At 61.6% G+C, this 67184-nt stretch overlaps 5 protein-coding genes and 3 long non-coding RNA genes across 12 annotated transcripts in view; 5 read left to right on the top strand and 3 right to left on the bottom strand.

Moving 5' to 3' along the window:
* The window catches only part of KIF5A (kinesin family member 5A), a 24980-nt gene extending 19514 nt beyond the window's left edge, over positions 1-5466 (top strand). Inside the window, 9 exon segments of the mRNA XM_058861085.1 lie at positions 54-120; positions 123-157; positions 2567-2780; positions 4066-4095; positions 4098-4172; positions 4496-4567; positions 4670-4697; positions 4765-4853; positions 5160-5466. Of these exon segments, the coding sequence (XP_058717068.1) occupies positions 54-120; positions 123-157; positions 2567-2780; positions 4066-4095; positions 4098-4172; positions 4496-4567; positions 4670-4697; positions 4765-4843 (600 nt within the window). The 3' untranslated portion in view covers positions 4844-4853; positions 5160-5466.
* Positions 5467-10170: 4704 nt separating this feature from the next.
* PIP4K2C (phosphatidylinositol-5-phosphate 4-kinase type 2 gamma) lies at positions 10171-14771 on the top strand. Of its 2 annotated transcripts, XM_058861245.1 has the most exons (10): positions 10171-10358; positions 11009-11106; positions 11198-11294; positions 11378-11518; positions 11586-11732; positions 11825-11863; positions 12109-12222; positions 13067-13313; positions 13406-13509; positions 14114-14771. In XM_058861245.1, the coding sequence occupies exons 1-10, from the start codon at positions 10194-10196 to the stop codon at positions 14192-14194; spliced, it is 1233 nt and encodes a 410-aa protein (XP_058717228.1). In that variant the 5' UTR covers positions 10171-10193; the 3' UTR covers positions 14195-14771. The 2 variants fall into 2 exon arrangements, with proteins under 2 accessions (XP_058717228.1, XP_058717227.1); XM_058861244.1 differs by lacking the exon at positions 14114-14771 and having other exon boundaries at positions 13406-13684.
* Positions 14772-15014: 243 nt separating this feature from the next.
* DTX3 (deltex E3 ubiquitin ligase 3) lies at positions 15015-21083 on the top strand. Of its 2 annotated transcripts, XM_058861250.1 has the most exons (5): positions 15015-15108; positions 16051-16113; positions 17347-17999; positions 19928-20145; positions 20488-21083. In XM_058861250.1, the coding sequence occupies exons 2-5, from the start codon at positions 16101-16103 to the stop codon at positions 20561-20563; spliced, it is 960 nt and encodes a 319-aa protein (XP_058717233.1). In that variant the 5' UTR covers positions 15015-15108; positions 16051-16100; the 3' UTR covers positions 20564-21083. The 2 variants fall into 2 exon arrangements, with proteins under 2 accessions (XP_058717233.1, XP_058717232.1); XM_058861249.1 differs by lacking the exon at positions 16051-16113 and having other exon boundaries at positions 15072-15108.
* Positions 19168-19986, bottom strand: LOC131590880 (uncharacterized). Its single transcript, XR_009280214.1, has 3 exons — positions 19889-19986; positions 19363-19742; positions 19168-19278 (listed from the first exon to the last, which is right to left on the bottom strand). It is a non-coding gene; the product is annotated as an uncharacterized LOC131590880 (long non-coding RNA).
* A 4299-nt stretch (positions 21084-25382) lies between the features above and the next one.
* On the bottom strand, positions 25383-42348 carry TFCP2 (transcription factor CP2). 3 transcript variants are annotated; one of them, XM_058861241.1, is made up of 15 exons: positions 41543-42344; positions 39831-39982; positions 38713-38789; positions 38317-38422; positions 38146-38252; positions 37703-37855; positions 36008-36118; positions 32775-32863; positions 32100-32145; positions 31426-31519; positions 30059-30149; positions 29251-29357; positions 26373-26515; positions 26174-26225; positions 25383-26070 (listed from the first exon to the last, which is right to left on the bottom strand). In XM_058861241.1, the coding sequence occupies exons 1-15, from the start codon at positions 41662-41664 to the stop codon at positions 26033-26035; spliced, it is 1488 nt and encodes a 495-aa protein (XP_058717224.1). In that variant the 5' UTR covers positions 41665-42344; the 3' UTR covers positions 25383-26032. The 3 variants fall into 3 exon arrangements, 2 of the variants coding, with proteins under 2 accessions (XP_058717224.1, XP_058717223.1); XM_058861240.1 differs by having other exon boundaries at positions 25384-26070; positions 32100-32148; positions 41543-42348; XR_009280213.1 differs by lacking the exon at positions 25383-26070 and having other exon boundaries at positions 29251-29320; positions 32100-32148; positions 41543-42345.
* Positions 27880-29351, top strand: LOC131590882 (uncharacterized). The gene is made up of 4 exons (XR_009280216.1): positions 27880-28347; positions 28836-28856; positions 28897-28994; positions 29233-29351. It is a non-coding gene; the product is annotated as an uncharacterized LOC131590882 (long non-coding RNA).
* Positions 42349-44014: 1666 nt separating the features above from the next.
* LOC131590881 (uncharacterized) lies at positions 44015-44773 on the top strand. Its single transcript, XR_009280215.1, has 5 exons — positions 44015-44126; positions 44190-44263; positions 44327-44483; positions 44526-44662; positions 44705-44773. It is a non-coding gene; the product is annotated as an uncharacterized LOC131590881 (long non-coding RNA).
* Positions 44774-44817: 44 nt separating this feature from the next.
* On the bottom strand, positions 44818-63665 carry POU6F1 (POU class 6 homeobox 1). The gene is made up of 12 exons (XM_058861084.1): positions 62295-63665; positions 61615-61709; positions 52256-52424; positions 51397-51479; positions 50548-50783; positions 49380-49473; positions 49274-49348; positions 48583-48708; positions 48166-48447; positions 47377-47500; positions 46476-46647; positions 44818-45309 (listed from the first exon to the last, which is right to left on the bottom strand). Exons 1-12 carry the CDS (start codon positions 62929-62931, stop codon positions 44964-44966), a joined length of 2439 nt encoding a protein of 812 aa, XP_058717067.1. The 5' UTR covers positions 62932-63665; the 3' UTR covers positions 44818-44963.
* Positions 63666-67184: the final 3519 nt, after the last annotated feature.

Here is a 67184-nt window from a genome sequence, read left to right as displayed (position 1 = left end):
AGGGGTTTCCCAGTGGAGGGATCCGGTTCCGACGGGGGTCCCCGTGCCCCCAGAGCGCAGAGCTGGAACCCGAGGACAGTGGGGGGCTCCACTCCCAGAAGCAGAAGATTTCCTTTCTTGAGACAACCTGGAGCAGCTTACAAAGGTTCACAAACAGGTGCGTGAGGGGGGCACGGGGGGACAGGGGGTCACCCCAGTTCTGCAGCCTCCCTTTGCTTTCCTGGTGCCCCCTGCGGCCTCACCCCCAGCGCCCCTTTCCCTCCTGCCCCACCCTGCTCCACCCTGCCCCCCCCGGGGTGACCCCCGGCCCCCTCGCTGATGTCGGCTCTGTTGCCCCCGTTGCCTCCTCCCCATTGGATCTCTGGGTGTCCAAGGTACCGAGCCCCCCCAGCACCCACGCGGGGGGAATCCCCCCCACCCCCCCAGCGGAGGGCAATGGACCCCCCCCATCTCCTCTGCCCCCCGAAGCCCCCGGGTTTGCAGGGTGGGGGGCACCGCTCTGACCGGCACCTTCCTGCCCCCCTCCCTCACTCCCCGGCTCTGGAGCCCCTCCCTCACTCCCTGCGCCCCCGCTGCCCCCCCCCCCCCACTGCCCCCTCCACGGCCCCACTGCTGCATGTGGACATGGGGCACTGCTGGGGGCACCGGGACCCCCACCCAGGCACCGCTGGGGGCACCGGGACCCCCACCCAGGCACCGCTGGGGCACCGGGACCCCCACCCAGGCACCGCTGGGGGCACCGGGACCCCCACCCAGGCACCGCTGGGGGCACCGGGACCCCCCACCCAGGCACCGCTGGGGGCACCGGGACCCCCACCCAGGCACTGCTGGGGGGCACCGGGACCCCCACCCAGGCACCGCTGGGGGCACCGGGACCCCCACCCAGGCACTGCTGGGGGCGGGGGGCTGTGGGGCACCCGGCGCTGCCCCCGCCGCTGTGGGGCCGGGCTGGTGGGTGCCTGGTGCCGGTGCCACTGTGGGAACCGAGCGGGTCACTGCCGGTGCCGGTATCGGTACCGGTGTGTGTGGATGTCGGTGCCGGTGCCGGTACCGGCGGCTGTGAATGGATGTGGATGTGCCGGTGTGTGCGGTGTCAGTGCCGGTGTGTGCCGGTGTCGGTGCCGGTGTGTGCCGGTGTCGGTGCCGGTGTGTGTCGGTGCCGGTGCCGGTACCGGCGGCTGTGGATGGATGTGGATGTGCCGGTGTGTGCGGGTGCCGGTGTGTGCGGTGCCGGTGCCGGTACCGGTGTGTGTGCATGTCGGTGCCGGTGCCGGTACCGGCGGCTGTGGATGGATGTGGATGTGCCGGTGTGAACGGGTGGGTGCCGGTGCCGGGGCCGATGCGGGTGATGGTGGGAGCGGGTCCCGGTCCCGGTGGGGTCCCGGTGCCAGCTCTGCCGGGTCGCACAGCGGCTCCGTGACAGTGCGGGCCGGGCGGGCGCAGGGGCGGGCTGGGCTGCCAGGGCAGGCACCGGAGGGCGCCCCGGTGCCGGTGCCGGTGCCGGTGCCGCTGTGTGTGGATGCCGGTGCCGGTGCCGGTGTGTCCGGGTGTCTGTGCCGGTGTCGGTGTGTGTGGATGTCGGTGCCGGTGCCAGTGTGTGCGGGTGTCGGTGCCGGGTGCCGTGTGTGCGGATGCCGGTGCCGATGCCGGTGTGTGCGGGTGTCGGTGTCCGTGGCCGGTGTATGTGGATGCCAGTGCGGTGTGTGTGGATGCCGGTGCCGGTGCCGGTGCCGGTGTGTGCGGGTGTCGGTGTCCGTGCCGGTGTGTGTGGATGCCGGTGCCCGTGCCGGTGCCGGTGCCAGTGCCGGTGTGTGTGGATGCGGTGCTGGTGCCGGTGCCGTTGCCGGTGTGTATGGATGCCGGTGCCCGTGCCGGTGTGTGTGGATGCCGGTGCCCGTGCCGGTGTGTGTGGATGCCGGTGCCCGTGCCGTGCCGGTGCCGGTGCCGGTGCCGATGTGTGTGGATGCCGCTGTGTGTGGATGCCGGTGCCGGTGCCAGTGCCGGTGTGTGCGGGTGTCGGTGCCCGTGCCGGTGTGTGTAGATGCCGCAGCCGGTGCCGGGTGCCGGTGCCGGTGTGTGTGGATGCCGGTGCCGGTGCCGGTGTGTATGGATGCCGGTGCCGGTGCCAGTGCCGGTGTGTGTGTAGATTCCGGTGCCGGTGCCGGTGCCGGTGTGTGTGGATGCCGGTGCCAGAGCCGGTGTGTGCGGGTGTCGGTGTCCGTGCCGGTGTGTGTGGATGCCGGAGCCGGTGCCGGTGTGTGTGGATGCCGGTGCCCGTGCCGGTGTGTGTGGATGCCGGTGCCGGTGTGTGTGGATGCCGGTGCCGGTGCCCGTGCCGGTGTGTGTGGATGCCGGTGCCCGTGCCGGTGTGTGTGGATGCCGGAGACGGTGCGGTGTGTATGGATGCCGGTGCCCGTGCCGGTGTGTGTAGATGCCGGTGCCGGTGCCGGTGCCGGTGTGTATGGATGCCGGTGCCGGAGCCGGAGCCGGTGCCGGTGCCGGTGTGTGTGGATGCCGGTGCCCGTGCCGGTGCCGGTGCCGGTGCCGGTACTGACGTGTCGCACAGCTGGTCCGTGACAATGCAGACCTGCGCTGTGAGCTTCCGAAGCTGGAGAAGCGGCTGCGAGCTACGGCTGGGCGTGTGCAGGCCCTGGAGGGGGCGCTGAGGGCGGCCAAGGAGGGGGCGCGGCTGGACAAGCGCCGCTACCAGCAGGAGGTGGAGCGGATCCGGGAGGCCGTGAGGGCCCGGGGGGCGCGGAGGGGACCCGGAGCCCACATCGGTACGGGGGGCACGGCGGGCACCGGGCAGCGGGGGGCAGGGGGGGCACGGGGGGTACGGGGGTGCAGGGGGTGCAGGGTGGGCACGGGGGGTTACGAGGGGTGCAGAATGGGCACGGGGGGTACGGGGGTGCAGGGGGGGTGCAGGGGGGGCAGGGGGGGTGCAGGGTGGGTACGGGGGCTGCAGGGGGGCACAGGGGGTGCAGGATGGGGCACAGGGGGTGCAGGGTGGGCACAGGGGGTGCAGGGTGGGTAGGGGGGTGCAGGGTGGGCACAGGGGGTGCAGGGTGGGTACGGGGGTGCAGGATGGGCACAGGGGGTGCAGGGTGGGTACGGGGGTGCAGGGTGGGCACGGGGGATGCAGGGGGTGCAGGGGGTGCAGGGGGTGCAGGGTGGATGCAGGGGGTACAGGATGGGCACAGGGGGGTGCAGGGTGGATGCAGGGGGTACAGGATGGGCACAGGGGGTGCAGGATGGGCACAGGGGGTACAGGATGGGCACAGGGGGTGCAGGGGTGGGTACGGGGGTGCAGGACGGGCACAGGGGGTGCAGGATGGGCACGGGGGATACGGGGGTGCAGGGGGGGTGCAGGATGGCAGAGGGAGTGCAGGGTGGGCACAGGGGGTACAGGATGGGCACAGGGGGGTGCAGGGTGGGCACAGGGGGTGCAGGGGTGGCACAGGGGGGTGGCAGGGTGTGGGCACAGGGGATGCAGGATGGGCACAGGGGGTGCAGGGTGGATGCAGGGGTTGCAGGATGGGCACAGGGGGTGCAGGGTGGGCACGGGGGGGTGCAGGGTGGGCACAGGGGGTACAGGATGGGCACAGGGGGTGCAGGATGGGCACAGGGGGTGCAGGGTGGGCACAGGGGGTGCAGGGTGGGCACAGGGGGTGCAGGATGGGCACAGGGGGTGCAGGGTGGATGCAGGGGGTGCACGGTGGGTACGGGGGGTGCAGGGTGGGCACAGGGGGTGCAGGGTGGGTACGGGGTTGCAGGGTGGGCACAGGGGGTGCAGGATGGGCACAGGGGGTGCAGGATGGGCACAGGGGGTGCAGGGGATGCAGGGTGGGCACAGGGGATGCAGGATGGGCACAGGGGGGTGCAGGGAGGGTATGGCGGTGCATGGGGGTACCCATCCTGGCACGCTCTGGGGTGCGTGGGGCTTTCTGGGGCTGACACCCCCTGCAAGGGCAGAGGGTCCGGCCCAGGGGGTGTCACAGACCCTGGGGGGCTCCCTGGGGGTGCCGGGTGCCAGCCAGCGCCCCTCACCCCCCCGTGCCCCCCCAGCCAAGCCGGTGCGGCCGGGGCAGGTGCCATCGCCCACCGGCTGAGCTACACCAACAGCCTCTTCCAGGGGTACCCCGGGGCGGGACCCTGCCCGGCCCCCACGGCCTGTGAGTGGGGGCGATCGGGGGGTCTGGAGGGGACGGCGGAGGGGGCACAGGGGGTGCGGGGGGTGGGGGGGAGGTGTGGGGGATCCTGGGGGGAGGGGATGGAGGCACAGGGGGTGGAGGGGGCGTGGAAGGTCCCGGGGGGGCAGGAGGGGTGCAGGGGAGGGGGGTTCTGAGGGGAGGGCTGCTGGGGCGGGGGGGGATTCCGTGGGAAGGGGGGGGCAGGCACAGGTTCCCGAGGGGCTGGAGAGGGAGCAGGGCCCCCTGGTGCCAGCAGTGCCCAGGGGGGGTTTCAAGGGTCTCTGTCCCCCTTTCCTCTCCCCCAGCTTTGCCAGCGGCCCCCCCCACGCTCTCCAGCAGCCCCCCGGACTCCTACCAGCAGCTCAACGTGGATAATGGTGAGGGGGGGCCGGGCGTGGGGGTGTCCCCGGTTTTGGGGGGGTGTCATGGGGGTGGGGTGTCCCCAGCGCCGCCACTGGAGCTGCTGCTCTTCCTTGCAGGGAACGTGACAGACATCAATGACAACAGGTGAGGGCCGGGGGCTGGGGGGGGGTCTCGGCCTGGGGGGCCCGGCTGACACCCCGTGCCCCCCCAGGAGTGACCTGTCCTGCGCCTGCGAGGCCGAGGAGGCGGCCAAACTCTTCCCCCTGCGCCAGGAGACGGCAGCCAGTTAATGCCCCCCCGGTACGGGACCCCCGGGTGCGGGACCCCCCTCCCACCTCACCTCAGGGACCCCCGGGCATCCCCCCCATCGTCCTTCGAGTGACCCCGACCCCTCCATCCCCCCCATTCCCCGATCCCCCCATTCCCTGGGTGTCCCCCAGCCCTCCCTGTCCCTCGGATTCCCCCAAATCCCTACACCCCACTCCTCCCAGACCCCCCCACACCCCTCGGTGCCCCCTCCGAGCCCTGCAGGGTCTGGGGTCCCCCCCATTCCCGGGGGGCGCCCTGGGTGGCTCCGGCCCCCCCAACCCGCGTGTCCCCCCCCAGGTGCTGCCAGACCCGGCTCCGCTCGCATGTCCAGGTGTCACCCGTGTCCTGTGCTCGTGCCACGCTCGCCCCGTGCCGGGGGGGCTTCCCCTCCTCACCAGGACCCCCCCGGGACACCCCAATCCCGGCCGGTGTGGGGCGGTGCCGGGGGCCCCCGAGCTGCCTTAACGCGGACCTGGAGAATGTCCTCAGCCCCCCGGCCCGGCCCCACAGGTGGGGGGCAGCCCCCCCCTCCCGCACCCCCCGGGTCCCCTCGCTTGGCATCTCGGCTGTGCCCCCCCCTCCACGGGACCGTCCTGGCGGGGGGGTCCCCGTGTCCCCCCGCCCCCCCAGCGCTGCATGTCCCGCCCAGCGCGGCCGGAGGCTCAATAAAGGCTGGAGATGCTGAGAGGAGCCTGAGGGGGCTGAGGGGTCCGGGGGGGCTGAGGGGGTCCGGGGGGGCTGAGGGGGCTGAGGGGTGCGGGGGGGCTGGGGGGGCTGAGGGAGGTTTGGGGGGGCTGAGGGGGTCCGGGGGGGCTGAGGGGGCTGAGGGGTCCGGGGGGGCTGAGGGGGGTTTGGGGGGGCTGAGGGGGGCTGAGGGGGTCCGGGGGGGTTTGGGGGGGCTGAGGGGGGTTTGGGGGGGCTGAGGGGGTCCGGGAGGCTGAGGGGGGCTGGGTCACAGCGGGGACATTTTGGGGAGGGCCTCACTCGGGGCATTTGGGGGGCGCTCGTTCCAGGGATGGGGGAACACCGGGCATTCAGGGGAGGGGGAGGACAGGGGATCTGGGGAGGGGGCAGTGGGACCCCCCCCCTGCACGGGGCACTCTGCAGGTGCCACACCTGTCCCTGTGGGGTCACACCTGTCCCTGTGGGGTCACACCTGTCCCTGTGGGGTCACACCTGGGGTCACACCTGTCCCTGTGGGGTCACACCTGTCCCTGTGGGGTCACACCTGTCCCTGTGGGGTCACACCTGGGGTCACACCTGTCTCTGTGGGGTCACACCTGTCCCTGTGGGTCACACCTGGGGTCACACCTGGGGTCACACCTGTCCCTGTGGGGTCACACCTGGGGTCACCCTTGTCCCTGTGGGGTCACACCTGTCCCTCTGGGGTCACACCTGGGATCACATCTGTCCCTGTGGGGTCACACTTGGGGTCACACCTGTCCCTATGGGGTCCCACCTGTCCCTATGGGGTCACCCCTGGGGTCACACCTGTCCCTGTGGGGTCACCCCGTCCCTGTGGGGTCACACCTGGGGTCACACCTGTCCCTGTGGGATCACCCCTGGGGTCACACCTGTCCCTGTGGGGTCACCCCGTCCCTGTGGGGTCACACCTGGGGTCACACCTGGGGTCACACCTGTCCCTGTGGGGTCACACCTGGGGTCACACCTGGGGTCACATCTGTCCCTGTGGGGTCACACCTGGGGTCACACCTGGGGTCACACCTGTCCCTGTGGGGTCACACCTGGGGTCACACCTGGGGTCACACCTGTCCCTGTGGGGTCACACCTGGGGTCACACCTGGGGTCACATCTGTCCCTGTGGGGTCACACCTGGGGTCACACCTGTCCCTGTGGGGTCACATCTGTCCCTGTGGGGCCACACCTGTCCCTATGGGGTCACACCTGCCCCTGTGGGGTCACACCTGTCCCTGTGGGGTTACACCTGGGGTCACACCTGGGGTCACACCTGTCCCTATGGGGTCACACCTGTCCCTGTGGGGTTACACCTGTCCCTATGGGGTCACACCTGTCCCTGTGGGGTCACACCTGTCCCTGTGGGGTTACACCTGCCCCTATGGGGTCCCACCACTCCCCTGCAGGGATCAGATGCTCCCTCTTGGTTTCCCGGGGGTCCCAGTGGTGATCCTGTGTCCCCGCAGGTGTCGCAGCTCTTGAACCCCCCGGGGACACCCCACACCCGCCCCCACCTCCCTGGGCAGCCCCTTCCCACACCGAACCAAGGGTCAAACATCTCCTGATCCGAACTCTGCTCTCCCTGGCTCGGTTTAAGGCGTTTTCCTCAGGACAGGGCAGGAGGGAGCGGCCCCAGCTCGGTGCCACGTCCTGTCAGGGACAGCAGAGAGCCATGGGGTCCCCCCGAGCCCCCTCCTCTCCCGGCTGAACACCCCCAGCTCCCTCAGTGGACATTTTCCAGACTTTTCCTGAGCCTTTCTCCCCTTCTCTGGACACGCTCCAGCTCCTCAAAGTCCTCTGAAAGGAGGGGCCCAGACCTGGGCACAGCCCTGGAGCCTCAGCAGTGCCCGGATCAGGGGCCAGGCACGGCCCTGCTCCTGCTGGCCCCTCTTCCTGAGCAGGTGACATCGGCTCATGTCCAGCCCCTGTCCCCAGCAGCTCCCTGGCCTCTCCTCCCCCAGCCTGGCACATTCCATGGCCATGGCTCAGTGCAGGAGCCGGGCCCTGGCCTTGGTGACCCTCACCCTGCTGGGTCACCTCCCCCTGCAGCAGATCCACATCCCACCCTGCAGCAGATCCACATCCCACCCTGCAGCAGATCCACATCCCATCCTGCAGCAGATCCACATCCCACCCTGCAGCAGATCCACATCCCACCCTGCAGCAGATCCACATCTCACCCTGCAGCAGATCCACATCCCACCCTGCAGCAGATCCACATCCCACCCTGCAGCAGATCCACATCCCACCCAGCTCGGTGTCCTCAGGGAACCCGTGGGTGCCAGGTCATCAGTGGAGGTGTGAAACAGCAGCAGCCCCAACACCAACCCCGAGGAGCCCCACTGGTCCTGGCCCCACCTGGCCTTGGTTCCATCCCCCACCAGTCCTTGGGCCAGCAGCCGGGATTGTCCCCATGGAAGATCCACCCACCCCACCCACCGAGCCCACCATCAGCAGGGACACTGCAGGACACAGTGCTGGAGACCTTCCTAAAGTGCAGGGAGACCCATCCAGAACATTCCTGACTGCAGAGACCCATCCAGAACATTCCTGACTGCAGAGACCCATCCAGAACATTCCTGACTGCAGGGAGACCCATCCAGAACATTCCTGACTGCAGGGAGACCCATCCAGAACATTCCTGACTGCAGGGACACCCATCCAGAACATTCCTGACTGCAGGGAGACCCATCCAGAACATTCCTGATAACTCAGCCCCAGCCATCCTGTCCCTGCTGAGCGGTCACTTGGTCCCCAGGGACACCCGGCCAGGACCTGCCTGTCCCCGGTGCTGCTCTGCCCCCCGTGACAGCCTGACCCCCCAACCTCACCCCATGGGCACTCAGCTTCATCACCTTCATCATCATCCTCACTGTCACCTTCATCAGTGTCACCTTCATCATCGTCACCTTCATCATCATCCTCACTGTCACCTTCATCAGCGTCACCTTCATCATCATCCTCACTGTCACCTCCATCAGTGTCACCATCATCATCATCCTCACTGTCACCTTCATCATCGTCACCTTCATCATCATCCTCACTGTCACCTTCATCATCGTCACCTTCATCATCATCCTCACCTTCATCATCATCATCTTCATCATCATCATCATTGTCACCTTCATCATTGTCACCTTCATCATCGTCACCTTCATCATCGTCATCATCCTCACTGTCACCTTCATCATTGTCACCTTCATCATCATCATCCTCACCTTCATCATCGTCATCTTCATCATCATCATCCTCACCTTCATCGTCACCTTCATCATCGTCATCATCCTCACCTTCATCAATGTCACCTTCATCATCATCATCCTCACCTTCATCATTGTCACCTTCATCATCATCATCATTGTCACCTTCATCATTGTCACCTTCATCATCATCATCCTCACTGTCACCTTCATCAGCATCACCTTCATCATCTTCATCATCATCACCTTCACTGTCACCTTCATGATTGTCATCATTGTCACCTTTGTCATCTTCATCATCGTCACCTTCATCACTGTGATCTTCAGTGTCACTTTGATTGTCCCCTTCCCTGTCCCCTCTGTCCCTGCCCTGCTCCTCCCTGCCAATGTCAGCACAAACAAACAGTGCCCAATGTCCCCGAGAGCAGCCCCAGCTCCACCTGCTCCACCTGGGGACACCCAGAGCACACCTGGAGACACCCAGAGCACACCTGGAGACACCTGGAGACACCCAGAGCACACCTGGGGACACCCAGGGCACACCTGGGGACACCTGGAGACACCCAGAGCACACCTGGGGACACCTGGAGACACCCAGGGCACACCTGGGGACACCTGGAGACACCCAGAGCACACCTGGGGACACCTGGGGACACCCAGAGCACACCTGGAGACACCCATGGCACACCTGGAGACACCCAGGGCACACCTGGAGACACCCAGAGCACACCTGGGGACACCCAGGGCACACCTGGAGACACCCAGAGCACACCTGGAGACACCTGGGGACACCCAGAGCAACCTGGAGACACCCATGGCACACCTGGAGACACCCAGGACACACCTGGAGACACCCAGAGCACACCTGGGGACACCCGGAGCACACCTGGGGACACCCAGAGCACACCTGGGGACACCCATGGCAATGCTCCAGACCTGTGGGGTCACACCTGTCCCTGTGGGGATCACCTGTCCCCTGCAGGGATCACAAATGTCCTCTCTGCAGATCACACCTGTCCCCTGCCAGTGTCATACATGTCCCCAGTGGGATCACACGTGTGTCCTGCAGGTGTCACACGTGTCCTACAGGTGTCACACGTGTGTCCTGCAGGTGTCACACGTGTCCTGCCAGTGTCACACGTGTTCCCTGTGGCAATAACACAGCTGTTCCCTCCGGGTGTCACACGTGTCCTGCAGGTGTCACACGTGTGTCGTGCAGGTGTCACACGTGTCCCGGTCACGTGTCCCAGGGGGATCAAACACGTGTCCCGGTCACGTGTCCCTGTCACGTGTCCCGGGGTGTCTCACGTGCCTCCCAGGGTCTGTGGCGCCCCCTGGCGGCCGCTCGGGCCGGGCCCCGCCCCGCTCCTGGCGCCACTTCCGGGTTCCGGGCCCGCGCCGGGGCCGGGCGGAAGCGGCGGCGGAAGCGGCGGCCATGGCGGCGGCGGCGGCGGCGGGGGGTCCCTGTCCCGGCGCCGGCCCCGGCCCCGGCGCCGCCCGCACGAAGAAGAAGCAGAAGCGCTTCGTGCCGCAGCGCGTGAAGCTGCCGCGGGCCGCGGACCCGCTGCTGGCGGTGCTGGGCTGGGGGGTCACGCACCAGGTCAGGACCCGGTACCGGGACCCTCTCGGGACTCCGCGTCTCTTTCTCCCGGGACCCCCGCCCCAGCCCCGCTCCCCTCCCCGCCTCTCCGGGACCCCGCGGCCCCGGGATCTCCGTGCCGCTCCCTCCGGGACCCCCCCGTGTTTTCCCCGGTATCCGCTCAGCCCCCCCGCTCGGGACCACCGTGTCTCTTCCCTGGGACCGTCATTTCCCCCGGAGCTCCCGCGTCTCCCCCTGCCCGGGATCCCGGGTCCCCCATCCCTTGGCTCCATCCCCCCGGGACCCCCGGGACCCCCTGTCCCCACCCTTGGGGGACCCCCGGGGGTTGGGGGCTGTCACTGGCCCCGCTGTGAGCCCGGGGCTCTGGGGGTCCGGGGCTCTGGGGGTCTGGGCTCTGGGGGTCTGGGGCTCTGGGCTTTGGGGGTCTGGGCTCTGGGGGTCTGGGCTCTGGGGGTCTGGGGCTCTGGGCTTTGGGGGTCTGGGCTCTGGGGGTCTGGGCTCTGGGGGTCCGGGGCTCTGGGGGTCCGGGGCTCTGGGGGTCCGGGGGTCTGAGCTTTGGGGCTCTGGGGCTCTGGGGGTCTGAGCTTTGGGTCTCTGGGGGTCTGGGGCTCTGGGGGTGGTTCCTGGCGGTCCCAACGCGCCCTCCCCAGATCAATGAGCTGAGCCAGGTGCCGCTGCCCGTGATGCTGTTGCCCGATGACTTCAAAGCCAGCTCCAAAATCAAGGTCAACAACCACCTGTTCAACAGGTGAGCGGCATGGGCGGGGGGCGTGGGGAGCGTCCCGCAGTGGGGGACACCCAAAAACTCACGTAGTGCCACGACCCCCCCCCAAACTCAGGGAGAACCTGCCCAGCCACTTCAAGTTCAAGGAATACTGTCCCCAGGTGTTCCGCAACCTGCGGGAGCGCTTTGGCATCGACGACCAGGACTACCAGGTGGGCGGGGGGGGCGCTTTGAGAGGACCCCCGGGCCCTCCCCGGGCTCCTGGCCACTGCTCCCCTCCCCGTGTGCCCCCCAGGTGTCCCTGACTCGGAGCCCCCCGCGCTGGGCGGGCAGCGGCCACCGGCTGCTGCTCTCGGCCGACCGGACGCTGGTGCTGAAGGAGCTCTCGAGCGAGGACGTGGCCGATGTCCACGGGCTGCTGTCCCACTACCACCAGGTACGGGGGGCCCGAGGTGCGCGGGGGCGTCCCCGAGCGCGGCGGCGTCACCTCTGTCCCCCCCCAGTACGTGGTGCAGTGCCACGGGCAGACGCTGCTGCCGCGGTTCCTGGGCATGTACCGGGTGAGCGTGGACAGTGAGGACACCTACCTGCTGGTGATGAGGAACCTGTTCAGCCACCGCCTGCCCGTGCACAGGAAGTACGACCTGAAGGTATTGGGGTGACCCCTGAGCCCCCTTGACTCCCATCATGGGGCAGCCTCTCCCCAAGAGCTGTCCCATCACCTCTGTTATGTTCTCTCCAGGGTTCCCTCGTGGACCGAGAGGCCAGTGACAAGGAGAAGGTATGGCAGGAGGATGCTGTGAGCCCCCCAATTTAGGTGGGGGGGGTCTCCAGGCCTAATTTTCCCTTCCCCCTAATAATGACAGCTCATTACCTGCCCCTGTACCCCAAGAAGGGCTCATTCCCTTGAAGAGGGGCTCACCCGTGACCCCCACAGGTACAGCCTGTGCCTGGGGGGTCCTGCAGCCCAGGGTGTCCCCTCCAGCTCAGGGGTGTCTGGGGGGTCTGCCCCCCGTCCCTCTGCAGGGCAAGGAGCTGCCCACGCTGAAGGATGTGGATTTCCTCAACAAGAACGAGAAGGTGTTCGTGGAGGAGGAGCAGCAGCGCGAGTTCATGGAGAAGCTCAAGCGGGATGTGGAGGTGGGAACTGAGGGGCTGCACCTGCAGGGAGCCATTGAGGGGGGGCTGTCCCCTGCCCCCACCAGCTGTGGGAGTGGCCCCAACCCCAGGTGACCCTTTTGTCTGGCCTCCTGCTACCCAGACTGTGAGGGTTTGGGGGGCAGGCCCCCCTGTACCCAGACTGTGAGGGTCTGAGGGGCAGATCCCCCTGTGCCCAGGCTCTGAGGGTTTGGGGGGCAGGTCCCCCTGTACCCAGGCTGTGAGGGTTTGGGGGGGCAGACCCCCCTGTACCCAGGCTGTGAGGGTTTGGGGGGCAGACCCCCCTGTGCCCAGGCTCTGAGGGTTTGGGGGGCAGACCCCCCTGTACCCAGGCTGTGAGGGTCTGAGGGGCAGACCCCCCTGTACCCAGGCTCTGAGGGTTTGGGGGGCAGGTCCCCCTGTGCCCAGGCTGTGAGGGTTTGGGGGGCAGACCCCCCTGTACCCAGGCTCTGAGGGTTTGGGGGCCAGACCCCCCTGTACCCAGGCTGTGAGGGTTTGGGGGGGCAGACCCCCCTGTGCCCAGGCTGTGAGGGTTTGGGGGGGCAGACCCCCCTGTACCCAGGCTCTGAGGGTTTAGGGGAGCCCTCCCTGGGGCTGTGGAAGTGTCCCCCACCCCTAATGACCCCTTGGCTGTCCCCCTTGGCAGCCCTGAGAGTCCAAGGGGTTTCTGGGGACCTTGTCAAGTATTTGATGGTTGTGGGGGTCCCCTTCTCAGTGTTCAGGCTCTGGGGGTTTGGGGGGGCCATGCCCAGGCTCTGGGGGTTTTGGGGTGCAGCCCCCGAGGGTTTTGGTGTGCCCCCCCCCAATTCCTGCCGTTGCTCCCCAGTTCCTGGTGCAGCAGAAGCTGATGGACTACAGCCTGCTCCTGGGCATCCATGAGGTGGAACGGGGGGAGCAGGAGGAGGAGGAAGAGCTGGAGGAAGAGGAGCTCGGGGGTGGTGACGAGGCGGGGCTGGGGGACCCCTATGGCACCTCCCCGGAGGGCCTGGGGGGGCTCCTCAACTCCTACCGGCCCCTGGGGCCCGGGGAATTCGACCCCTGCGTGGACGTGTACGCCCTGCGTGGGGCCGAGGGTGAGCTGGAGGGGTTTGGGGTGAGGGGGGTCGTGGGGGGGGGGGTTTTGGGGGTGCAGGGAGCGCTGAGCCCCCCTTGCTGTGCCCCCCAGGAGCCCCCCGGCGCGAGGTTTATTTCATGGGGCTCATCGATGTCCTCACCCAGTACGACGCCCGCAAGAAGGCGGCGCACGCGGCCAAGACCGTCAAACACGGGGTGAGCGGGGGCCCGAGCTGGGGGACAGCACCCCCGGCCTGGGGGGTGGCAGGGGCCCCCCATGGGTATTTTGGGGAGTTCTTGGAGTGCCAAAGGCGGGGAGAGGAAGAGGTTGGGGGGACCTGGGCCAACCCTTCAAGGGAGGCTTTGAGCGGGGGTTAAAGCCCCAGCAGGGTCTGGGGGCAGGAGGGGTGGGGGGAGGCTGGGACTGAGGGTGGCTGTGGGGGGGTCAGGTGGAGCTGTAGGGGGTGCCCAGGAAGGTGTTGGTTCCTGTGGAGGAGTTTGGGGGACGGGTCAGTTCCCAGGGGTGTTGTGGGGGGAGTAGGGGGCTGAGGGTTGTCAGGAGTGGCTGGGGGTCGGTTCCCGGGGTATCTGGGGCAGGGCTCTGTTCCTGGGGTGATTTAGGGGGTGTCAGGAGGGGCTGGGGGTCGATTCCTGGGGTATCTGGGGCAGGGCTGTGTTGCTGGGGTGTTTCAGGGGGTGTCAGGAGGGAATGGGGGTCGGTTCCCGGGGTATCTGGGGCAGGGCTCTGATCCTGGGGTGATTTAGGGGGTGTCAGGAGGGGCTGGGGGGTGTGTGTGGGGTCTGAGCTGGTGCACCCCAGGCCGGAGCCGAGATCTCCACGGTGCACCCCGAGCAATACGCCAAGCGCTTCCTCGACTTCATCACCAACATCTTTGCCTGAGGGGGGGCCCCCGGCCCCTCCCCATGGGACCAAAACCCCCCCGGGTGCGCTGCCCCCTCCCCACGCCCAGGGCCTCTGCAGCAGCCCCTCCCCACAGGGGGTTTCACTACTCAAGTGCCTTAACTTTATGTAAGGGGGGCCTGGGGGGCTCTGGCCCCGGCGCTGGGGGGGTCTGGGGTGCCCCTACCCTGCACAAGGGGCTCTGGGACCTTTCTGCCCCTCCCAAAGCTGGGAGGGAGTCAAACACTACTCGCCCCAGGGAGGGGGGGTTTGGGGGGTCCCCACTCCTGACCTCCCGCGGGTGCAGCCCCCAGCCCTCTTCTGGACGAGACTGGGGGGACACACCCTGCCCCCCTCCGTGTGGGACCTGGGGGGGCTCCACAGCTCCCCCCTTTACTGCAGCTCCCGGGGGGGGTCAGGGGAGGACCCCGGCCTGGTGTGACCCCCCCGGGGGGCGGGGCCGTGCTGGGCTGACACCCCTGTCCCCCATTTGTGGGAGTGTCGCGTGTCGTGTCCCCCACCCCCATTTTATGGGGCTCCTTCCCCCGCTCCGTACCCCGAGAAATAAATTATTGAACCGGCTCTGAGTCTGCGCCGTTCCCTGGGCCCCTCGGACCCCCCTATTCTCCTCAAGCCCCCCCCGCTCCTCCGTTCCCACGGACCCCCCGAATTCCCGGCTGGACCCCCGGGCCCGGCCCCGCCCCGGCCCCGCCCCCTGCCGGCTCAGCCCCGCCCCCTCCCGGCGCGTTGCCATGGTGACGCCCTCCCCAGCCGGCCCCGCGCGCCGTTGCCATGGCCCCGCCCCTCCCCCCGTTGCCATGGCGGCCCCGCCCCGCGCGGTCACGTGACGCGGCCGCGCGCAGGGCGCCCCCCGCCGCCGGACGCGCCCGCGATGCTGCGCCCGCCCGGGCCCGGTGGGTGCGGGACCCCCGAGACCCCTCCGGGACCCCCCGGCACCGCCCCGGCCTCCCCGCCGCGCCCCCCGCCCCGGCCTGGCCCCCGGTAGCCCTCTCTGCCCGCGCCCCCCGCCCCGGGCCTGGTGCTGCCTCCACCGCAGCGGCCCCCCCGGGCCCCTCCCCGGGCCTCGCCGCCCCCCTCGGGCCTCAGCGGGACCCCCCGAACCCCCCGGGCCTTACCGGGACTCACCGACCCTCCCTCGGGTCTCATCGGGACCCCCGGGACCCTCCCCGGGCCTGTTCTGTCCCCGCCCCGGGCCCGTCCTGTCACCGGCCGGGTCCGCCCGGGCCTCACCGGGACCCCCGGGCCTGTCCTGCCCTCCCCGGGCTTTACCGGGACCCCCGGGCCTGTCCCGCCCTGCCCGGGCCTTACCGGGACCCCCGGGCCTGTCCCGCCCTGCCCGGGCCTTACCGGGGACCCCCGGGCCTGTCCCGTCCTCCCCGGGCCTTACGGGGACCCCCAGCCCCCCCGGGCCTTCTCAGCCCCCCCATTCCGGGCCGCATCCCTCATCCCCCGCCCTGACCCCCCGCGTGGAGCCCCTCGGGGGGATGGGGGTCCCGGGGGGGGCAGCGTGTCCAGCACCCCCGGTCCGCGGGGCCCCCCCACACTGATGCCTGGGAAAACAGCCCTCGATGCCCGGTCCGGAGGTGCTGAATGGGTCTGGGGGGGCCGGGGGTGCTGGGGACCCCCAGGAGCTGGTGATCGCCCCCCAGAAGTGCCGGGGGGGTGCTGGGGCTCGTGGGTGATGTGGGGTCCCCTGGGGACACGGAGGGGGTGACGCTGCTGTTGTTATTGTAGGGTGACCTGCTCGGGGGGGGTCTGGGGGAGGCCCCAAACTGGGTCTGGGGGGTGGTGGGGGCCACCTGTGACCCCCCCTTGTCCCCGCCGTGTCCCCCCAGCCCCGGGCTCGTGGCTCTGCTGATCCAGCGCGTCTCCGCTCGTGTCCCCCATGGGCTCACCAGGTGGGTGTGGGGGACACCCCGCTCCGGGAACCCCCCCGGGCCGTGTGAGCCCCACTCGTGCGCGGCCCCTGGCTCCGGGAACCCCCTCTGGACCCTCCCCCCGGGCTGCGGGGAACTCCTTGCCCACCCCACAGCTGTGGGACCCCCCTGGCTCTGGAGACCCCTTTGGAACACCTCTTGGGTTCTGGGGACCCCCCTTGGGTACCCCCCGGCAGTGGGGACCCCGCGGGATGGGGAGGGTGGTTCTGGGGAGGCCCCAAACCTCGTCCCCACCCCCCAGGGGTCACGGCCTGGTGACACTCCCGGGGTGTCCCAGCTTTGGGGGACAGGGGAAGGTTTAACCCTTGAGGTGGCACCTTGGGTGGGTAAACGTCCTCCCAGTGGGGCAGGGGACACTGTGGCCCTCTCAGGAACCCCCCTGGAGGCTGTGCCTGGGCTCTGAGCATTCTGGGGGGGTCCCTTAAGTGCCCAAACTCAGAGGCTTTTGGGGGGGTCATGTTTAGACTGATGGTTTTGGGGGGTGACCCAGATTCCCCAAACTCTGGCATTTTGTGGGCTCCATGCCCAATGTTAGAGGGTTTTGGGGCTCCATGCCTCTGAGAGGTTTTGGGGGTCCGTGCCCAGTCTCAGGCTTTGAAGATCCCATGCCCAGATTTTGGGGTTCCAAGGGTCCCAGGGCCAGCCCTTAATGGTTTTGGGGTGTCCCCCCACCATGTTTGTCCTGTCGAGGATGTTGGGGTGTGTGGGGGCCACCAGGTGATGGTGCCAATGGGGTCCAGACTCTGGGAGTTTTGGGGGTCCCGTGCCCAGTCCTTGGCAGTTTCGGGGTTCTCCAGTGTCTTTTGTGCTGTCGAGGATGTCGGGGTGCAGGGGGACCCCAAGAGCCAGGTGATGCTGGCGGTGGGGTCCAGGCTCAGAAGGTTTTTTTGGGGTGCATCTCCATCCCCTGCTGGTTTGGGGTATCCGTGGGTGTTTCGGGGGTCTGTGCCTGGACCCTGGTGGTTTGGGGTGCCCAGCCGGGCGGTTTCAGGGTGTCCCCGCAGTGTCGTTCATGCTGTAGAGGATGTCGGGGTGCGGGAGCCCCCCCAGGAGTTGGGTGACAGCGGGGTCCATGTCCTTGCCCAGCCCCTGATGTTTTGGGGTGTCCACGGGTGTTTAGGGGTCCGTACCCAATCTCGGGGTGTTTCGGGGTGTCCGTGCGCAGCCGCTGACGCTGCCGGGGTGTCCCCGCAGTGTCGTTCGTGCTGTCGAGGATGTCGGGGTGCGGGGGCCCCGCCAAGAGCCGGGTGACGGTGCCGAAGCGCGTGTGGGAGTTCGTGACGCGGGAGCGAGCGGCGCGCCTGGCGCTGCTGGCGCAGGAGGCGCGGGTGCGGATCCTGGTGGACGGCGAGACCCCCGAGCTGTACGTGCTGCAGCTCTGCGCGACCCCCCCGGGCCCCCCCGGCGGCGCGGGGCTCTGCCCGGCCCGCAAGGCGCTCAAGGCGCTGCTCAAGGAGACGGAGAAGGAGCTGAAGAAGCGCAGCCAGCGGCACGGGGAGGTGTTGGGGGCCCGCCCGGAGCCCCCCGCGGGCGCCGCCGGCCCCCCCGGAGCGGGCCCGGCCCGGGACGAGGAGCCGGAGCGGCAGTGCCCGATCTGCCTGGGCGAGATGCGGGGCCCGCGCACGCTGGAGCGCTGCCGGCACTCGTTCTGCGGGGAGTGCATCGCCCGGGCGCTGCAGGTGCGCTCCGCCTGCCCCGTCTGCGGCCGCTTCTACGGGCAGCTGGTGGGCAACCAGCCCCCCGACGGGCGCATGCTGGTCACCCGCGACGCCGCGCTGCCCCTGCCCGGCTACGAGGCCTTCGGCACCATCATCATCCAGTACGTCTTCCCGCCCGGCGTGCAGGGGGTGAGTGCGGCACGGGCCGGGGCGGGACTGGGGGGTGGGCTCAAATCCCCTTGGGTGGCCCTGGTCCAGCCCTATGCCCCCTGTGCCCCAGTGGGAACCCCGAGTGCCCCAGGTTCAGCTCTGTGCCCCCAAATCCTGCTGAGTGTCCCCAGCATCCCTGGGTGCCCCAAAACTCTGCTGAGTGCCCCAACCCAGTCCTGTGTCCCCAGTGTTCCTGGTTGCCCCAAACGTGCCCCAAAGGCTCCTGGTCCAGCTATGTGTCCCCAACAGCCCTGGGTGCCCCCAAGTCCTGATGAGTGCACCCATCCATGGTCTGTGGCTCTGGCACCCCTGGGTGTCCCCAAATCTTGTTGGCTGGTCCTGGCACAGTACTGTGTCCCCAGCACCCTCAAGTCCTGATGGGTGGCCCTGTGTGTCCCCAAATACCCCTGACCCAGCTCTGTGCCCCCAGTGCCCCTGGGTGTCCCCAAACCCTGCTGGGTGTACCCAGCTTCCCTGGGTTGTCCACACATCCTGACAGGTGTCCCTGGGTGTCCCCAAATCCTTTTGGGTGCTGCTGGCACCTCTGGTGCCCCCAAATGCCCCTGACACAGCCGTGTGTCCCTAATACCCCTGGGTGCTCCCAACACCCCTGGGTGCCTCAAACCCTGCTGGGTGACCCCAGCCCTGATCCCCCTCCCCCCATCCCTCCTGTACCCCCATCCCTCCTGTACCCCCATCCCTTGCCCCCCACCCTCCAGGCAGGTGGAATATTCCCATCCCTTTCCCCTGCCCTTACCTGCTGTGTGTCCCCTCCATGCCCTGTGCACCTGGGGGTGCAGTACCTGGGCACCAGGTGGGCAGTGGCACCTGTCCCGTGTGCTCCCCGTCACTTCTGCCCCGTACCCGAGCCCCTGTACCAGGGGGGCAGTGCCCCGGGGCCAAACAGGCACCGGCATCCGTCCCCCCGTGCCCCCCGTCACTGCTGTGACCCCCCACGGGTGGAACACCTGTACCCTGGCAGCAGGTGGGCACTGACACCTGTGCCCCTGTCACTGACACCTGTGCCCCTGTCAGTCACTGGCACCTGTGCCCCTGTCAGTCACTGACACCTGTACCCCTGTGACTGACACCTGTGTCCCTGTCAGTCACTGACACCTGTGCCCCTGTCAGTCACTGACACCTGTACCCCTGTCAGTCACTGGCACCTGTGCCCCTGTCAGTCACTGACACCTGTGCCCCTGTCAGTCACTGACACCTGTGCCCCTGTGACTGACACCTGTACCCCTGTGACTGACACCTGTACCCCTGTGACTGACACCTGTGCCCCTGTCAGTCACTGACACCTGTGCCCCTGTCACACCTGTGTCCCTGTGACTGACACCTGTACCCCTGTCAGTCACTGACACCTGTGCCCCTGTCAGTCACTGACACCTGTGCCCCTGTCAGTCACTGACACCTGTGCCCCTGTCAGTCACTGACACCTGTACCCCTGTCAGTCACTGACACCTGTACCCCTGTCACTGACACCTGTGCCCCTGTCAGTCACTGGCACCTGTACCCCTGTCAGTCACTGACACCTGTACCCCTGTCAGTCACTGACACCTGTGCCCCTGTCAGTCACTGACACCTGTGCCCCTGTGACTGACACCTGTACCCCTGTGACTGACACCTGTGCCCCTGTGACTGACACCTGTACCCCTGTCAGTCACTGACACCTGTGCCCCTGTCACTGACACCTGTGCCCCTGTCAGTCACTGACACCTGTGTCCCTGTCAGTCACTGACACCTGTGTCCCTGTCAGTCACTGACACCTGTGCCCCTGTCAGTCACTGGCACCTGTGCCCCTGTGACTGACACCTGTACCCCTGTCAGTCATTGACACCTGTGCCCCTGTCAGTCACTGACACCTGTGTCCCTGTCCCTTCCCTGTCCGTGCCCCGGTGCAGGTGGAACACCCGAACCCGGGGGTGCGGTACCCCGGCACCACGCGCGTCGCGTACCTGCCCGACTGCCCCGAGGGGAACAAGGTGCTGGGGCTGTTCCGCAAGGCCTTTGCCCAGCGCCTCACCTTCACCGTGGGCACCTCGCTGACCACCGGCCGTGCCAACGTCATCACCTGGAACGACATCCACCACAAGACCAACTGCACCGGCGGGCCCCAGCTGTGCGGGGGGCACCTGGGGGGGCTGGGAACGCCTGGGGGGCACCTGGGGGGCACCTGAAGGGTTGGGGAACGAGATCCACCACGGGACCGACTGCACCCAGCTGTGCCAGGGGGGTGTGGGGGCACCCGGGGGGGCTGATGGGCACCTGTGGATGGGGGGGGGCACCTGGGAGGGCACCTGAGGGGTTGGGGAGCAACATCCACCACAAGACCAGTGGCCCCAGCTGTGTGGGAGGGGGGAACTGGGGGGACTGGGGGGTCCCTGGGGTGTGGGGGGGAAGGGGTGAGGGGAGAGCACCCAGCGGGGGGCACAGCCTGACTCACTCCCCCCTCTGCCCCCAGGTTCGGGTACCCCGACCCCACGTACCTCGCCCGGGTGCAGGAGGAGCTGCGGGCCAAGGGCATCACCGAGGACTGAGTGGGGGGGCAGGGACCCCTCCCGGGCAGGGGGATCCCCCCATGCACCGGGACCCCCCCAGGATCACCCCGGGCAGCAAGGACCCCCCGGACCCTCCCTGGGCAGGGGGAACCTCCCCAGACAGCAGGACCCCCAGGCAGGGGGATCCCTCCATACAACGGGACCCCCCGGGGCAGGAGGAGCACCCCCCTGGGTAGAGGGATCCCCCCATTCAACGGGACCCCCCATGCAGGGGGATCCCCCCATACAACGGGACCACCCTGAGCAGGGGGAGCCCCCCGGCCCCCCTGGCTGGCAGTGGGGGGCACAAGGAGGGGGCCAGGCCCCCCCAGGGAGGCTGGTGCCACACAGCCCCCGCAGCACGGACAGACGGACCCCTGTACATACCCCTGACCCCCAGGACAGACAGGGGGATCCCTGACCCCCCAGCCCCGGGGGGGTCCCACCCTCGGGGGGGGTTATTTATTTTTTATTTCCCCCCCAGGTCTGTAACTTTACTCCAATAAAAATATGCAATGGATTGAGGGGTGCCAGGGGGCTGGGGGAGGGGAGGGGTCACCAGGAGCTCCGGGAGGCGCAGGGGGGTGGCGGTTCTGGGTGGGGGTGCAGGGGGGGACAGGGCTGGGGACACTGGCTTGGGGACAAGAGATAAGGGGTTTTGGGATGGGAGGAGATGGGGATGTTGGGATGACATCGGGATGGCATCAGGACATTGGGATGGGGATGTGGGCGTGGGACAGCAGGATGGAAACGTTGGCCTTGGGCTGTGTGGATGGGACTTTGGGACATTGGGACACTTGGATGGGACATTGGGACACTTGGATGGGACATTGGGACATTGGGACACTGGGATGGGACATTGGGACACTGGGATGGGGATGTGTGATGGGGACACTGGGCTGGGAGCTGAGCTGGGGACAGCGGGATCAGACTCCAGGCTGGGACACAGCCCAGTGTCCTGGGAGACGAGGATGAAAACATTGGGGAGGAAAACTGAAATAGAACATTGGAATTTTGGGATGCAGGCACTGGGCTGGGCCCTGAGGCCAGGGGGATATTGGGGTGGAACAACACAGAGTTATGGACTGGGTTAGGAGAACCCTAAAAACCACCTGGTCCCACCCCTGCCATGGGCAGGGACACCTCCCACTATCCCAGGCTTCTCCAAGCCCCATCCAACCTGGCCTTGGACACTTCCAGGGATGGGGCAGCCACAGCTCCTCTGGGAAATCCATTCCAGGGCCTCCCCACCCTCACAGCCAGGAATTCCTTCCCAATATCCCAACTGCCCTCTGGCACTGGGGAGCCATTCCCTGTGTCCTGTCCCTCCATCCCTTGTCCCAAGTCCCTCTCCAGCTCTCCTGGAGTCCCTTCAGGCCCTGGAAGGGGCTCTGAGCTCTCCCTGGAGTGAGGTGAGCATCCCCAGCTCTCCCAGCCTGGCTCCAGAGGGGCTCCAGCCCTTGGAGCAGCTCCGTGGCCTCCTCTGGACTGGCTCCAGCAGCTCCAGGTCCTCCCTGTGTGGGTCCCCAGGGCTGGAGAAGCTCTGCAGGTGGGGTCTCACCTGAGCAGGGCAGAGAGGCAGAACCCCCCTCCCCTCTGCCCAGGCTGGGGGCTCAGCCCAGCTTGGGGGTCTCTGGGCTGGGGCAGGTCCAGCTCTCACCCCCCCAGCACCCCCAGGTCCTTCTCCCAGGGCTGCTCCATCTGCTCATCCCCCTGGATCCATCCCTGGGCTTGCCCTGACCCAGGGGCAGCACCTGCCCTTGGCTTTGTTAAACCTCAGGAGATTCCCACAGGACGCTGCTCCAGCTCGTCCAGGTCCCTCGGGATGGCCCCGTCCTTCAGGGCTGTCCCTGACCCTCAGCTCGGTGTCACAGCTCAGGGTGGCCTCGGTGCCCCGTCCGTGTCAGGGATGAATGGATCCAGTGACACCAGTCCCAGTGTGACCCCTGAGGGCACCACTGGTCACCGATGTCCACTGGGACTCTGAGCCACCGCCCACGAGCCTCTGGATGTGACTGTGAGGCCAATTCTGCATCCAGGGAACAGCCCAGCCCTGGAATCCCCATTTGGATGTTGGGGAATCGTGCCAAAAGCTCCCTGGAAATCCAGATAATCGAAATCCTGGTGCCTCCCCTGTGTCCTGACGAGGTCCCTCCTCAGGGGCAGGACCTGGCCTTGGTTAGGCCGAGCTGGGGTTCCCAAATCCCCTCCCTGCTCCTGCAGGACCATCCCAGGAGGATCCGTCCCGTGACTCCCCCAGCCCCAGGGGGGCTTTGCCAGAATCCTCTTCTCCATCTTTCCCAAAAACGGGGCCAAAGTTTCCCTTTCTCAGCCAGACGGAACTTCCCGGCCTGCCAGGAGTCCTCAATTTCATCAGGGCCATAGGGGATGGGGGCTATAGGGGATATGGGGGTTACAGGGGGGCTATAGGGGATATGGGGGGCTATAGGGGATATGGGGGGCTATAGAGGGGGCTATAGGGTATATGGGGGACTATAGGGTATATGGGGGGCTATAGGGGGTATGGGGGGCTATAGAAGGGGCTATAGGGGATATGGGGGGCTATAGGGGATATGGGGGGCTATAGAAGGGGCTATAGGGGGTATGGGGGGCTATAGAAGGGGCTATAGGGGATATGGGGGGCTATAGGGTATATGGGAGGATATAGGGGATACGGGGCCCTACAGGGGATGGGGGATCCAGGGCATTTCTCACCCCAGCCCAGTTTCTGCAGAGCCCAGCAGGGAGCGCAGCTGGAGCACAGCTGGGCTGGGCTCGAGGCTGTCGGGAGAGGTCCGGAGCACCTGAGTCCTGCTACAACCTTCAGTGGATTTCCCCCTCCCAGAGGCCCCCAGATTCACCTGGGCACCCCCTGAGCTCCCTGTGGGCACCCTGAGGCCCACAGAGTCCTCCCCGGTGAACTCCCCGCGGGATCGTGGATCAGCCACTCCTGGCTCTGCCAGGACAGGGCTGGGTTTTGCAGCAGCTGGGAGGGGCTTGGCTGGGACCTGGGCTGGTTCTGTCCCACCTCAGCCACGGAGGGATTCTCTTCCAGGCACGAGAGGCTCCTACCTTCGAGTGAATGGGATGAGGGAACCGTCTGGAGTTTGTTTATTGTCGGGGATGTTTGTCCGTGGGAATAATTTCTTTTCTTAGACCTTTGGTTATTAATATTGGTGCTGTTCCTGCTCCTTCTCTTATCTCGTTGCTGTTTCCAGTAAATTGTTCTTATCTCCCCCTGGGATCTTCGCCTTTTGTGTCTCCAGCTGGAGGGGGAGCAGTGTCGGCTTTGGAGTCTCTAAACTGGGGACCTAAACCAGCGCCACAAACCTGCCAGGGAAGGGAGGCACCAGTGCATGGCTGGAGATGCAGCCTGAGCCTCCCAGCACCACCTGCAGCAGCACCCTTGGGGAACTGGTCCCACGGTGATGTGGCAGCGCTGAAAGGACCGAGTGGGACACGTGGGACTCATTTCAAGAATGGCCTCAGGGACCCCCGGGCCAGAGAGCTCAGGATGGGCTGGGGGTGTCACATTCTCTGTCAGGCACCAGCCCTGGGGATCTGTAATGGGCTCTTAAAAACCGCACTCAAGGCAGGGGTGGTGGGACCTCCGAGCACGGGGATCCCCTGGTGAGAGAACAGCCGAGTGTGACCCTGCCCTGCCCAGCCCCGGCTGATGTAGGAGGGAACGAGGAACGCGTCGGGAAGAGTTTGGATCAGCCCTGCCTCAAGCAAAGCAAATCCATCCCTCGATTGCTTCTGCTCATGGACCTGGCTGCTCCTGGCGGGAGATGCAGAGGGAGACACAAACGTCCCTCAAGGGGCTTTGACTTTGGGGTGAGGAGTCTGGAACGTGGAGCTCTGTCCCGCTGGTTGTGGATGGATGGTGCTGCAGCAGCTGCGAGCTCTGGATGCTCCCCGGTGTCCTGGGACAGATCCAGGGTGGAAACATCGGCAGCCAGGACTGACCAACCCCACAGACACCCGGGACAGCCAGGGGTGAAACTCCTGAGTGTGTGGGTCCAGCTGGAACGTGACGTGGGGTGTGGAATAAAGGATGAGTGGAGGGTGTGGGATCAGGAATGAGTGGAGGGTGTGGGATATGGAATGAGTGGAGGGTGTAGGATCAGGAATGAGTGGAGGGTGTGCAGTAAGGGGTGGGGAATGCCCTGGTTGTGGCCAGGACAGGGTTAATTTCTGCTGTGAGAGCAGGGCCAGGACCCGGGGTCCTCCTGAACCGCTTGGTACCAACGCTGCTGTTCCTGTTCCTGATCTCGTTGCTGCCTCCAGAAAATTCTTCTTCCCTCCACCACCACTGCTGCCCTCTGTGCCCCCAGCTGGGTCAGGGGGCACCGAATTTGGGCCATCCCAGAGTTATTGACCAATGAAAGGGAAATGAAAGGATCACAGCCCCCTGTGTCCCCCACCCTCACCTTTTCCAGGTGAAATCCCAGTGAGGATTTCCCCTCCTCCAGGCTGTCCCAGCAGGGGCACGGGGGATTTGGGGTAATTTGTGGATGATATTGAGGCAATTTTGGGTGGTGATGGGGTAATTTGGGGGAAGATTCAGGGATATTTCAAGGTGATTTTGGGCCCATCTTGGGGTGATTTGGCAGATTCTTGGAGGTGATTTTGGGGTAGTTTGGGGTTATTTTGGGGATTACTTGGGGGTGGTTTTGAGTGATTTTTGTGTGGTCTTGGGGATGATTTGGGGGAGATGTTTGGGGTGATTCTGGAGATGTTACTCAGTCCTGGGGAAGTTCTGGGGTGATGCTGACCACCTGCACTGGCCAGATTGTCACGATTGTCACCTGAGCCAGGACCTTCCTCACCTGGATCCCACCCTGGCTTTATTTAAATCAAATCCTTGCTTTAGATTGTCTTTTTTCCTGTTTTTCTGCCTGAAACACCTCATGGGCTGAGTCTGGTATTACCTGGAGCATCCAAGTCTTGAGGGACCTGGGATTGACCTCCCACACCTGGGCAGATCCCTCACCTGGACACCTGCCCAGAGCCGCTTCAATCACTTCACACATTCAGCAGAAATAGCGAAATCTTTGCTTTTCTCCCCAAAACATGCAGCAATGTCCCCTCACCCTCCCTCCCCCTGAGTTACTCCTTTATCCTCCAATTTTCCATAATTAAATCTGGATATGAAATTCTTGATGACCTTAAAAGATCTCTTCACACCTGCACACACCTGTCCCAGGTGAGTGAACACCTGGTGCCTCAGAGCTCCAGCAATGGAGCATCCTGTCCATGCCAGGAGTCACCTGTGGCAAGGGCTGCCAGGTAACCACACCTGGGGGCTCTCCAGAGGGTCTCCAGGTGTTCCCTGCGAGGAGGGCGGCCAGGTAACACCACCTGGGGGTTCCCAGATCTCTGCTTGTGTCCTTGTGCTGGGAGTGGAGGGTGTCCAGGTATGCTGAGAGGCTGCAGGTGCTCCTCACCTGTCCCTCAGCTGGCCCCCTATTTCAGGATGATGTGGTAGCTGTCGTTGCTTTCGGCTGCAAAGGAAGCCAAGGTCACTCCACAAGAGGTGAGGGGAGGTGAGGTGGGGTCACCTGACACAGGTGTGGCCCAAACACTGAGCCCCAGGTACTCACACACCTTTCATGGTGTCCAGAACGAAGCAGGATTCATCCTGGAAGTTCTGGATCATCTGAAAAAGCCCCCCAAACAACAGCAATTCAGGGGTTTTGGGAAGGGTTTGGGTTCCAAAGGGCTGGAGATGCCCAGGTGATCCCTGCTGATCCCATTTCCCCAGGTGAGCCCCCCAGGGGGTCCCAGTGGGGCAGGTGGGCGTTACCTCGTCGCTGACCAGGACGTGGATCCCGGTGGGTCCCTGTTTGTAGATCTGCTGGATCTGCTGGGCGGGGACGCGGAAAAGCTGCGCCAGCTTCTCCGTCAGCTCGGCCGCCGTCAGCTCCTCCAGGTACACGGCGTGGTAAACTGCAGGAGAGAGAGAGCAGCCCCACACCTGCCCAGGTGTGTCCCCAAACCTGCCCAGGTGTGTCCCCACAGCTGCCCAGGTGTGTCCCCACAGCTGCCCAGGTGTGTCCCCATACCTGCCCAGGTGTGTCCCCAAACCTGCCCAGGTGTGTCCGCACAGCTGCCCAGGTGTGTCCCCACAGCTGCCCAGGTGTGTCCCCAAACCTGCCCAGGTGTGTCCCCACAGCTGCCCAGGTGTGTCCCCACAGCTGCCCAGGTGTGTCCCCAAACCTGCCCAGGTGTGTCCCCAAACCTGCCCAGGTGTGTCCCCAAACCTGCCCAGGTGTGTCCCCAAACCTGCCCAGGTGTGTCCCCATACCTGCCCAGGTGTGTCCCCATACCTGCCCAGGTGTGTCCCCAAACCTGCCCAGGTGTGTCCCCACAGCTGCCCAGGTGTGTCCCCACACCTGCCCAGGTGTGTCCCCACAGCTGCCCAGGTGTGTCCCCAAACCTGCCCAGGTGTGTCCCCAAACCTGCCCAGGTGTGTCCCCACACCTGCCCAGGTGTGTCCCCACAGCTGCCCAGGTGTGTCCCCAAACCTGCCCAGGTGTGTCCCCACAGCTGCCCAGGTGTGTCCCCAAACCTGCCCAGGTGTGTCCCCACAGCTGCCCAGGTGTGTCCCCAAACCTGCCCAGGTGTGTCCCCACAGCTGCCCAGGTGTGTCCCCAAACCTGCCCAGGTGTGTCCCCACAGCTGCCCAGGTGTGTCCCCAAACCTACCCAGGTGTGTCCCCACACCTGCCCAGGTGTGTCCCCACAGCTGCCCAGGTGTGTCCCCACACCTGCCCAGGTGTGTCCCCACAGCTGCCCAGGTGTGTCCCCACACCTGCCCAGGTGTGTCCCCAAACCTGCCCAGGTGTGTCCCCAAACCTGCCCAGGTGTGTCCCCACAGCTGCCCAGGTGTGTCCCCAAACCTGCCCAGGTGTGTCCCCACAGCTGCCCAGGTGTGTCCCCAAACCTGCCCAGGTGTGTCCCCACAGCTGCCCAGGTGTGTCCCCAAACCTGCCCAGGTGTGTCCCCAAACCTGCCCAGGCGTGTCCCCACAGCTGCCCAGGTGTGTCCCCAAACCTGCCCAGGTGTGTCCCCACAGCTGCCCAGGTGTGTCCCCACAGCTGCCCAGGTGTGTCCCCAAACCTGCCCAGGTGTGTCCCCACAGCTGCCCAGGTGTGTCCCCAAACCTGCCCAGGTGTGTCCCCACAGCCGCCCGGGGCCGGGCTCAGCTCTGGCACCTGAGCCTGGACTGCTCCAGGTGGGTTTTACCCCCAGCAGGACGGGAATGCTGAACCCCAGCCCCTCCCCAGCCCCTCCCCAGCTCCTCCACCAGGTACTGGGGGAGGCACCAGGATTCTCACAGGTGCTCCCAGTTGTGGCACAGGTGAGATGTCAACACCTGTGTGGTGGCACTGAGGGAGGGAAATCTGCTGGGGTTGGGGCAGGACCCCCAGGGGTACAGAGGGCTCAGGTGAGCTCTGTGCTCACAGGTGGGGACACAGGCAAGAGCACATGTGAGACGTGAGGAGGAGTCAGGTGAGGGCACAGGTGAGGGCACAGGTGAGGGATCAGGTGAGGGCACAGGTGATGGATCAGGTGAGGGCACAGGTGAGGGATCAGGTGAGGGCACAGGTGAGGGCACAGGTCAGGGCAGAGGTGAGGGATCAGGTGAGGGCACAGGTCAGGGCAGAGGTGAGGGATCAGGTGAGGGCACAGGTGATCCCAGGAGGGAGTGAGGGATGGGGCCATCGGGTGCTCTGCTGCAAACAGCTGCCAGCACATCCCCATTTCCTGAGCCCCCAGGTGTGATCCCAGATTCCCCAGGGTGATCCCAGATTCCCCAGGTGTGATCCCAGATTCCCCAGGTGTGATCCCAATCCCCCAGGGTGATCCCAGGTTCCCAATCCCCCAGGGATGATCCCAGATTCCCCAGGGATGACCCCAATCCCCCAGGGGTGATCCCAATCCCCCAGGGGTGATCCCAATCCCCCAGGTGTGATCCCAGGTTCCCCAGGTGTGATCCCAATCCCCCAGGGATGATCCCAGGTTCCCCAGGGTGATCCCAGGTTCCCCATACCCCAGGTGTGATCCCAATCCCCCAGGTGTGATCCCAATCCCCCAGGGGTGATCCCAGGTTCCCCAGGGTGATCCCAGATTCCCCAGGTGTGATCCCAATCCCCCAGGGTGATCCCAGATTCCCCAGGGATGATCCCAGATTCCCAATCCCCCAGGTGTGATCCCAATCCCCCAGGTGTGATCCCAATCTCCCAGGGATGATCCCAATCCCCCAGGGGTGATCCCAGATTCCCCAGGTGTGATCCCAATCCTCCAGGTGTGATCCCAATCCCCCAGGGTGATCCCAGGTTCCCAATCCCCCAGGGTGATCCCAGGTTCCCCAGGTGTGATCCCAATCCCCCAGGTGTGATCCCAATCCCCCAGGGTGATCCCAGGTTCCCCAGGTGTGATCCCAATCCCCCAGGTGTGATCCCAGGTTCCCCAGGTGTGATCCCAATCCCCCAGGGATGATCCCAATCCCCCAGGTGTGATCCCAATCCCCCAGGTGTGATCCCAATCCCCCAGGGGTGATCCCAGATTCCTCAGGTGTGATCCCAATCCCCCAGGTGTGATCCCAGGTTCCCAATCCCCCAGGTGTGATCCCAGGTTCCCAATCCCCCAGGGTGACCCCAGGTTCCCAATCCCCCTCACCAAAGAAGGTGCCGGTGCTGCTGTCGCCGTCCTCGTGCTCGTGCTGGGGGTCCCGGCCGTGCTGGGACTCCTGGCACACGTAGATGGTCAGGCGGGGCCGCACCATCCTGGGACAGGTGAGGGTCACCTGGGCTCCCACCCTGCCAGGTGTCCTCAGGAGGAGCTGGACAAGCTCATCCCAGAGGAAAACCCTCGTCCCCACCTGGCTGACCCCAAGGTGTCCCCCCGGGGGTTGGTGACCCTGGCTCAGCATTCCCGGTGCCATGGGGCAGGAATTCCCACCTGGAATGCTCCTGGAGCCCCTCCCCTGTCCCGTGTCTCAGCTGATGCTCCCCAGACATTCCCACCTGGACACTCCGTCCCTCTCAGCCTTCCAAAGTGCTCCAGGTGTGTAAAACCCCTGGGGCAAATCCCTGCTTTTTAGGGGAAGCTGTGAGAAACATCCCCCTTCTGGGAACCTTCTGGGCAGGTAACTCCACCTGTGTGTGTCACAGGTGGGGACAGCTCCTGAGTCAACAGCAATTCCTGGCCTGTGCCTCCACTCCTGGGCTCTCAAAGTAAAATAATTCCCAATTCCTCTCTCCCACCTGCATTTCCTTCTCCAGAGTTCCTCTACATTCCTGACTCGCATGGGAAAAGGCTGGGCCAGGTGAGTCCCAAACCCCCAGGTGAGTGCTGGCACCCCTAGGTGAGTCCCAGCCCCCCCAAGGTGAGTCCCAGCCCCCCCAGGTGTGTCCCAGCCCCCCCAGGTGAGTCCCAGCCCCCCCAGGTGAGTCCTGGCCCCCCCAGGTGAGTCCCCATCCCGTACCTGCCCTTGAGGGTGTTGAAGAGCCGGATGCCGTCGGCGGGGCCGCAGATCTGGATCACGTCCTCCCGCGTCAGCTTCAGCAGATCTGCTCCTGCAAACCCCCAAAGGCCCAAATTCACCCCAAATTCTCCTCTGTTTGTCCAAAACTGGTATTTTTCACCTGGTTTTCCTCAAAATCAGCCTTTTCCAGCTTGGCTTTCCCCCAAATCGGATTTTTTTTGGCTTTGTTTTCTACAAACCAGCATTTTTTCAACTTCATTTTTTCTTAAAATCAGCATTTCCCACCTTTGTTTTCTCTAAATTCTTATTTTCCATCTCAGTTTTCCCAAAAATCATCACTTTTTACCCTTCTCCCCCCAGCTTCATTTTCTCTCAAATCAGCAATTTTCAGACTGATTTCCTCCAAATTCAACGTTTTCCCCCTGTTTTCCCCCACACCAGCATTTTTCAGCTTGGTTATCCCAAACCCGGCATTTTCCAGCTTTGTCTTCCCCCAAATCAGCAATTTTTGGCTTTATTTTTCCCCCAACCTGGCATTTTTCAGCTCAGTCTTCCCCCAAACTCCCCTTTTTCAAGTTTGCTTTACCAAAATCAGCATTTTTTGCCTCTGTTTTCCACAAGATCAGGTTTTCACTTTCATTTTGCCCATTTGGCATTTTTCACCTGTATTTTCCCCAAAATCAGCATTTTTCACTTTTTGCTTCCTCCCAAAATTGCCATTTTCTAGTTTCATTTTCCTTAAGATCAGCATTTTTCAGCTCATTTTTTGCCTGAATTCAGGATTTTCCATCTCTATTTTCTCCAAAGTTGGCATTTTCAGCTGTTTTTCCCCAAAATCATCTTTTTCTCCCCAATCCCCATTTTTCAGCTCCATTGTCCCCATCCATTTTCACCTCCTTTTCCCAAAACTGCTGTTTGCCAGTTTCCCCAAAATCAGCCCCTCTTGTGTTACCTGGGCCAGGTGAGCTGGGGGAGGAGCCAGATTGGGTTAGAAAAACTGGGATTTCACTGAAAACTGGGAAATCTCACCTGGCCCAGGTGAGGGGGGTGACCTGGCTCAGGTGAGTTTCATGTGTGACCTGGCCCAGGTGAGGGGAGATGACCTGGCCCAGGTGAGGTTCATGGATGACCTGGCCCAGGTGAGGTTCATGGATTACCTGGCCCAGGTGAGGTCAGGGATGACCTGGCCCAGGTGAGGTTCATGGATTACCTGGCCCAGGTGAGGGGAGGTGACCTGGCCCAGGTGAGGTTCATGGATTACCTGGCCCAGGTGAGGTCATGGATGACCTGGCCCAGGTGAGGTCAGGGATGACCTGGCCCAGGTGAGGGTCATGGATTACCTGGCCCAGGTGAGGGGCAGGACTCACCTGAGAAGTTCCTGAAGAGCCGTGAGAAGGTGGAGAAGCGGTTGCGGTGCAGCCACTGCTGCGCCTCCTGCGGGGTCCAGGTGGGCAGCAGCGTCTGGGGGGACACGGGGGGACACAGGTGCTGCCAGGTGACCTGGACAGGTGCTCACACTTGGGCAGGGGCACAGGTGAGCTCAGGGTGGCTCAGCACAGGTGTGAAATGAGGCCCTGAGCAGGTGGGCTGAGGTGATGAGCTCAGAGGTGAGCTGGAAATGCTCCCAGGTGAGCTCAGGTGTGAATTCCACCGCGGGTGGGGCCCCCCAGGTGTGTACAGGTGACCCCAAGTGTGTCCCCTGGAGCCCCCCAGGTGTGTACAGGTGACCCCAGGTGTGTACAGGTGACCCCAGGTGTTTCCCTGGAGCCCCCAGGTGTGTACAGGTGACCCCAGGTGTGTCCCCTGGAGCCCCCAGGTGTGTGCAGGTGACCCCAGGTGTGTACAGGTGACCCCAGGTGTGTGCAGGTGACCCCAGGTGTGTACAGGTGACCCCAGGTGTGTGCAGGTGACCCCAGGTGCTCCCCTGGAGCCCCCAGGTGTGTGCAGGTGACCCCAGGTGTGTACAGGTGACCCCAGGTGTGTGCAGGTGACCCCAGGTGTGTCCCCTGGAGTCCCCAGGTGTACCTGGACAGGTACTTACGTCAGCCAGGGGCACGGGGGGGTCAGGCTGGTGGCTCGGGGACCCACTGCTGGGGACAGAGGGACACGGTCACTGGGACACTGGGACATTGGAACTGGTACTGGATGGCACTGGGCTGATACTGGGGTGACACTGGGGTGGCACTGGGGTGGCACTGGGGTCACTGGGATGGCACTGGGATGGCACTGGGGTGACACTGGGGTGGCACTGGGGTCACTGGGATGGCACTGGGGTGACACTGGGGTGACACTGGGGTGGCACTGGGGTCACTGGGATGGCACTGGGGTGGCACTGGGGTGACACTGGGGTGGCACTGGGGTCACTGGGATGGCACTGGGGTGGCACTGGGATCCCTGGGGTGGCACTGGGATCCCTGGGATGGCACTGGGGTCACTGGGGTGACACTGGGGTGACACTGGGGTGGCACTGGGGTCACTGGGGTAGCATTGGGATGGCTCTGGGGTTGAACTGGGGTCACTGGGGTGGCACTAGGGTCACTGGGTGACACTGGGGTGACACTGGTGTCCCTGGGGTGGCACTGGGGCGTCCCTGGGGTGTCCCTGGGGTGACATTGGGTGACACAGGTGTCCCTGGGTGACACTGGTGTCCCTGGGGTGTCCCTGGGTGACACTGGTGTCCCCGTGTCCCCCATTCCCGGTTCCCGGCCCCGCTCACCCGTCCCCGATGGAGAAGCTGCTGTGGGAGCTGTTGAAGCCGGGGGACGGCGAGCTGGGGACGTAGGTGACCTCGGGCCAGGGCGAGCACTGGGGACACAACAGGTGAGCACAGGTGTGCCTGTACACACACACCTACACACACCTGAACTACACACACCTACACACACCTACACACACCTACACACACCTGAACTACACACACCTACACACACCTACACACACCTACACACACCTGTGCACACCTGCACACACCTGCACACACCTGCACACACCTACACACACCTACACACACCTGAACTACACACACCTGCACACACCTACACACACCTACACACACCTACACACACCTGAACTACACACACCTGCACACACCTACACACACCTACACACCTGCACACACCTACACACACCTGAACTACACACACCTGTGCACACCTACACACACCTACACACACCTACACACACTGGCACACCTACACACACCTGCACACACCTGCACACACCTGAACTACACACACCTGCACACACCTACACACACCTACACACACCTACACACCTACACACACCTGAACTACACACACCTACACACCTGCACACACCTACACACACCTGAACTACACACACCTGTGCACACCTACACACACCTACACACACCTACACACACCTGCACACACCTGCACACACCTACACACACCTGCACACACCTACACACACCTACACACACCTGCACACACCTGCACACACCTGCACACACCTACACACACCTACACACACCTACACACACCTGAACTACACACACCTACACACACCTACACACACCTGAACTACACACACCTACACACACCTGCACACACTTACACACACCTGTACACACCTGCACACACCTACACACACCTGCACACACCTACACACACCTGCACACACCTGCACACACCTACACACACCTGCACACACCTACACACACCTGCACACCTACACACACCTACACACACCTACACACACCTGCACACACCTACACACACCTGCACACCTACACACACCTACACACACCTACACACACCTGCACACACCTACACACCTGCACACACCTACACAAACCTGAACTACACACACCTGCACACACCTACACACACCTGAACTACACACCTGCACACACCTACACACACCTGAACTACACACACCTACACACACCTGCACACACCTGCACACACCTACACACACCTGCACACACCTGCACACACCTACACACACCTGCACACACCTGCACACACCTACACACCTGCACACACCTACACACACCTGCACACACCTGCACACACCTACACACACCTGCACACACCTGCACACACCTACACACCTGCACACACCTACACACACCTGCACACACCTGCACACACCTGCACACACCTGCACACACCGGCACACCTACACACACCTACACACCTACACACACCTGTGCACACCTGCACACACCTGCACACACCTGCACACACCTGCACACACCTGCACACACCTACACACACCTGCACACACCTACACACACCTGCACACACCTGCACACACCTACACACACCTGCACACACCTACACACACCTACACACACCTGCACACACCTACACACACCAGCACACACCTACACACACCTACACACACCTACACACACCTGCACACACCTACACACACCTACACACACCTACACACACCTGCACACACCTACACACCTGCACACACCTACACACACCTGCACACACCTACATACACCTACACACACCTGAACTACACACACCTACACACACCTACACACACCTACACACACCTACACACACCTACACACACCTACACACACCTGCACACACCTACACACCTGCACACACCTACACACACCTGCACACACCTGAACTACACACACCTGTGCACACCTACACACACCTGCACACACCTACACACACCTGCACACACCTACACACACCTGTACACACCTGCACACACCTACACACACCTGCACACCTGCACTGCACACACCTGCACACACACACACACTTGTACACACCTGCACTGCACACACACACAGCTGTACACACCTGCACTGCACACACACAGCTGCACACACACACACACACACACCTGTACACACCTGCACTGCACACACACACAGCTGCACACACACACACACCTGTACACACCTGCACTGCACACACACACAGCTGTGCACACACACACACCTGTACACACCTGCACTGCACACACACACACCTGTACACACCTGCACTGCACACACACAGCTGCACACACACACACAGCTGTACACACCTGCACTGCACACACACACACCTGTACACACCTGCACTGCACACACACACAGCTGTACACACACACACACGCACCTGTACACACCTGCACTGCACACACACACAGCTGTACACACACACACACGCACCTGTACACACCTGCACTGCACACACACACAGCTGCACACACACACACACCTGTACACACCTGCACTGCACACACACAGCTGTACACACACACACACACACACACCTGCACACACACACCTGCACACAGACACCTGTACACACCTGCACTGCACACACAGCTGCACACACACACACACCTGTACACACCTGCACTGCACACACAGCTGCACACACACACACACCTGTACACACCTGCACTGCACACACACACAGCTGTACACACACACACCTGTACACACCTGCACTGCACACACACAGCTGCACACACACACACCTGTACACACCTGCACTGCACACACACACAGCTGTACACACACACACACACCTGTACACACCTGCACTGCACACACACAGCTGTACACACACACACCTGTACACACCTGCACTGCACACACACAGCTGTACACACACACACCTGTACACACCTGCACTGCACACACACACACCTGTACACACCTGCACTGCACACACACACAGCTGTACACACACACACCTGTACACACCTGCACTGCACACACACACAGCTGTACACACACACACCTGTACACACCTGCACTGCACACACACACACCTGTACACACCTGCACTGCACACACACACAGCTGTACACACACACACACACACCTGGCCAGCTCAGGTGAACAATGTCCCCAGAGCCCTTTTTCAGGCACTGGGGCACCTTGTGCGCCCCCGGTTGTGCCTGGCAGGTACAAACACCTGGAGCAGAGCTGTCCCAGCAGGCAGGTGAGCTCACCTCCGTCAGGATGGTGGTCTCGTAGGACGGCTGGTACTTCTCCTTCTCGTGGGGTGTTCGCTTCTCCATCTTCTCCCGATCCGTCTTCTGCTTCCGGTCGGCTCCTTTGGGCTGCACAGGGACACGCACGGACAGGTGTGTGGGAAACACACAGGTGACAAGGTGAGACAGGTGAGACAGGTGAGACAGGTGAGACAGGTGAGACAGGTGTGACACAGGTGAGACAGATGAGACAGGTGACACAGGTGACACAGGTGTGACACAGGTGTGACACAGGTGAGACAGGTGAGACGGGTGTGACACAGGTGAGACAGGTGAGACACAGGTGACACAGGTGACAAGGTGATACAGGTGTGACACAAGTGAGACAGGTGAGACGGGTGAGACAGGTGAGACAGGTGACAGGTGAGACAGGTGAGACAGGTGACAGGTGAGACACGTGAGACAGGTGAGACAGGTGAGACAGGTGACAGGTGAGACAGGTGAGACAGGTGAGACAGGTGAGACACAGGTGACACAGGTGACAAGGTGATACAGGTGTGACACAGGTGAGACAGGTGTGACGGGTGAGACAGGTGAGACAGGTGAGACAGGTGACACAGGTGAGACACAGGTGACACAGGTGACAAGGTGATACAGGTGTGACACAGGTGAGACAGGTGTGACGGGTGAGACAGGTGAGACAAGTGACAGGTGAGACAGGTGAAACAGGTGACACAGGTGAGACAGGTGACACAGCCTTCTTGGTGCTTGACAGAGAGAAAAGGAGCAGTTCTGGGAAAAGCTTTTCCTGAAAGCTTCAGCAGGGAAAGGGTGTGACAACATTTAATACACCTGTAACACCTGAACACACCTGTAACACCTGAACACACCTGTAACCCCCTGAATACACCTGTAACACCTGAACACACCTGTAACCCCCTGAATACACCTGTAACCCCCTGAATACACCTGTAACCCCTGAATACACCTGCAACCCCCTGAATACACCTGTAACCCCCTGAATACACCTGTAACCCTCTGAACACACCAGTAACCCCTGAATACACCTGTAACCCCCTGAAGACACCTGTAACCCTCTGAACACACCTGTAACCCCTGAATACACCTGTAACCCCCTGAAGACACCTGTAACCCCACAAGACACTTCCATCTGCATCACCCACGTAGGGGGTGGGATTCTGGGGGGACAAACTGCACCTGGACACGAGGTCACAGGGTTGGCCTTGACTTTGCCACACCTTGAACACCTGAGTCCCTTCTCTATCCAAAACTGGGGGAATTTCACCCAAATCCCATGGGAATCACAGATGTGGAACCTCCACAGGTAGCCAGGTGTTCCCCTTGGCAAATCCCTGAAGAAATTTAAACTTGGCTGTACCTGCACTGACAGGTGAAGGAATTTGGCCCAGGTAGACCAGGGGAGGGCCCAGCAGGACCCCAAACCCCACTGACCCCCCCCAACGAGGTGAACAGGTGAGAAAAGAGGAGGCAAGGTGAGATTTTGGGGGTGTCACAGGTGGGACGGAGTCATGGGCACCCCGAGGTGTGACCACAGCGGGAATGACCCCTCCCAGCCCCTCCCATCACCTGCACCACCCGGTTGGGGCTGGAGGTGTCAGCGGCACCAGCAGCCCCCAGTACAAACTGGGACGGACTCCCAGGTCAGTCCAGGTGGGAGGGGCCCGCAGGTACCTTGAACACCTTGATCTGGCAGCTGGCAGAGTGCAGGTGCTCCGTGTACTCCCCGCTCTCATTCTCCCTGAAGGTGTCGATCTGCACGCGGAAGGGAACCCCCTTCTCGCCGCCGTGCTTGCGCGGGGTGAACTCCGTGCTGATGCAGTGCACCTGGGGACAGGTGAGTTCCTGGGGGAGCGCCTCAGCCAGCCGGGACAGCCCAGAGCAGAGCCAGGATCCACAGGGCAGCACCTGGGATCACCTGTGCCTCACCTGGATCATGCACTGCCCACCTGTCCCTCACCTGGATCATGCACTGCCCACCTGTCCCTCACCTGGATGTGGAGCACTGCCCACCTGTCCCTCACCTGGATGAGGCACTGCCCACCTGTCCCTCACCTGGATGAGGCACTGCCCACCCGTCCCTCACCTGGATGAGGCAGAGCCCACCTGTCCCTCACCTGGATGAAGACCGACGTCCTCTTGGCCGGATCCCACAGGAACTCCACGGTGTTGAGCTGCGTTGGGTTTGCGTGGGGGTCGATGATCCCCACGGACATTGGGATGTCTGTGGGGGGAACAGGTGAGGCTCACCTGGGACTCCCCACCTGCCCCAGCCAGGTGAGACTCACCTATGTCCAGGATCCTGTCGCCAGGTCTGTTCCACCTCCAGCCCTCCAGCTGCTGGTGCTCTGTGTACTGCAGCCGCCGGTCATGGAAAACCACCCGGAAGATGCTCTGGGGAAGGGGGAAACATCACCTGGAGCTGCCTGGCACACCTGGCCAGATGTACAGCCCCTCCCTGTGCCAAAAAAGGGTGAAGGGAACCACCCCCCCCAGCCAGGTGTATTTCCCACCCCTGCCTGGCACACCTGGCCAGATGTGCAGCCCCTCCCTGTGCCAAAAAGGGGCAAAGGGAACCCCCCTTGCCAGGTGTATCTCTCACCCCTGCCCAGGAGCCAGGGCCCCAGAGAGCACCTGGCTGGGATGGGCACAGCTGGCCAGGGGTACCTGTGCCCTCTGCTCACCTTCACCAGCTTCCCGTTGATCTCCGGCAGCTCCCCGAGTTTCCTGTTGTCCAACATCCGGATCTCGTAGGATTGACCTGAGGGCAGGAGGGCACCTGAGCGTTTTCTGTCACCTGTACCTGTCACCTGAGCTCCTCATTCATTTGGGGTCCCACCAACCCAGAGCTTCTAGTTGTACCTGGAAGCAGCAGGTACAGCCTGAACTTGTAACTGCCATCCTGCAGAGTCACCCTGCACACACCTGTATGGATACACCCTGAACACACCTGTAACCCCCTGCACACACCTGTACAGATACACCCTGCACACACCTGTATGGATACACCCTGCACACACCTGTACGGATACACCCTGCACACACCTGTAACCCCCTGCACACACCTGTACAGGCACATCTTACACACACCTGTAACCTCCTGCACACACCTGTATGGATACACCCTGCACACACCTGTATGGATACACCCTGCACACACCTGTATGGATACACCCTGCACACACCTGTAACCCCCTGCACACACCTGTATGGATACACCCTGCACACACCTGTAACCCCCTGCACACACCTGTACAGGCACATCTTACACACACCTGTAACCACCCCACACACACCTGTACAGATACAGATACACCTTACACACACCTGTACAGGCACACCTTACACACACCTGTACTGATACACCTTACACACACCTTTACAGGCACACCTTACACACACCTGTACAGGCACACCTTACACACACCTGTACAGACACACCTTACACACACCTGTACAGATACACATGACACACACCTGTAACCCCCTGCACACACCTGTACAGATACAGATACACCTTACACACACCTATACTGATACACCTTACACACACCTGTATCCACCCTACACACACCTGTCACCACCTTCCAGTGCCCACACCTTACCCTGGTGAGACCCCCCAGGTGACTCAAGCTCCACCTGGGCAGAGCACAGCCAGGTGAAGGCACAGCCCCTTCCCATTTCCTATCAGGAACAACCCAGAAAGCGGCAATTTTCCCAGGGAAACGACAACTCCCACAGGCAGACTGTTCCTGTTGGGGCGGTTCCCGGTGGTACCTGTGCAGGACAGGTGTGGCCTCACCTTGGTTGAGGTAGGTGAGGGTCTCGTCGTGCAGTTTGACGGCGGGGGAGGTGGCGGCGCACAGGACGTACTGGAACGGGAGCAGCTTGTCCTGGTTCTCCGGCGGCAAACTGGATTCCTCCTGCTTGAAGATGGGCAGAGCCAGGACATCGCTGTGGAGAGGGGCAGAGTCACCTGAGACAGGTGAGCTGGGGAGCGGGGTCAGGGACTCCTCCAATCCAACCGGGCCTTGGGACCTGGGGGAACAGCCCCCCCAGCAACCCAGCTCTGCCTCAGCTACCACCTGCACACCTTACCCTCAACACCTGTCCTCAGGTACCACCTGCACACCTTACCCTCAACACCTGTCCTCAGGTACCACCTGCACACCTCAACACCTGTCCTCAGGTACCACCTGCACACCTTACCTTCAACACCTGTCCTCAGGTACCACCTGCACACCTAACCCTCAACACCTGTCCTCAGGTACCACCCACTCACCTAACCCTCAACACCTGTCCTCAGGTACCACCCACTCACCTAACCCTCAACACCTGTCCTCAGGTACCACCTGCACACCTCAACACCTGTCCTCAGGTACCACCTGCACACCTCAACACCTGTCCTCAGGTACCACCTGCACACCTAACCCTCAACACCTGTCCTCAGGTACCACCTGCACACCTAACCCTCAACACCTGTCCTCAGGTACCACCTGCACACCTCAACACCTGTCCTCAGGTACCACCCACTCACCTAACCCTCAACACCTGTCCTCAGGTACCACCTGCACACCTCAACACCTGTCCTCAGGTACCATCTGCTCTCCTGAAATACACCTGTGGCCATCTGAATACACCTGTAAGCACCTGGGGTACACCTGTAAGTACTGACTCCAACCACTACAACTCCAACTGTAACTCCAGCCCTGCTCCTTCCCTACTCCAACCACAGCTCCAGGCCACCTGCATCCCAAACCCATCCCAACTGAACCCCAAATCCATCCCAAAAAAATCCCAAATCCATCCCAACTGAACCCCAAACCCATCCCAACTGAACCCCAAATCCATCCCAAAAAAATCCCAAACCCATCCCAACTGAACCCCAAATCCATCCCAAAAAAATCCCAAATCCATCCCAACTGAACCCCAAATCAATCCCAAATCCATCCCAACTGAACCCCAAACCCATCCCAACTGAACCCCAAATCCATCCCAAAAAAATCCCAAATCCATCCCAACTGAACCCCAAATCCATCCCAACTGAACCCCAAACCCATCCCAACTGAACCCCAAATCAATCCCAAATCCATCCCAAAAAAATCCCAAATCCATCCCAACTGAACCCCAAACCCATCCCAACTGAACCCCAAACCCATCCCAACTGAACCCCAAACCCATCCTAGCTCCAACCCCATTTCCCTCCCAATCCAGCCCCGTGCCCCCCTTGGCGCCCCAACTTTGGCACATTTTGGGGTTCCCCTTTCCCCCAGCATCCCCTGCCCATTCTGGGGCCCACAGAGATTCTGGGGACCCCTGGAGACTTTGGGGTGCCTCTGGAGACTTTGGGGTGCCTCTGGAGATGCTGGGGTCCCCTTCTGCTGCAGGCCCCGGTGCTGAGGTGCTGCCTGACCTGCAACCTCCAGCTCATTTTGGGGCTCCCCACTCCTTGCACAGTCCCTGCCTTCCCCAGGATGTTTTGGGGTCCCCCGTCTGTTTTGGGGTCCCCGGTACCTCATGCTGTAGGCGCCGGCGCCGAGCTCCTGCCCGATCCCCGACAGGCTGGCGTCGAAATCCTGCACCAGCCCCGACTCGATCACCTCATCGGCCAGCGGCAGCTTCAGCGCCCACGCCATGGCCCCGAGGGCACCCCAAAACCAGCTGTGGGTCACCCCAAAAACCGGGGGTCTTTCAGGGTCACCCCCAAGAAAAGGGGGTTGTCGTGCTCACTCCAAAAATGGGGGGGCAGGGGCTACTCAAAATGGGGGTGTCTTGGGGACACGCCGAAAGCAGGGGGCTGGGACACTCCCAAACACGGGGGTCCTTGAGGACACCCCAAAAAGGGGTTTGCAGGGGTACCCCCCAAAACCAGGGGGCTTCAGGGCACCTCAAGCGTGAGGGGGCCTTGGGGTCACCCCAACACAGGGTCTTCAGTGTCACCCCAAAAATGGGGTTCCTCAGAGTCACCCCCAACCTGGGGGCTCCTCAGGGGCACCCCAACACCTCCCTGTTTCCTGGGGGTACCAAAGCCCCCCCAGGCCTCTTGCGGACCCTCTCCTGCGGTGACTAATTTGGGGACCCCCAAAACCCACTACCACAGGGGAACGAACCCCAAAACCCTGCGACACCCCGAGGCTGCACCCCTGCCCTTGGAGCACCTCAAAGGGAACAGCTCGGGGTGGCCCCAAAACCCGAGAGGCGGCACCTCCGGGGGCCCCGAGTGCTGCGGAGCTGCTGCTGCACCCACAGGGACCCCCAAAACCCTCCCCTTCAGGGGCTGCACCCACAGGGACCCCCAAATCCTCCCCTTCCCTCTGGGGCTGCACCTGCGGGACCCCCAAATCCTCCCCTTCAGGGGCTGCACCCACAGGGACCCCGAAATCCTCCCCTCTGGGGGCTGCACCCACAGGGACCCCCAAATCCTCCCCTTCAGGGTCTGCACCCACAGGGACCCCCAAATCCTCCCCTTCAGGGTCTGCACCCACAGGGACCCCCAAAATCCAACCCTTCCCTCTGGGGCTGCACCCACAGGGACCCCCAAAATCCAACCCTTCCCTCTGGGGGCTGCACCTGCGGGACCCCCAAAATCCTCCCCTTCAGGGGCTGCACCCACAGGGACCCCCAAATCCTCCCCTCTGGGGCTGCACCCACAGGGACCCCCAAATCCTCCCCTCTGGGGGCTGCACCCACAGGGACCCCCAAATTCTCCCCTCCCCTTCAGGGGCTGCACCCACAGGGACCCCCCAAACCCTACACCGCCCTGGCCGCTCGGTCCGGGCTGGTACGCCCCAGTCGTGGCTGGGACCCCCCCAGTCCGGGCTGGTACGCCCCAATCTAGGCCGGGACCCCCCAGTCCGGGCCGGAGCCCCCCAGTGCGGGCCGGGACCCCCTGATCTGAGCCGGCCCGTCCCGCTCCGGGCCCGGCCCCCCCCCGCTCCGGGCCGGGACCCCCAAACGCGCCGCTCCGCCAAGATGGAGGCGGCGGCCCCGCCCCGGCCGCTGGGGGCGTGGCCCCGCCCCTCCGCCGCGCTCAGCCAATGGAACAGCGCCTTGTCGCGTGAAGGGCGGCCACAGGAACCAATAGAAAGCTCCGCTCCGGGCAGACCGCTCGGGGATTGGCTGGGGGGTGTGGCCGCGGCGGCGGGCGGCTCTCGGCTCCGTGCGGCGCCTCCAGGGGACCGCGGGTTCGAGTCCCGCTCCTGCCTCAGGCGTGCGCGGAGCTGCGCCCGCCTCAGCCGGGGTACCGAGGAGGAGGAGGAAAAACCCCCCGTCCCCCAGAAATCTTGAAAAAATGGGAAAGGAAAAGAAAAAAGAAAAATACTGTTTATTTCACACCACTACATCAAGTGCATCAGTCTGCCGCGGCCCCAGCGGGCCCCCCGTGCCCCCCAAAGCTCCCATTGCTCCCGGGGGGGGCTGGAGCCCCCCAGGCTCAGGGCGCGGGGGTGGGGAAGGGGCACTGCCTCTGTTTTGGGGTTCACGCCCCCCAAACCCGGGGGTGATGTCCCCAAAATCCACCCACGGGATGTCCCCAAGCTGGGGGATCACCCCCAGAAGCCCCTCAGGAAGTGGGGGACCCGCAAAACCAGCGCGGGGGTGACAAAAATTTGGGGTCACCCCCAGTGAGCTGTAACATCACCTCAGGAACACAGGAAAAAGGGCAAAACCCAGAAAAATGGAAATCACTGATTTTGGGTGGGTGTGTGACACTGGGGGGGGGTCAGGTCTGTCACCACATGTCTCACAGCCGGGGGAGGTGCGACATAAACACGCTCGGATCGTGTGTGACGAGGAGGGAACGGGGGACACAGACAGACACAGGTGGGCACAGGTACAGGCACGGGGGCAGAGGGACAAAATCCGTGGCCAAAGGGACAAAGTCAATGGCCAAAGTGCTGACGGCAGGTGGTTGTGGGGGCCTGTGACTGGGAACTGGGATGTTCCCAGCGCTCCCAGTTCAGAGTGTGTGGAAGACATTGAGTGTTGGACACAGGTACAGGTGAGGAGGACACAGGTACAGGTGAGGTGGACACAGGTAGAGGTGAGGAGGACACAGGTACAGGTGAGGTGGACACAGGTACAGGTGAGGAGGACACAGGTACAGATGAGGAGGACACAGGCACAGGTGAGGTGGACACAGGTAGAGGTGAGGAGGACACAGGCACAGGTGAGGAGGACACAGGTACAGGTGAGGAGGACACAGGCACAGGTGAGGTGGACACAGGTACAGGTGAGGTGGACACAGGCACAGGTGAGGTGGACACAGGTACAAGTGAGGTGGACACAGGTACAGGTGAGGAGGACACAGGCACAGGTGAGGAGGACACAGGTACAGGTGAGGTGGACACAGGCACAGGTGAGGTGGACACAGGCACAGGTGAGGAGGACACAGGCACAGGTGAGGTGGACACAGGTAGAGGTGAGGAGGACACAGGTACAGGTGAGGAGGACACAGGTAGAGGTGAGGAGGACACAGGTAGAGGTGAGGAGGACACAGGTACAGGTGAGGAGGACACAGGTAGAGGTGAGGTGGACACAGGCACAGGTGAGGAGGACACAGGTAGAGGTGAGGAGGACACAGGTACAGGCGAGGTGGACACAGGTACAGGTGAGGTGGACACAGGTAGAGGTGAGGTGGACACAGGCACTGGTGAGGAGGACACAGGTACAGATGAGGAGGACACAGGTACAGGTGAGGTGGACACAGGTCTGGGTGTGGTGGTGCAGGGAACCACGTGGCAGAGGGACAGAACCAGTGGCCAAAGTGCTGATGGCTGGAGGTTGGGGGGACACAGGGGAGCTCCCAGCACTCCCAGTTTAGGGCACTGGGAGATGCTGACGGTGGACACAGGTGCGGGCGCGGCGGTGGAGGGACAGAACCAGCGGCCAAAGTGCAGATGGCAGGAGGCCGGGCTGGCACGGGGCGTTCCGTGGCTCAGGGCACGTGGAAGACGTTGAGCTTGCTGGTGTTCTTGAGGGTCTGGCGGCGGTTGCAGAACCAGACGCGCACGACCTCGCGCTCGTAGCGCAGCTCCTGCGCGATGCGCGTGATCTCGGCGCCCGTGGGCAGCGCGTTGCGCTCGAAGTGCGCGTTCAGGGCCTCCAGCGCCTGCGGCGTGAAGGACGTGCGGCGTTTGCGCTTCTTGCCCGGCTCGCCCCCCACAAACTCCAGCAGGTGCTGCTGCCCCTCGCGCTGCCGCTGCTCCGCCTCCCGCAGCCACTTCTCCAGCACCGGCTTCAGCTTCTGCGCGCTCTTGGGCGTGATGTCCAGCTTCTCGAACCTGCGGGGACGTGGGGACACTCAGGGGACACTCAGGGGACACTCAGGGGACACTCCAGGATGTCCTGGAGGTGATGTCCAGCTTCTCAAACCTGTGGGGACGTGGGGACACTCAGGGGACACTCAGGGGACACTCAGGGGACACTCCAGGATGTCCTGGAGGTGATGTCCAGCTTCTCAAACCTGAGGGGATGTGGGGGACATGGAAGGCCCCCAGGGATGGGGGACAGGGGCACGGCAGGCTGGGACTGGGGGTGTGACAGTGAGGAGGGAGCAGTGCCCAACATCCTTTGCCCCATTTTCTTCCTTTTCTGTTTCCTCCTGTGCCCCATTTTCCTCTTCTTCCCATTTTCCTTTTTCTCCAGCTCCCCCTTCCTCCACCTCTCCTCCCTTTCCCCAACTTTCCTTTCCCCCATTTTCCTCCTTTTCTCCACTTTCCTGCCATTTTGCTTTTCCTTGTTTCCCACAATTTTCCTCCTCTCCAAGTTCCTTCCTTTCCTCCTGTTTTCTTCCTGCTCTCCAATTCTCCCTTCCCTCTATTTTCCATTTTTTCCACTTGTTTCCTTTTCCTGTACCCCCCCCGGGCCTGCCCCATATCCAGCCCTGTCACCGTAGTGTCCCCTTACTGCAGGTGGCCCTGTCCTGTCCCTGCAGGTGACAGGTGTTTGCCTGCAGGTGGCCCTGTCCCCACAGGTGCCGTTACCTGCAGATGTCCCCACACCTGTCCCCACAGGTGCCATTACCTCCTGATGTCCCCACAGGTGTCCCCACAGGTGCCATTACCCCCAGATGTCCCCACAGGTGTCCCCACAGGTGCCATTACCTGCAGATGTCCCCACACCTGTCCCCACAGGTGCCATTACCCCCAGATGTCCCCACAGATGTCCCCACAGGTGTCCCCACAGGTGCCATTACCTGCAGATGTCCCCCCAGATGTCCCCACAGGTGCCATTACCCCCAGGTGTCCCCACAGGTGTCCCCACAGGTGCCATTACCCCCAGATGTCCCCACAGGTGTCCCCACAGGTGCCATTACCTGCAGATGTCCCCACAGGTGTCCCCACAGGTGCCATTACCCCCAGATGTCCCCCCAGATGTCCCCACAGGTGCCATTACCTGCAGATGGCCCCACAGGTGTCCCCACAGGTGTCCCCACAGGTGCCATTACCTGCAGATGGCCGACTGGCTGTAGGCGGGGCCCTCGGTGGCCGTCAGGGCCTGCCCCACCTGGGTCTGGGTCAGCCCCAGCGAGAGGCGCCGCAGTTTGAAGTTCTTGGCGAATTCCCGGATTTCTTCCAGGTTGATCCCGTCCTCCTCTGTGCTGGGTGGGGCAGGGGGCTCTGGGGGGCACGGGGGGCTGTGAGCCCTGTTATCCCTGTGCCCGGGGAGCCTGCTGTTCCCAGGGGACCCCAGCCCCAGAAATCCCTCTCCCAGCGATCCCAGACCTTGTTATCCCTCTTTCCAGGGGAGCCCAGACCCTGTTACCCCTTTTCCCAAAGACCCCAGACACAGCGTTCCCTCTTCCCAGTGATTCCCTGGAACTCTTAATCCCAGAAGACCTCATGCCCTGTTATCCCTCTTCCCATTTCCCATTATTCCTCTGCCCAGGGATTCTTGACCCCCATTATCCCTTTTCCCACAGTCCCTCTTATCTCTCTTCCCAGAGATCCCATACTTTGTTTTTTCTCTTCTCAGGGATCCCTAACTCTGATCTCTCTCTTCCCAACATTTCCCAGATCCCATTATTACCAGGGGACCCCAGTCCCTGTTATCCCTCTTTCCAGGGGTCCCAGACCCCCATTATCCTTCTTCCCAGTGGATCCCAGTTCCTGCTATCCCTCTTTCCAGTGGATCCCAGTTCCTGCTATCCCTCTTCCCAGTGGATCCCAGTTCCTGCTATCCCTCTTCCCAGTGGATCCCAGGTCCTGCTATCCCTCTTCCCAGTGGATCCCAGTTCCTGCTATCCCTCTTTCCAGTGGATCCCAGACCCCATTATTCCCATGGAGCCCACAGCCCACTGTCCCTCTCGCAGCCCCCGTAATCTCCTCCCAGTGCTCCCAGTGACTCACTGGACACCAGCTGGCTCACGGTGGGGGTCTCGGAGCACGTGATGGGCACCGGGGACGGTGACACCTTGCCCACGGGCGTGGGGCTCATCCCCACCCCGGCCGGGGCCGGCTGGATGGGCTGGACCTGGGGGGGATCTGGGGGTGACCTGGGGGGGACAGGCAGCTCCCCCCCATGGGGCACATCCCACGGAGAGAGCTGGTGGCACCAGGAGGGGGACAGGGTGACCATGGGACAGCGCTGGGGCAGGAGGGGGCATGGCCTGGGGGTACTCCTGGAGTCCCAAAGCCACATGGCCAGGACCCAAAGGTGCTCCTGTGTCCCCACAGCCACACAGCCGGTCTGCAAGGTGCTCATGGGCTCCTAAATCCACCTGGCTGGGCCCCAAAGCCACGTGGGCAAAGCCCAGAGGTGCTCACGGGTTCCCAAAGCCACACAACCAGGACCCAGGAGTGCCCCCCAAAACAAAATGGGGCTCATATCTCCCTAAAACAACACAGCCAGGTCCCAGCAATGGTCATGGTGTCCCAAAGCCACCTGGCCACGTCCCAAAGGTGCTTCTGTCTCCCTCAAGGTCATGTGGCCGGGTCCCAAAGGCACATGGGGGTCCCAAAGGCACACAGAGGGTCCCAAAGGCACACGGGGGTCCCAAAGGCACATGGGGGTCCCAAAGCTGCTCCCCTGCTCCCAAAGTCCCTTGGCTGGGGACACTGCCACCCCCCCAGCCGCGCCCCACCTCACTGGCAGGGGGAGCCTGGGGGGCTCAGGGGGGCTCAGGGGTGTGGGCTCACCTCGCTCTTGATGGGGGGCTCGGCTGGCCCGTTCTTCTTGCCGGGGGCTGGTGCAGGGGGGGTGGTGGCCAGCGTGGCCCCCGTGGTCAGAGTGGCCCCTGTGGTCAGAGTGGCCCCCGTGGCCAGCGTGGCCCCCGTGGCCAGCGTGGCGATGACCTGGCCCTGCGCGTTGAGCAGCAGCTGCGGTGTCACCGGTGTCACCTGCAGGCTGGGGGGGGCCGGCGCCGGGGCTGCTGCGGCCACCCCGGGGGGGGCCACGACCCACGGCAGGGTCCCGATCACCTGGGGGGGGGACACAGCGCTGAGGGACCCCAAGATACCCACCTTGTGGGGGGGGACACAACACTGGGAACAGCCGGGACCCCCTCCCCAGGTGACACAACCCCTGGGGGGGACAGGGGGCCCCCCCTGCAGTACCTGGCCCTGGGTGTTGGTCAGGAGCTGTCCTGGGATCCCCTGCACGCTGGGGAGGGGGTTGGCAATCACAGGGGGGGCACTGAGGGACCCCAGGATCTGTGGCTGCGCCCCCAGAGCCGCCGTGAGCTGTGGGACAGAAATGGGGTCAGAGCTGGGGCAGTGGGGGCCACCGGGACCCCCCCAGATCGCCCCCCCCATTCCCAGTGGCCACTGGAGTCCCTGGGGGTCCCTATATCCATAATTCCATCCCCTGGGAGCTGCCCAAAGCAGAGCTGCAGCTTGTTGGGATGGGGAAACTGAGGCTGGGATTGTGTTCAGGGAAACTGAGATGGGAATCCTGCCCAGGGAAACTGAGGCAGGGATCTTGCCCCAGGAAACCGAGGCTGGGATTGTGTCTGGGGAAACTGAGGCCAGGATCTTGCACATAAAAACAGGCTGGGATCGTGCACAGGGAAACTGAAGATGGAATGTTGCCTGGGGAAACTGAGGCTGGGATCCCACCTGGGAAACAGACTGGGATCTTGTCCTGAGAAACCATGGCAGGGGTCCTCTCCAGGGACATGGAGGTCACAATCTCCCATGTGGAGACTGAGAGTGGGATCCTGCCTGGGGAAACTGAGGCTGGGATATGGCCCTGGAATTCCCGGGGCTCCCCGTGACCGCTGGACCCTGGGATGGGATCAGTCCTTACAATGCCGGGGTTAAAGGCCAGTCCGGTGATCTGGGGCTGGACGGACATCGGGGGCTGGACGGACATCGGGGGGTCCTTTGGGGGGGTGGGCGCCGGGGGGGGCTGGGGCAGCAGCGGGGGCTGCCCCGGGGGCGGCGGGGGCGGCCGCGGCGCCGGGACCGCCGGGATGGCCGGGATGGCGGGGCTGAGCACGGCGGCGGCTGCGGAGAGACGGAGACACCGTGAGTGGGGTGGCACCGGTGACACCGCGCCCGTGTCCCCTCCCCCGCCCGGCCCCTCCCTCTGCTGCAGCACAGAGCGGGGAGCACCCAGGGAACCCCGAATGACCCCGCACACACCCGGCACAGCGGCCCTAAGAGCCCCCACGAGTTGGGGGTCCATCCCCCAGTCTCCCACCTGCAGCTCTCCCCCCTCGCCTGCTTCACCTGGAGCCCCAAATCTGCACCCGGTGCCACACCTGGAGCCCCAAATCTGCACCCGGTGCCACACCTGGAGCCCCAAATCTGCACCCGGTGTCACACCTGGAGCCCCAAATCTGCACCCGGTGCCACACCTGGAGCACCCAAATCTGCACCCGGTGTCACACCTGGAGCCCCAAATCTGCACCCAGTGCCACACCTGGAGCCCCAAATCTGCACCTTTCATACTCCGATTCCCCAAAATCAAGCCCAATTCAGACCCCTGCAGGTGAACACAACCTGGATTAGGGCTGAGCTGGGGGAGGATGAATTAAGGAGGGGACAAGGAGAGCCCAAAGGTCACCTGTTTCAGGCAGGTACCACACCTGGAGGCCAGAATTTGGACTTTTTAGTCTCAAATCTCCCAAATTCAAGCCCTTTTCAGAACAGGTGCTTCACCTGCAATCCTAAATCTACACCTTTTATACTGAAACCCCTCACCTTGATGCCCACGGATGGGATGGGCTGGATTTGGGCTGAGGATGAGTTGCGGAGGGGGCAAAAGGAGCTCCAACCTCCCCTACTGCAGCCAGGTGCCACACCTGGAGCCCCAAATTCACACCAGGTGCCACACCTGGAGCCCCAAATTCACACCAGGTGCCACACCTGGAGCCCCAAATTCACACCAGGTGCCACACCTGGAGCCCTAAAGTCACACCAGGTGCCACACCTGGAGCCCTAAAGTCACACCAGGTGCCACACGTGGAGCCCATTTCAGAGCCTTCCTGCAGCTGCAGCCCCAAATCTGCACCTTTTTCACTCCAAGTCCCCGTTCCAGCCCGGTTCGTGGCGGTGGCCGGGCAGGTGCGCGGTTACCTGCGGTTACCTGTGAGATTGGCTACGGGCGCTTTGAAAATCGCCCCCGCGGGTGCCGCCGGCGTCAGTCCCGGGAGCGCGGCGAGCGTTGCTGTGGGAATTGTCACCAGGGCCAGCGCCTGCTGGCCTGTCACCTGACCTGCAATACTGATGGGGATAAGAAGAGGTTGAGTAACTGTCCCTGCCGGAACCATTACTCCTGTCACACCTGTGGCTAAGCTTTCCTGAGCCAACACCTGCGGAGATAAATGAGATTTGAAAGAGAAACACAAATCAACGCCCTGCTCAGCATCAGGGAATCCCCCACGGGGCCCCCCCGCCCGGCCTGGGACACCCCTCTGGGGAGGGGGCAAAGGGGGAGCTCCCCGGTGAATCCCTCTGGGGGGGGTAAAGGGGGAGCCCCCCTACCTGGGGAACCCCTGGGGAAGGGGGACCCAGGGGGGGCTCCCTGGTGAACCTCTGGGGAGGGGGGAAGGCAAAGGGGGAGCCCCCCTTACCTGTGAACCCCTCTCCGTGGGGAGATGGGGGGGATCTCTGTTAAGTGGGGGGTACTGGGGGGCTGTGGAGATGCGGCTCTGGAGGGTATAAAGGGGGGTCCCCCCTTACTGCTGACCCCCATCTGTGGGGGATGGGGGGCAGGAGGATCCCCTTTACCCCGGGGTTCCCCCTTACATGGAGCCCCTTCTCCATAGGGAGATGAGGGGCACCTGGGGCCTCCCTTCCCCCCCAGGTCTGTGGAGACCCCTCTGTGTAGGGGGACAAAAGGGGTCCCCCTTACCTGGCCACCCCCTCTCTGCGGACACCTCCCCAGGGGCCCCCCCTCGCCCCCCAGCCCTTGGGGACAGTTACCTGTGGGGTGGCCTGCACGGCCAGGTGGGTCACGCCGGGCTGGCTCGGGGGGACGGGGGCGGGCGATGCTGCTTTGGCTTTACCTGCGGGAGGAACAGGCGGGGGTGAGAGAGAGGCACCCAAATTCTGCACACCCAGGGAGTGAACACCCCCCACAGGTGTCCTCAGGTGGGGTCAGTGCCCGCGGAGGGGACGCAGGAGGGGCAGGGACCTGGGTGAGCCACAGCGGGACCAGTGCGGTGCCTCCTCCTCCCCGGACAGGAGAGGGGACGGGAGATGGGACAGGTGCGTGTCCAGGTGGATTTGGGATACACCCGCGGGAGGATTTGGGGCTCTGGCCAGAAACCAGCGAGGAACAAAGTGGGATCTCCCCAAAACTTGAGTTTCTCGGGAGGGAGTGAGGGTGGATCTGCAGCAGGGCCGCGGAGCAGCTCGAGTGACACAACCCAGACACCCACTCTGCTCCTGGGGATGGAGCTGGGAGTGATCCCGGGAAGGAGACCCGGGGATGGAGCTGGGACCGATCCCGGGAAGGAGAGACCCGGGGATGGAGCTGGGACCGATCCCGGGAAAGAGAGACCCGGGGATGGAGCTGGGAGTGATCCCGGGGAGAGACCCGGGGATGGAGCTGGGAGCGATCCCGGGGAGAGACCCGGGGATGGAGCTGGGAGCGATCCCGGGGAGAGACCCGGGGATGGAGCTGGGAGCGATCCCGGGAAAGAGAGACCCGGGGATGGAGCTGGGAACGATCCCGGGAAGGAGAGACCCGGGGATGGAGCTGGGAGCGATCCCGGGAAGGAGAGACCCGGGGATGGAGCTCGGAGCGATCCCGGTAAGTGGGGGGGGGGGGGTCTCTCACCTGCCGCCTCCCCGCCGGACGAGTTCGGGGTGCTGGAGGGAGCGTCCTCCACACCTGGGGGGCCCCCCTGTGCCGGGGACCCCCCCGCTCCCTCCCCGGCCGTTTTGGGGTCCCCATCCACGCCCACCTCCAGCACCCGGATGGTCTCATGGCCGGACATGACAATAACCTGCAAACGGACCCCAAAATCAGCTCCAGGGACGTCACCCCGCGGCCGTGTCCCCCAGGCCCCCCCCGCCTCACAGCGCCTGTTTTGGGGTGCAGAGCAAGCTGGAGGAGGGAGGGACGGCTGGGGGGTCCCCACCCCTCAGTGCTTCGCTGTCAGCACCCCAACCCCAGCGGCGCTCCCGGGTGACACCTTGGGCAGGTGAAACGCTGCCAGTGCTCGCAGCACCCCCAGATTTACAGCACCCCCACACCTAAAGCACGGCCTTACCTGCAGCACCCCCAAACCTACACCAAAACCCCCAAAACTGCAGCACCCCCGAACAGAACCAGCACCCCCAAACCTGCAGCAAAACCCCCGAACCTGCAGCAAAACCCCCGAACCTGCAGCACCCCCGAACCTACAGCACCCCGAACCTGCAGCAAAACCCCCAAACCTACAGCACCCCGAACCTGCAGCACCCCCAAACCTATACCAAAACCCCCAAACCTGCAGCACCCCCGAACCTACAGCAAAACCCCCAAACCTGCAGCAAAACCCCCAAACCTGCAGCACCCCGAACCTGCAGCACCCCCGAACCTACAGCAAAACCCCCAAACCTGCAGCACCCCCAAACCTGCAGCACCCCCAAACCTGCAGCAAAACCCCCGAACCTGCAGCACCCCGAACCTGCAGCAAAACCCCCAAACCTGCAGCACCCCCAAACCTGCAGCACCCCTAAACCTGCAGCACCCCGAACCTGCAGCACCCCCAAGCAGAGCCGCTCCCCCCGCACCTGCAGGAGCCTGGCAGGGACCGGGATGCTCATGGCCAGGAGCCCAAGGGCCGCTGCCATGGTCGGGGCCGCTCCGCACCCTCCGCCCAGCCCGGGGAGGAGGGGACGGGTTTGTGCTGGGGCTGGAGCCAGAGGAGGGAGAAGAGGCCGTGAGGAGCAGCCCCTGCAGGGGCGGGACTGGGCTCCTTATCCCGCCGGGACTCGGCTCCTTATCCTGCCGGGCAGGGCCTTTTATCAGGCGAGTCCTGCCTTTCCCAGGCCCCAGACCCACCCCCGGAGGTGCTGGGCCATTCCCACTCCCGCTGGGGCAGGGCTGGCTCAGGTCCTCGGAGGGTCCCAGCAGGGCCAGGAACCATCGGAGCCCCCAAAATGCCCCCAGACTCATTTCTGGGTCCGGCCCCGAGGACTGGGAGTGACCGTGGTGTTACATCAGAGAGGGTAAAACTCTGCCCAGGAGGTTCCTGGATGTTCACCTGAGCCCTAAAGGTGAAATTGAGCCCCTGTGTCCCTTCCTTTCCTTCCCTTCCTTCCCTTCCCTTCCCTTCCCTTCCCTTCCTTCCTTCCTTCCTTCCTTCCTTCCTTCCTTCCTTCCTTCCTTCCTTCCTTCCTTCCTTCCTTCCTTCCTTCCTTCCTTCCTTCCTTCCTTCCTTCCTTCCTTCCTTCCTTCCTTCCTTCCTTCCTTCCTTCCTTCCTTCCTTCCTTCCTTCCTTCCTTCCTTCCTTCCTTCCTTCCTTCCTTCCTTCCTTCCTTCCTTCCTTCCTTCCTTCCTTCCTTCCTTCCTTCCTTCCTTCCTTCCTTCCTTCCTTCCTTCCTTCCTTCCTTCCTTCCTTCCTTCCTTCCTTCCTCCCTCCCTCCCTCCCTCCCTCCCTCCCTCCCTCCCTCCCTCCCTCCCCCCTTCCTTCCCTTCCTTCCCTTCCTTCCTTCCCTTCCTTCTTTTTTGTTTTCTTTCCATGTTACTACAGATGAGAACAATCCAAACCTGCTCGCCATTGCAACCAGATTGCTCTAAACCACATCCTGTATCTACATTTATATTTATATTTATATTTATATTTATATTTATATTTATATTTATATTTATATTTATATTTATATTTATATTTATATTTATATTTATATTCCCAGTCATTGGGTGTAATTTCACTCTTAATTCAGCCCAAGGATTCCATTAACAACACCCTGGGTTACCCTGGATTCAGGGCTGCTTGGAACATTTTACTGCTGCCAGGGACAGGATCACTCTGAGAATCCAGACGTTTTCCCATGGGATAACGGCAGCTGGAAGATTGGACAAGGGTGAAGTGACAGAAATCTCTGGCAGAAGGTTCTGGAAGCTGGGGAGGTCCTGGCCTGATCTTCACTCTCTCCACTGCTCCAGTCTCGGTGTGGCCTGGGCACATCAGAGCCACTGAGGTTTCCTGCTGTGCCCCAGAGCTTTGGGAGGATTCCCCCGAGAAAGCCCAGCAGCCCCTCAGGGAGGGAAAATGGGAGAGAAACACTGACCCTCAGAGGGTCCAGCACCTCCTGAACGTCCTGAGAGTCACAGCTGCTTCTCTGCAAGGCCCAGGGCAAACCCAACTCATCCTTAAACCCAGAGCAAACCCAACTCATCCTTTACTCCAGAGCAAACCCAACTCATCCTTAAACCCAGAGCAAACCCAACTCATGCTTAAACCCAGAGCAAACCCAACTCATCCCCAAACCCAGAGCAAACCCAACTCATCCTTAAACCCAGAGCAAATCCAACTCATCCTTTACTCCAGAGCAAACCCAACTCATCCTTAAACCCAGAGCAAACCCAACTCATCCTTAAACCCAGAGCAAATCCAACTCATCCTTTACACCAGAGCAAACCCAACTCATCCTTAAACCCAGAGCAAACCCAACTCATCCCTAAACCCAGAGCAAACCCAACTCATCCTTAAACCCAGAGCAAACCCAACTCATCCTTTACTCCAGAGCAAACCCAACTCATCCCCAAACCCAGAGCAAACCCAACTCATCCCCAAACCCAGAGCAAACCCAACTCATCCCCTAAACCCAGAGCAAATCCAACTCATCCTTAAACCCAGAGCAAACCCAACTCATCCTTAAACCCAGAGCAAATCCAACTCATCCTTTACTCCAGAGCAAACCCAACTCATGCTTAAACCCAGAGCAAACCCAACTCATCCCTAAACCCAGAGCAAACACAACTCATCCCTAAACCCAGAGCAAACCCAACTCATCCTTAAACCCAGAGCAAACCCAACTCATCCCTAAACCCAGAGCAAACCCAACTCATCCCCTAAACCCAGAGCAAACCCAACTCATCCCTAAACCCAGAGCAAACACAACTCATCCCTAAACCCAGAGCAAACCCAACTCATCCCTAAACCCAGAGCAAACCCAACTCATCCCTAAACCCAGAGCAAACCCAACTCATCCCCTAAACCCAGAGCAAACCCAACTCATCCTTTACTCCAGAGCAAACCCAACTCATCCCTTACACCAGAGCAAACCCAACTCATCCCCTAAACCCAGAGCAAACCCAACTCATCCTTAAACCCAGAGCAAACACAACTCATCCTTTACACCAGAGCAAACCCAACTCTCCCCTAAACCCAGAGCAAACCCAACTCATCCCCAAACCCAGAGCAAACACAACTCATCCTTAAACCCAGAGCAAACCCAACTCATCCCTAAACCCAGAGCAAACCCAACTCATCCTTAAACCCAGAGCAAACCCAACTCATCGTTTACACCAGAGCAAACCCAACTCATCCCCAAACCCAGAGCAAACCCAACTCATCCTTAAATCCAGAGCAAACCCAACTCATCCCCTAAACCCAGAGCAAACCCAACTCATCCTTAAACCCAGAGCAAACCCAACTCATCGTTTACACCAGAGCAAACACAACTCTCCCCTAAACCCGCTGAGCTGGCCAGGCAGTGCCAGGATCCCTTGGGGGGGTGCAGTGGTCAGTGGGGTCCCCTGGGGGGTGCAGTGGTCAGTGGGGTCCCTTGGGTGGGGTGCAGTGATCAGTGGGGGTCCCCTGGGGGGGGCAGTGGTCAGTGGGGGTCCCTTGGGAGGGTGCAGTGGTCAGTGGGGGTCCCTTGGGTGGGGTGCAGTGGTCAGTGGGGGTCCCCTGGGGGGGGCAGTGGTCAGTGGGGGTCCCCTGGGGGGGGCAGTGGTCAGTGGGGTCCCTTGGGTGGGGGGCAGTGGTCAGTGGTCAGTGGGGGTCCCTTGGGTGGGGTGCAGTGGTCAGTGGGGTCCCTTAGGTGGGGTGCAGTGGTCAGTGGGGTCCCTTAGGTGGGGTGCAGTGGTCAGTGGGGTCCCTTGGGTGGGGTGCAGTGGTCAGTGGGGGTCCCTTGGGTGGGGCAGTGATCAGTGGGGGTCCCTGGGGGGGGGGCAGTGGTCAGTGGGGTCCCTTGGGTGGGGCAGTGGTCAGTGGGGACCCCTGGGGGGGGCAGTGGTCAGTGAGGGTCCCTTGGGTGGGGCAGTGGTCAGTGGGGTCCCTGGTGTGACCCAGAGCTGCTGTGAGGTTTCCTCTGGCACAAAGTCCAGGACACAAACCTGGCACAGGGAGGGCCAGCCTGGGGGGTGGCTGCTCCCTTAGGGCAGCAGAAAAGAGGGAAAATCAGAATTCCTGATTGAAAGGATGGGATTTCCACAGGGTCCTTGGGCACTGGTGGCACATTCCCCTTTCCAGCTCTGATGTCCCAGGTGGGGACAGCACTGGGATTACAGGGAAGGCTCCCAGATTATCCCAGGATTTGGGGTGGTCACTCTGCCCTTTTGCTTTACCAGAGTCACCCATGCTAGAGTTTCACCCTGTAGCTGCCAGAGGAGAAAAGGAGCTGGGAATTGAATCAACACTCAATGGACTTTTCCTGCTTTTTAACAACTGGCCTGAATTTTCCCTTTTACAGGACCTGTTTGAGCTGTGTGGGACCAATGAAACTGTTAACTGTCCCCAAAATAACTGCCTGTATTATCAATTTAATAATACCAACTGTTGATTTGTTTTTATTGTGGGCAACTTATTGGGTAACTAAATATTACTGGGATTATATAAACCAGATTATTTTATGTGCTGTCAGTTTGATTTTTTGCTAAGTTGATTTTGTCTTTTCTTACTGGAAAATAATAATGGTTTGGGAAAAGATTGTAATTTTCTCTTAGGTTAAATGTACATTTATCTTATGTATAAATTTGTCTCAACTAATTGAAAATCAGGGAATTGAACCAAATTAACCCTGGGAGTTGGTACCAGCATTAATGAATATTTGGAATCACGCAATTGAAGGAATTTGTATCAGTTTTGCCTTAGAAGGCTTTAGATTTGTGGTGATTTGGCTGAATTTTTCAGAGATATGAACAAGGGAATGAAATAACCTTGACAAAACACAGGGAAATGTCCTGAGGGCCCATTCCAGAGCAGAGGAGGGACAGGACTGCAAAGGGAACAGGGATCAAACACAAGGAAATCTCTTCCCAGCTCCCACCCAACCCTTCCTGAACCATTTACAAACTGTGCCTCTCTGCTGGAAATATAACTTTCCTAATTAATCGTTTTAATTAACTTTTCTAATTAATGGCTTTCATTAATCACAAGCAGTGCCACAGTTCCACTGCAGCCAGCACTTAGCAAGGTTTGTCATGAGCTGCTATTTTGGGAGCCCAGTTTGGGAAAATCACTGAAACTTTGAATTTTGCTGAACAAACCTTGATACTTTTCAATAAACAAAGCCTGGGAGAGGGAGATGTTTTTGCTGGAATTGGATGTGAGGAATGCAGGATTTACAGAGCACAAGGACATTCTGCAGAACCCAGAGATAAAGAAGAGGCACAGACAGTTCACAGCTGAACTGAAAGTCTCCCTAGCAAGGAAAAAGCAATCAACTGAAAATGAGAATTAATCAGCACAAGAATTCGAATCAATAACCAATAGAGGATAGAATGCTAATTAATGTCAGTTCTGTAATTTATAGCCAATGGATATGAATTTCTTTGTTAGGTAAAATGTAGAAATAGTGAAAAGCTTTGAAGTGTATGGGAGGGGTGAGTTTGGGGAGTGAATAAAGCAGGGCTGTTTTCTAGGACTAAAAATAGTGTTAAGAGTTTGATTTATCCCACTTTTTTGGCAGCTGAGCCCACGGGAGTATCCTGGAGCTGGGAATTGTTATCCAGGACATGCTAGATCATCCCAACCCAAGAACTTTTATCCAGGACACATTGGGTTATCCCAGTTGGGGGTGATGCAGATGGGGCTGTCCTGTGCCATTCCCATCTCCCAGGGCCTGCAATTCCAGGGAAAAAGCTCCCTGATCCCTGGATCTCCCACCAGCCAAATATTCCACAAGGACCAGTTTGGGTGTGTCCAGATGGGCAAACGCCTTCCCAGCTGTCCCCATGTGATAGGGCTGGATCCAAGGGAATGCTGGGGCTGCCACCAGGTGTCCTGGGAGGGTTTGTGACTTTATCTTACCTCAGCACGGAACTGGAGGTGCAGCTGTTATAAACACATATTATAATATGTAGAATTATAATATAATATATAATTATAATATAAATATTATAATTCACAAATATGAAAGTGGATGCTGTGTGTATAATGTTAAAGTAACTTTGCTACATAGTTTTTATTTCTGCTATTAACTAAACTTAGACATAGTAGTGAAAAAGATGATGTAGTTATGCTTGTGGTAAGTGAGCTTGGCTGGATAACATCCACCAAATGTACTGAGACCCCTGCTACTGATATCAGCACTTATCAACTATCAGCACCCACTGGCTGTGGAAAGAATGGACCAAAACCCAGGCTGGAGGTGATAAAAGAACGGACTGAAACCACAGCCAGGAAATGTGCACGCTCCAAAAGGCGGACTCGAGGAGGAGCCACGCTAAACACTTCTTGGAATGTGTCAACTAGTTCAGGGAAACGTTTAAATATGCATAATTGTTTATGAATATGCAACAGGATGATGCAATAGATAAAGTATGTAAAGGGTGTCTCCAAGGTGACAGGTGTGGCTGAATGCCAAGCACCCGACCGATAAACTTCGCTTTATTGTCTTTGTCTCCTATTGTCCTTTACTAAACTTTTAAATTTTATCAGGAGAGTGAACCTCGTTTTTCTCACAGGGAAAGGGATGGATCCCCATGGGCTGTGCATGGAATCCAAGGAATGCTGACAGGTGGGAGATGGAAGTGTGTCCAGTGCTAGAGAACACATTTAACCTGATTTACTTTAGAAAACATCACCTGATCTGTACCTGTCTCAAAACACTGGACTGGCTGTGCCCTGGGGGAATTAAACCCCAGCTCCAGCAGCTCCCAAACCCAGCCCTACAAAAGCAGCTTGCTCTGGATCTGCTGTTAGAAGAGCCTGGCTGGGGAGTTCAGTGGCACTGGAGGGCAGGGCTGTGGCACCAGGGAAAGATCACCAGACCTTGGTGAGGAGCAGGAGATCCCTGAGCAGAGCAGGGAACCCTCCAAGCACAGCAAGGTTCAAAGGATGGGTCCCAGGCTCTCGGTTTTCCTGGCTTTGGGCCTCACTGGGGAGGGGGAATTGAGCTGTCATTGCCTCCTGGTTTTGTGTTCTGCAGCTCTGGAGCATCTCCCGTCCACCTCTTCCCCCTCTCCCCTTTCCTCCCGCTCTCCCCTCGGTGAAAATCAGCCCCATCCAGGGAGATTTGGCTGTTCTGAGCCGGGGGGAGGTGGGAGAGCAGGGAATGTTCGGGGTTAATGGTTTGTACCCCCTGCCCAGCCCGGGGAGGAGGGGACGGGTTTGTGCTGGGGCTGGAGCCAGAGGAGGGAGAAGAGGCCGTGAGGAGCAGCCCCTGCAGGGGTGGGATTGGGCTCCTTATCCCGATGGGATTGGGCTCCTTATCCCCCTGGGATTGGGATCCTTATCCCGCTGGGATTGGGCTCCTTATCCCCCTGGGACTGGGATCCTTATCCCGATGGGATTGGGATCCTTATCCCGATGGGATTGGGATCCTTATCCCGATGGGATTGGGATCCTTATCCCGCTGGGATTGAGCTCCTTATCCCGATGGGATTGGGCTCCTTATCCCGCTGGGATTGGGATCCTTATCCCGATGGGATTGGGCTCCTTATCCCGCTGGGACTGAGCTCCTTATCCCGCTGGGATTGGGCTCCTTATCCCGATGGGATTGGGCTCCTTATCCCGCTGGGACTGAGCTCCTTATCCCGCTGGGACTGAGCTCCTTATCCCGCTGGGACTGAGCTCCTTATCCCGCTGGGATTGGGCTCCTTATCCCGCTGGGACTGAGCTCCTTATCCCGCTGGGATTGAGCTCCTTATCCCGCTGGGATTGGGATCCTTATCCCGATGGGATTTGGCTCCTTATCCCGCTGGGATTGGGATCCTTATCCTGCTGGGATTGGGATCCTTATCCCAATGGGATTGGGATCCTTATATCGATGGGATTTGGCTCCTTATCCCGCTGGGATTGGGATCCTCATCTCGCTGGGATTTGGATCCTTATCCCGATGGGATTTGGCTCCTTATCCCGATGGGATTGGGCTCCTCATTCCACCGGGACTGGGTTTCAGATCCCACCAGGACTGGGTCCCTCATCCCACTGGGACTGGGTTCCTCATCCCGCAGGGACTGGGTTCCTCATCCATCAGGCAGGTCCTGCCTTTCACAACTGGAAAACTCCCTCAGACCCGCCCTGGGAGGTGTTGGGCCATTCCGACTCCCAAGGACATTCCCATTCCCAAGGGACATTCCCTTTCCCGAGGGACATTCCTATTCCCGAGTGTGGCCCTGAAGGGGTAAATGCGGTCCTGGAAGAGAAAAAGGATCCTCAGGGAATAAATGGGGTCCTGGAAGGGTAAATGGGTTCCTGAAATGTGCCCCTAAAAGGGAATAAATGGGGTTCTGCAATGGTAAATGATGTCCTGAGGGGTAAATGGGGCCATGAAATGGAAAATGGGGTTCAAGGAGATCCATTCCCACTCCTGCTGGGGCAGGGCTGGCTCAGCCCCTCGGAGGGTCCCAGCAGGGCCAGGAACCATCACAGCCCCCAAAGTGCCCCCAGACTCATTTCTGGGCCCGGCCCTGAGGACTGGGGGTGACCACAGTGTTACATCAGAGAGGGTAAAACTCCCCACAGGGGCATTAATTAATGATTAATTAAAGCTGGCTGTTCCACCTGAGCCTGTATTAACCCATCAAGCTGGTACCCCCAGACCTGCAGCACCCCAAAACACAGTGGGTACCCCCCACCTGCATCATCCCCACATCCACAGCACCCCAAAACAGAGCCCACACCCCACACCTGAGTGTCCCCTCCAGCCCCACAGGCGGTGCAGGGCCAGGTGAGGCTCTCAAATTCCCTGCAGGTGTTTCAGCCCCTGGGGGTGTCACCCCCGGGCCGTGTTGGGGGGCAGGGGGGGCTGTACCTGCTCATTGACCGTCAGCAGAGCCTCCTGGGGCTGCGCCGGGCACGGCTCCATGGTGACCTGGCACAGCTGGGGACAGTCACAGCTGCCACATGCTGCAAGAGGGGACAAGGACGGGCTGTCACCACCTGGGTGAGGGCCTGGGGCTGTCTGGGGTCCCTCTCTCCCCCTCTCAGCCCCTCAGAAACCCTAAAAACCAGGGATGGGCCAGGTGAAACCACCTCTCCGGAGCCCAAAGCGGGTCCCCAAATCTCCAGGTCACACCTGGCTGCCCTCCCAAGTCCCTGGTGCTTCCTGAGGGAGCCTGAATTGTTGGGGACTCTTCCTTCAGCAGGTGACAGGAGTCATAGGGGGGAGGGCTCTGGATTCACCCCCCAGGTGGGATTCACCTGCCCCAGGGAGCTGCCAGAGATCTGGGGGAGCCCCTCCTGCTCCCCTGACATCCCAAAGGCCTGGGGCAGCTCTTTCCTACACCTGAGGCTGGAAGAGGTGGGAGAGCTTCTGTTCCTGCCTCCTGCAGGTGGGATCAGCATCCCTTCCCACCTCCCCCACCCATCACACAGGGGCTTCAACAGCTGAGCCCAAACCAGGACCCCAAATGGGAAGGGAAAAGGGGGAATGGGAAGGGGGAAAGGAAGGAAAGGGAATCCCATGGGATTCTGGGGGTCCCAGGTACTCACCCACTGTTTGCTCTGGGGTGAGGGACCCTCCTGGCCGGACACAGGGCTGGATGTGTGTCCTGCCCCCCGGGATGGGCTGATGGGCCCTGGGATTCTGGGCTCTCTGGATTTCGGGGCTCCCAGGTTTCAGGGCTCCGGGTCTCTGGTGTCCTGGCTGCAGCTCTCTGGAATTCTGTGCTCTGGCTCTCGGGGTTTCAGGGTGTCCAGGCTCTGGCTCTGCAGGTTTTGGGGTGTCTGGGCTCCGGCTCCTTGGGCTCCTCCGAGTTTTGGGGTCCTTGGGTTTGGCCTGGAGGGACACAAAACCCGGAGCTGTTCCGGTGCCGAGCTCTGGCTGCTCCAATGCTCCCCAAAAACACAGGGAGCACCAGGATCCCCCCCTTCCTCCACTGCTGCTCCCAAAGGATGGAGGGATTTTGGGAAAAGGCAACTCAGTCAGGAGAAAGAGGAAAAGTTCAGGGATGTGTGGGGTTTTCTGGGACTCTGGGGACACAAGGAACACAGAACCTTTCCATAATCCATCCCAGTCCAAACCAAGCAGCCAAACTGGATTTATGGAGCAGCAAAAGGCTGAGCAGGGCACAAGATCCCCAAAATCCTTGGATTTCTCTCCTTGCTGCGGGTGGGAGGAGACACACATAACCCAGGAGGGAAGGAAGAGCGGGAGAGACTAATTAATGAGACAAAATTAATTGTAATTCCAGGCTGGATGCAGGTGGGCATCCAGCTCTGGATCTGGGAGCGGGATCCTTTCCCTGTCACAGATCCCGTTTTTCACACTTTTTGGGGTATTTTTTGGCATTTAATGCGACAAATGATTTATCCAGATGGTGGCGAGGGCAGGCAGGGAGGCGCAGCCACCGAGCAACAGATGGAGGGAAGGCAAGAAAATGCATAAAATAATAATAAAAATATTAAAAAATAAAGAAAGAGGGGGAAAAAGGTGAGAGAAGGATATTTTGGATGCTCCCAGTCTCCATGTGGATTTAATTTCCACATTAATTAAGTGTTGATGAGGCAGAGATGGATCCAAAATAAGGTGGAAAATGGAGTTTGCCCAGGTGAGAAACCCCAAGGATGAGTTAAACCTGAGCAGGGGAGACTTTGGACTCACAAACTCCTCACTGCTGTTATCCTGGATTCATTCCTGGAGGGAATAATTCCCCCAAAATTCTTCCTTCCCTCTAAATTTGATGTCTTTTAAGGTTTTATGGCATTTACAGATGGACGAGCTGGGGCAGGGGATGAGATGTCGCCCCCAAAATACCCCAAATCCATCCACCTCCAACAGGATTCACATCTGGAAAGCCCCAGACTGGGGGCAGCCAAATTCCAAAGGAAAATTTGGGAAAGCTCATTCACTGTCCATAATCTTCCAAACCCAGGGAAAAGCCCAGGAAAAGGGGAGTTTGGGGGTGGGGGGGAAATAATTAAGCAGAATTGTTCAGCCAGGTGCCAGAACCATGACCCCCAAAATCCAGGGGATAATAATAATAATAATAATAATAATAATAATAATAATAATAATAATAATAATAATAGTATCATCACTCCATCAGAGAGGAAATGCCCTGCAGAGGGGCCCCAAAACTGCTGGAAAACAGGGAAAACTCCAGACCAGTTGGCCAAAGGTTTCCTGCCAGTAATGCCCATGTACTGAAAATCCTTTTTGCACCATTAAAAAGGTGCAATTTTCCCTGGTTTTGCCGTGTTTTTCCCAAATAAAATGCAGGAACCCAGCCCTGGGCCATGTGGCCTGGGTGGAATTCCTTAATCCCTGATTTCCTCCCCACTTTTGGGGGCAAAATCCCGATCCTAAATCAAACCCCCAGCGTTTCTGGCAGTGTTGGGGTGTCCCTGGCTCTGCTGCCTGTTGGGAATGTGAACCCCTGGCACTGGGAGCAGCGGGATCAGCTTGCAGAGACTTCCCAGGATTTTTTATTTCTGAGATTGCAATCCCCTGCCAAGGCCAGGAGCAGAGTTTGCCCCCCCCAAAACAGAACCTGGAGCACCGACCCCATGTCCTGAAGTGCCCCAGAGGACACAGGACAGCCTGGAGGGGCAGCATGGGGGGTTTGGGGGGGCATGGGACCCCCCTGGACCTACATCCCACAGGGAGGGATGGGGTTAATGGGATCAATGGGATGAGATGGGAACAATGGGATAGATGGGATCAATGCTATCAATGGGAAAATGGGATGGGATCAATGGGACTAATGGGATCAATGGGATCAATGGGATGGGATCAATGTTATCAATGGGATCAGTGGGATCGATGCTATCAATGGGATGGGATGGGATCAATAGGATCAACAGGATCGATGGGATAGGTGGGATCAGTGGGATGGGATCAATGGGATCAATGCTATCAATGAGATCAATGGGATGGGATCAATAGGATCAACAGGATCAATGGGATAGGGTGGGATCAATGGGACAGGTGGGATCAATGGGACAGGTGGGATCAGTGGGATGGGATCAATGGGATCAGCAGGGATAGGGTGGGATCAGTGGGGTGGGTGGGCAGTACTGTGCCCCCATTGTTCCTTTGGGGGGTTCATATGGGGTGCAGGGCTTGAAGAACAAGAGTCACCCCGAGATGGCCACAGATGGAGGTGCTGAAGACAGGTTTGGGGGGTTCACGGGACAACACAGCCCCACCCCCTTCCTCCCCTCCAAAGGTGAGGACCCCCCATGCCCCCCATCCCTGTGCAGCATCCAGGGAAGGCCCCCACCCCAAAACTGCCAAACGAGGAGCTCAGGGTGGCTGTGGGGGCAATGCCCCCCTCTAAAGGGTGGTCAGTCCCCTCTAAACCCTCACAGCCCCCCCCGCTGTTCTTCAGCACCCCAAAATATCCTTGGACCCACCCCCACCTTCCTTTGCCCCTCAAACCCCGAAGCCCCCTTGAATTTCCCCTTCCCTGCCTTTCCCCTCTCAAATCTCACCACCTCCCCTCTGGGGATCCCAACAGGACCCCAATAACGTCCTGCCCTCCTCTGCCCTGTTTCTCTTCTCCTGCACCCCAAAACTCATCCCCGAATTCCTCCTGCTCCCTCCACCTTGTGCAGTCACCCCCCTTTCCCTGCCCCGGGGCTCTCCAGCCCCCTCCTCCCATTTCCCAGACCCCCCTAATTCCGGGGTGCCCCCAGGGACCCCCACTTAGCCAAAGTCCCCCCAGCAACCCCTGATCCTCACCACCCCCACCTGCCCCCCTCTGTGGGTTCGTGTCCCCCCCAGACCCTCCAAGCCTCTCTCCCCCCCTTGCCGTCCCCCAAACTGCCTTTGCCCCCTCAAATCCTGGTGCCCACCCCGGGGTCACTTTGTCCTCCTGGGGCAGAACCCCAAAACTGTTCTCACCCCCCCGCCCTGTGTCTCCTGTCCTGTACCCCAAAACCTCACAGCCCACACCCCCAATTCTTCCTGCCCCGTCCCCGATCCTCCCCTTTTCCTGCCCCGGGGGCTCTCCAGCCCCTCTTCCCCTTCCCTGGACCCCACAGCCGAGGGGTGTCCCGGGGGATCCCCACTTCGCCGAGCTTCCCCTGGCACTCCTCAACCCCCATTTCTGTGTCCCCCCAGTTTCCCCCACAAACCCAGCGCCCCCCTCCAAGCCCCTCTGCCCCACAGCCCCCACCCCAATCTGTCTTTCCCCCCCCAAATCCTCCTTCCCCCCCTTCCACTCCCCCCGGGGGTCCCGGCAGGACCCCAACAATGCCCTGCCCCTCTCAGCGCTGTTTCTCTTCTCCTACACCCCAAAATCCACCCCCCGCCCCCAAAAATTCCCCCCCCCCAACAGGGCAGTCCCTCCCGTTCCCTGCCCGCAGCTCTCCAGCACCCCCTTCATGGACCCCCCCCTCAATTCCGGGGGTGCCCCTGGGGACCCCACTTGTGCGAGGTCCCCCCAGTACCCGCCAGTCCTCGTGTCCCATTCTGGTGCCCCCATCTGCCCCCCCTCAGCGCGTTCGTGTCCCCCCAATTCTCCTCACTCTCCCCCCCAGACCCAGCGCCCCCCTCGCCTCCCACCCCGGGCTCTCTTTGCCCTTTCCGGGCAGGACCCCAAAAGTGCCCCCAGCCCCCGCCCTGTGTCTCCTCTCCTGCACCCCAAACCTCACCTCCCCCAGCCCCAATTCCTCCTGCCCCCCCCGCCAGTCCCCCCCTTTCCCTGCCCCGGGGCTCTCCAGCCCCTCTTCCCCCTTCCCTACCCCCCAATTCCGGGGTTCCCCCAGAGATCCCCCTGAGCCGAGGTCCCCCCCTGGCACCCCCTAATCCCCCCCAGCCCCCATCCTTCCCCGTGCCCCCCCCAGTGCCTCCGCGTTTCTCCCCAGTTCCTCCCAGTTCTCCCCAATTCTCCCCCCGGCCCCACGGCTCCTTCCGAGCCCCTCTGCCCCTCCAAACCTCCCCTGACCTCCCTTTCCCCCCCAAATCCCGCTGCCCCCCCCGCTGTCCCCCGTTTTCCGCCGTTTTCTCCCCTCCCCGCCCCCCCACCGCTCTTTATCATAAATATATAAATTATGCTAATTACGCCATTGCATATTCACCGCGCCGGGCCCGCCGCCCCCCGCCCGCCCCGGCCCCGCACTCACCGAGCCGGGGGTCGGGGGTCCGGGGGGACCCCGGGGGGGGCGGGGGGGCCCGGGGGGTCCCCGCCGCTCGCGCCGCTCCCGCGATCGCTGCGGTCGCGACGGCGGCGGCGGCACAAAGGGGCGGGGGGCGGCGGGGGGGCGGCGGCGGAGCGGCCCCGGGACCCCGGCCCGGGCCCGGGCCCCCGGCGGGAGCGGTGGGGGCGGGTTATGAGTGGCTCGGTGCCGCGGGGGTCCCGGGAGGGGATTTTTGCCTCTTCCCGGGGTTTTGGGGCTGCTGCGTCATGAACATAATTTATGCGCAGGCCGCTGCCG

Source organism: Poecile atricapillus, chromosome 35, assembly GCF_030490865.1.
Source record: "Poecile atricapillus isolate bPoeAtr1 chromosome 35, bPoeAtr1.hap1, whole genome shotgun sequence".
Taxonomy (NCBI): Eukaryota; Metazoa; Chordata; class Aves; order Passeriformes; family Paridae; genus Poecile; species Poecile atricapillus.
The sequence above is the reverse complement of the archived record's forward strand: the minus strand, read 5'-3'. Positions and strand labels throughout refer to the sequence as shown.

What these genes read in the sequence shown, in the direction of transcription:
- PIP4K2C (XM_058861244.1), top strand. Translation starts at nt 10,194, where the DNA reads ATGGCGGCGGCGGCGGCGGCGGGGGGTCCCTGTCCCGGCGCCGGCCCC. An exon ending in AACAACCACCTGTTCAACAG is followed by an intron (nt 11,107 to 11,197) that starts GTGAGCGGCATG and finishes CCCCAAACTCAG; the next exon opens with GGAGAACCTGCCCAGCCACT. An exon ending in ACAGGAAGTACGACCTGAAG is followed by an intron (nt 11,733 to 11,824) that starts GTATTGGGGTGA and finishes TGTTCTCTCCAG; the next exon opens with GGTTCCCTCGTGGACCGAGA.
- DTX3 (XM_058861249.1), top strand. Translation starts at nt 15,087, where the DNA reads ATGCTGCGCCCGCCCGGGCCCG. An exon ending in TCCCGCCCGGCGTGCAGGGG is followed by an intron (nt 18,000 to 19,927) that starts GTGAGTGCGGCA and finishes GCCCCGGTGCAG; the next exon opens with GTGGAACACCCGAACCCGGG. An exon ending in TGCACCGGCGGGCCCCAGCT is followed by an intron (nt 20,146 to 20,487) that starts GTGCGGGGGGCA and finishes CTCTGCCCCCAG; the next exon opens with GTTCGGGTACCCCGACCCCA.
- TFCP2 (XM_058861240.1), bottom strand. Translation starts at nt 41,664, where the DNA reads ATGGCGTGGGCGCTGAAGCTGCCGCTGGCCGATGAGGTGATCGAGTCG. An exon ending in CCTCACCTACCTCAACCAAG is followed by an intron (nt 38,790 to 39,830) that starts GTGAGGCCACAC and finishes TCCTGCCCTCAG; the next exon opens with GTCAATCCTACGAGATCCGG. An exon ending in ACGTCCTGGTCAGCGACGAG is followed by an intron (nt 26,226 to 26,372) that starts GTAACGCCCACC and finishes GGGCTTTTTCAG; the next exon opens with ATGATCCAGAACTTCCAGGA.
- POU6F1 (XM_058861084.1), bottom strand. Translation starts at nt 62,931, where the DNA reads ATGTGTGTCTCCTCCCACCCGCAGCAAGGAGAGAAATCCAAGGATTTT. An exon ending in GTCCGGCGGGGAGGCGGCAG is followed by an intron (nt 51,480 to 52,255) that starts GTGAGAGACCCC and finishes TTCCTCCCGCAG; the next exon opens with GTAAAGCCAAAGCAGCATCG. An exon ending in TGGCCTTTAACCCCGGCATT is followed by an intron (nt 48,709 to 49,273) that starts GTAAGGACTGAT and finishes TCTGTCCCACAG; the next exon opens with CTCACGGCGGCTCTGGGGGC.